The sequence below is a fragment of the Rhyacophila brunnea genome, unplaced genomic scaffold (assembly GCF_057557595.1).
Source record: "Rhyacophila brunnea isolate RB1 unplaced genomic scaffold, BYU_Rbru_1.0 scaffold_23, whole genome shotgun sequence".
Classification (NCBI taxonomy): Eukaryota; Metazoa; Arthropoda; class Insecta; order Trichoptera; family Rhyacophilidae; genus Rhyacophila; species Rhyacophila brunnea.
This window is the reverse complement of record NW_028232893.1, coordinates 28,778,419-28,850,507: the sequence shown is the minus strand read 5'-3', so window position 1 is coordinate 28,850,507 and position 72,089 is coordinate 28,778,419. Positions and strand designations below refer to the sequence as shown.

Here is a 72,089-nt window from a genome sequence, read left to right as displayed (position 1 = left end):
CGTCTCAATAGTTAAATTACTATCGTCTGTCCAAATTATTATTTTAAAGTAATTATACCAGAATTGATTGATTTGACTACGTTTACAGTCGAGATGTTCTGGAAAGTTGATTTTACAACTGAATGCTGTACAATGAATAATTCATTTCTATACAAATCTATACAATTTACCAATTTTTAAAGGCCTCTTTTAAGTGTTTAATTGAATTTTCATTTTATTCATTTCAAAATCACATTTCCATTACAAATGATGATTTCTTCACCGGGTGGCATTCGAAGTAGCATGTTTATTCCTTGCATAAAATAAAAAAGCGTTTTGACAAATTCTTCAAGATTAACTGTCGGCCAATGTCATATGTCATTTTTGTCAAATTTTATAATACCGGTGTAGGTAATGTTGAAATATATTGAAAAATGGGCTGTAAGGGTGAGCCTTATTGTGAGGCACAGATCAGTGTAATTGCCAAAGGACATTGACAGGTTCTAGTTTAAAATATTTAGTTAAAAAGCGTGATGTTTTGCCATGTGCTGAATGACAAACACTGGTAAACCCCTGTTGATGGGTGAAATGCCGGGCTCGAATCTCGCTGTGTTTGATCGAATTCATGTGTTATATTTGTCTTTGACGAATACATGTATTGGGAGTCAAGGGTTTGGGAAGATACATTCGCACTGGTGATAAGATCCACATTGTGATTTTTTTTTTCATCTATTATGTTGACTAGTATAATAATAATTGAAACATTATAAAATAGGTACATTACAATATATTCATTTTATTAATTAATTGTTCTGTGTGTTTTATTATTCTTTTCGAATTGTTTTGAATAGATGTTTTTTTTTTCAATATGAATAGAGAATTCAAATTTTTGCTCTTTTTCTTTTGTATGTTTGCCATATTTAATTGTTATAATTTGTTGTGTTCGTTCATTTATTATCTGTTTATTGTGTTCAATTTAAGAAAATCTACTTGTTTATATGCAACTGAAGTATGTTGTACTGTGACCGATTAATTGTTTTGGCTCAGAAATAAAAAAAATCTTGAAATTCATTATTGATGATAACGTAAAAAGGCAATAATTTACATTCGCGTTCCTGTGTAGGGTTTTTATTTGAGTGACATTCCGTATCATGTATTTAAATAATGCCAAATATTTTTGCTATTTATTTTAGCATCGCGATAATTTTTGTTCATCTATGAATGCTAAAAATCCATACTAAATACTTGATTATTTTCTTCACTATACACGGTGCACACAGTATTTCACAGTTGCATGTAAATTGTACGTAAAACATTTCAACGTGGCACAGTTCGCCGTGAGGTTTCTTATCGGAAAGAGATAATCGTATACTATACGGTCTCCAATTTTATTAGATTCAAATAATTCCATTTTCATAGTTGATTTTGGCAAAATTCATGAATTCAAGAATGAAAATTTAACCTAACCTAACAAATAATCCAGTATATCGGCTATTTTCAAAATTTGTTTGTTGAAGTGTAAACCGACAAGAACCGTGTTTTATTTAGATATGAATTTTATGTCAGTACTATACAACCCAAAGAGGTTAGACGGTCTCTAATATACGGCTATATTTTCCGATACAATATTTCACGGTGAAGTGTGATACGGCGAACTGCATATGTACAAGTTTCCGGACACGGTATTGTACATCAGTCCAATATAGACAGCATTGTTTATTTAAAAAAATATATTTTTATTTATAAATACATAATATATATATTGTTAGTCAAAAACTACTCTCATTTTCATCGGTACAATTTAAATCATTACTTTTGGTAGTCAATATTCAGTTAATACAGTGATTTCCGACCGAGTTGCATCGGGGTTTAGTGTTGTTTTGCGAAAGCTTGTGAAAACATACAACTTGAAACTGTTGTATGGAACTTAATATTTGACACACGGGTAGGGTTCTCCTAGATTTTACGAAATCTGGCAAATACTCCGCCAACCAAAAAGAGTTGGGAATCACTGAGTTAATGCTTTGTTAAATATGAACATTTTTATAAATTTTTATTTATTTGTAATACATGCATAGTTCTTATGCATCTCGCATGCTAGAGCAAATTTCATTGATTTGTAATATACAATTAATAATTACATATAAACTTTGTTGTGGGAAGGAAACGTTTCAATAAGTTAAAGATGTCGGCTTAGAAGAAGGAACACCATTTAGATTTGACGGTGTCGATGTAATTTTATAAATTTAATTATTTTATAATACATTATTATCTAATTGACGTATGTATAAAGTGAGTCTCTTTCATGTAATATAAAAGTGGTTGAATGTGCGTAAATAGGTGGTTTAAAAGCGTGCCTCACAATGGTGTTTATCTACAAATATTAACCTTTTTTATGCCTCACTATATTACCATGGCAGTATCTGACAGGCCGCTGATTTTTAACGACACGTTGAATGTAGAGCGAAGCTCTTACTAAAATCGCTGTAATACCGATGATTTGTGGCTTAGTATTTCATAATTATTCACAGATGTCAGTGTTTATTTTTTAGAATGTGCAAATCAATCGACTAATAATTTGAGTTTAAAGTTAGACGAGATAAATTTAACGAATTTGAAAAAGACGAAATTTGTATGTGCGGCCTATCAATCACGGCCCGTAGAGTGAGAAAACTCACTGAAGGCATAGAACCGGTTAAATGCGGCTAGCTCATAGACAGTACATATTATTCAAAATAAGAGCATTTTGTACATTGTGTCGTAAATAAATCTCAAAATGTTTTCAATTTGATACAGAAATCATGACTATCGTATTCGGAGACGCCAGAATATGTAATCGCCTTGTAGACTTATAGCATTTATTTGTATACGAGAAGAAGTTGATAAGTATCTGACATAGTTTAATAGTTGATTAATTTTTAGTTTTTAAAATTATATTTCTTGTTATGGACTTGATACGAAAACGATGACTATTATTTTTCCATACGTCGCTCTGTGACGTTATCGAAAAACTTAAAGCATGTTCACGTATTTACGTAGCTTTTAAAAATACCTTTTAGTATTTTAATCAATAAATCTATTATGCTAAGTAAATATAGGAAAATTATTCATTATTTATTATCTGTTAAGCTTTTTAATATGTCCAGTTATTTTTAATTTTTATTTCAGTCTTCGAATAACATAATTTTAAAATGCCTAATCTATGAATTCCGAATTTTATATAAGGAATTATTATACTAAAACTTGGGATTTCTGGTGGAAACATAATTTTAACATGTCATTAATAAAAAAAAAAACAGTTATACTACTATAATTACCATAATATAACTTTTCTGAACTGTTTTTAATTAATTTTGAATACAAGTTAAATTAATTATATTTCACGGATGGTTTTGGTGATAGTAATTTTAATGGATTTTTACCTTCGTGCAAAATGGAGGGAAACTAAAAATGCTCATTTACATACTTCTGTGAATAACTTGGTATATTATTTCAGTGTTAACTTTACAGAGTTTCCGTATAAAATTATCCTGCTGCAAAACCGTTATCGAAAAACACTTTTACGTGCTTCATGACGTTTTCCCTATAGATTTTTTACAAAGGTGGGTTGTTGTAAATTAATTCCGCCATCGGGAAAGTACTCGCACTTTTATTTAGCTACTGTTAATTTACGAAATATAATTTTAGTAATTTTCTTGGCAGTGTTTATCATATTTTTAATTAACACGGGCAGTAAAAAAATCTTAAATATGAAACTTTTTGATTTTACCAATTAATTTTCACGTGAAACAACTATTTTATTATTATATTGGTAGCACTCCATTATTATATACGTCGCTAACTTGAAACTAGAATCAACAACACTTTGTTTCTCACCACGGCGAATTTTGAATTATGCCGTTTTTGCAAGACGGAAATTCTGTAATGTTATACATTGACCGGTTGTTGTGAACGCATATCGATTTACAGTTTGTTTATTTTTCTACAACGCCCGTTCGTTTGGTTTGTTTCCAGATGCTCCTGCCGCCGCCGCAGGGCCAAGTGTCGGGGCCGCAGCACGGGGGCCAGCACCCTTAACGGGGCCCCCGCCCCGCGCACCCCAACCCCCACTGCCCCCACAACTTCCCCCCCTTCTCGCCGCCCCTGTGCCCGCAAACCGCGCTCCTGTATCGGCGCCCCCCGAACGCCTCTTACAGGCAGTAAGCTGATTGCCGTATTGACGTGAATGCAGGGAAAAATTTAACATATAATAGACGGCTAAAATCCAATAAGTAATTATATATACAGATAACTATATCTTCTATTTGTCAAGTGCTACTTTATCTTGATTATAAATTGTATGAAAAACAGTAATAAATGTCTCAGTTATTGAATTTTAGTTAATCTGTATCCCTAATCTTCAAAACTGGTGATGTATTATGTTTTGAAGTCTTGATACTTCTGGCATTTTTCAAATAGTTTTCAATGATCTGAACTCTCTCCTGTTCGTCGATTATTAAGTCTGCTATGGTAGTGCAAGGGAAAGTTGTTCATTGGCACCTTGCGACCGAAATTCAATAAGTATGACACTACTATATTCTGACAAGATTCGTCATATATACCAGTCTGATGGTGCGTACAAATTTTCTCTGGTACAACTATAGCCTAATAATTGAGGTAATTTAAAAGATTTCCTGCATCATTATGTGTTACAATAGCACACTAGCATATTTCAGAGATTGATACTCTGAGATGCGCCTATGTTCAGGTCAATACGGTGTTTCACTTGGGTGGGCGAGGGATTATATTTTTACGGCAGTCTATAGGGAGTTACGCTGAACCCTCGTTGCGTGTTGTAACAGTCGTTTTAGCTGTGCGACAATATGGAAGCAATAATTCAAAAATATTTGCGGTGGGAGGTTAAATATATTAAGCGTCGCGTTACAGGTGCAAGGGGAGCAGACTAGTTTAAAGGGTTTCCTATTGGACTATTCAATAAATACTGTATAATATATGTGGTGACCACATATAAAATATAAAGAGTGATGTAACATGAAAAGTTTTACATGACAGAAATCTGAATATAATCATCAGATACATAAATCGCGAGTGGAGAACTACAAGGTTCTAAGTGTTTGTCCTTGGAGAAACAAAAGTAACAATGAGGCAGCTTAGAATACTACTTCATTTGTTGGGTTTGTTTTTTCAAGGACGAACACTTAAAACCTTGTAGTATTCGGCTCGCGAAATATTAATAACAAATTTGTAATAATGCTTACACATATTTAAATTTTTCTGGATAAAAATTACAATATGTGAAAGCAGTACTAAAAATTTGTTATTAATTTTTATTTAAAATTAAATTTATCTAAAATGAACGTAAGTATATCAATAGTCATATTTTCAATTCGAATTGTATTATTACTGAAGGAAGAAATATGTCACCGGACAGGTTTTGCAATAATTGTATGTAAATAATATAATACAACAAATTATTGTATCACAATTCCACATGCCGCGGACAAACTGCCGCCGTCTGAAATTATAAAAATAATAACCTACAGATTATCACTGAAGCTTTCTTGATTTGTTGGCAGGATGATCATTTGACATGTCAAAACAGCCGAGCAACACTAAAGCTCAGTCTTTCCACTGATGGAAATGATAAAACTATCTTCGCATTCGGCTCATTAGTCACCATTAAATTACTCATTGCAACGTTATTGAATAGTCCAAATTGAAAATTAGTTAGGAATAGTCGAAGTAATTGTTGATAATTTTACACTAGTATTATGTTTGATGTTGCCTGGCGAAGGATGTGTGGAATTATTATGTGTAAGCGTTTACCCGTGTTCTCTATTAGAGCGCGAAAATGCAATGTCTTATAGACATTAATATGTTATCGTAACTATAATTTTTTTTTTTTTCATTTTATTTCGATTCATTGTTTAAGGGCGAGGCTCTGTTTTCGATGGTCAAACCGATTGTATAGCTTTCTGGCAGATGTGTACGCCAGTCATATTTTACTCTAAATTTCCACGTCTTTTATGTGCGTAGAATAATAAAATTAGAGAATGGCCACTTTCTAAAGGAAAATTTCGACGACAACCACACACAAAAATTGGCATTTTATCCTGCTGTTATTCTATGTATGTGACTCACCTAATAAGATGACTATCTGGTCGAAAACAACTACAATATTAAAGGTTAACTGTAGCGATTTATCTTTGTATGAAACTTGAACATTTCGTAGTTTTTACGATTTGAAAAGTATAGTCTGACGTAATTATTTCGTTCAGTAATATTTTTGAAAATCACTGACGCATTTTGTATTTATTCTTTTTGTATAGATCTTTACTTATACGACACTAATGAATTTTGCCCAAAGTGTCGGTTAAACTTTTTTTTTATATAATATTTCCAAAGATGTGTACGTATGGATGCGCAGTGCGGTGTTGAAATTTTGACAAAACGCACCGTTGTTTTTGCAGATGGACAGGTAAATTCAATATATCCGTAATCCAAAGTTTTGTGAATTTTGTAGTATAAAAAAATAAACACTATTCACATTGGGGTCAAAACCTCCAGACGATTTAAATTTGACGCTTACACCACATGTTGGTACATAATGCATCGAAACGTACACGCATGTGTGAAGCAGTCCAAAGTGGGACGGAATTGTTGAAGATATGTAAAACAGTTCTACTTGATCCGAGTAGAATGGCAAGGAGTCTCACTTGGGATGCATTTTCTCCAGTGTGGATTGTTTGGGTATGATCAGGAGGTTTTTGGTTGGAAACTATGGTTTGGTGTGTTGGAACCATGCCATTCGTAAAGACATTGTGTAACCAATATTTCATAGTGACTGAACGCTATGAACCGCTCTACACATCGGTGCGTATTTTGGCCTTCTACCTAAACGTGTGTTGGTAGCGCCAAATCTAAATTGTCTTATTGTATTAAAAAATGTATTCACAAAAATGACATCAGTTGACAATATTAGTCAAAACAGACGAATCGGTCCCGATGGTTTTATAAAATTTGTTTTACTTTATATTTATGCAACAGTGGCGAAGATTGCCTGTTGAACAGAGGTAAATGAATAGAATAATCACACACTTAGGCGGTGATCGATGCATTATAATATACCTGCAGTATATAGTAATGACAGATAACTCACGCCAATTTGTTCTATTGTATTCGGCTTTACTCAGAAATTCTAGAATAAACTAAATATTTCTGATTTTTCCAAAATGCGGTGCTAGTAACCTATGTTCATACAAAAATTACATTATGTACCCAATCATTTCGTAGTATTTAAAAATATCGTAAGTTTCTAATGTAATTTAATTAGTTACAGATGGAATAATTAATGAAATCATACTATTTGCAGTATTTACCTAAATTATTTTTACTAGTCAGGGTGAACATAGAATAATCGTTTAATATCGAGTCTTCGCTACTGGTATGTGATATGTTTACACCGAGAATTGGCAGTTATTATACATGGTTAATTTCTGCGTTTAAAAAAAACTGTCCATTTGCAGAATCGTGCTTTTGTCAAAAGCCTTGTTAAGTCTGATGTTCATTCCTCACGGAATCGTTAGGATAAGTTAGGTTTACGGTGATTGATCAAGCTTCGACGTAAAACAAAAAGACTTGTCAGTTTTCACGATTGGGAATTATATACATATATATTATATTACACTATAATTAGGGGACATATTTTTGTTCTTATGTTATTTCTGACATCTGAAGCGGGGGGCTAAACATCATTACATGAATATGGCGGAAATCCTGTGAATGGATTGCATAGTTTTAATATAAATATTAATGCCTATGTGAATTTTTTACCGCTACAAAATAATATATATATTTAATATATATATATTCAAAAATAATTTGTGTGACGGTATTGATATAAATATATATTATATAGAAATATTTAAATCTATTTTATACCGTATTCGCTTTTAGATTTTTAATAATATCCATTAGGGGCTACGTTGTTGTAAATGATACCATTCGAAAGGTTGTAAGAATCTATATGTAATAAAATAATAATGATAGTTTAATTATAGCCGATGTAATTATATCATTCCGTATTGTTTTCTCTTATTTCTCTCTCTCTCTCTGTATAATATGCACTTATTTATTTATTATTAAAGAAACAACTGCATATCCTCCGAATGAATTTTTACCACAAAATTCACAATACTTGTGATTTTGTCGTTGGTTAATCAATTGAATGACAAAAATTTACTTTGCAATCATTATAAAACACTGAGAGTTTAAGTGCCTCTAAATTATAACAAATACTACACATTCAAATCTTCCGTAGTAGTACTTACTAACTGTGTATGGAAAAGAAAATTATATACCACACCAGCGTGATTTGTTTAGTTCAACACTTTACCTACCGCTTCGGCCAACGCGTCTTCGGACACACGCAACTACATTTATAACATTCATTAGATTGTTGTTTGGCTCGTCTGGCCCGTCGTTGATCGTGAATACTCTCATGCGGGACATGAACACTTTTAAAATGTAGCTTCGATGAATTGGCATGAGTGTTCTTAAACATGGGTTAGTAATGTTAATACTATACCTATACAGTAAAATCCCATTCATTCGAACACGGTTAATTCTGAATCCGCCATAAATCTAAATCTTCGCTATAATTCATAAAATCTATTTCTAGCATTTTCAGATATTTTTATCAACATTTTACTGTTTTTTGCTTTACATTTTGTATTTTTTTTTTTTTCGATTTTTAGTCCTGTCAGTTTCGAAGTACATGATAGGGTTTTACTGTTCGCTACATCAATGCTACAGTAGGACGTTCTGCAAAAATTGTGTTTTGGGTTATGGATGCCATTTCAAGCAAAAAATTATGACGAATCCAATGAAACAGTCGGATATTTTGTATCTTTAAAATTCGATGAAATTCGATTCGTTGCATTCGTCGTCATTTTTTGGTTGGAATGGCATTCATAACTTTACTCTAAACACGATTATTGCAGAATGTCCTACTGTAGCGGTATTTAAATCACAAAACTCGATAATGATGTATGTTTTGAAAATGAAATTTTGATAAAAATATATCAATAGGTCGAAATAGTCAAAATTTGCAAACATTGCATTGCTGGTACTTTGCGTAATTTTGTGCTGTTGAAAAGTGTTAAATTAACGGTGACGTATTCTTAAACTATCAGTGGCGATGCAATAACTCATTATAATGATTTTTCACTATTGAATAACATTAGTTTATACATCTTATAATAGATTCCAGTACAAAACAGCCAATGGTTGAACAGAAACAATATATTATTATGTATTATTATCTAGTTTTGAATGTCTACAGTTAGTTGGTCTCCCAAAATCACTATTTTTCTACATGATTATCCGAAAATTTAATTTTTCATGCTGTAGATTTTAGGTGAAACATTTTCCTCCGTAAACCTCATCAAAATAATGTTGCAATATTCCACTTTTATTTTCCTCTCTTGCCGAAGAGAGATATTAGAATTTTTCAGGGATTTATTATGTCGATTAAAATGAAGATATATTTCATTGTTAGGTTTCGTTCTCGCCAACAAAACGCATAGATCGTTTACAGATTATTAATGGCTGAATGTGACTGAAATTGCTTTTGAATTCTCGTGTATGTGAGTCGCTTAGTCGCCAAACCTGTTCTGGGCGATTTTTCAATAAAATTAGTTTTGAATGTACGCATTGATTGGTCAACCAGCCTATCGAGTTTTAAATTCCACCCTGTTTCGTGATTATTAACTAGAGTCGCCAAATCCGTTCTAGGATAAATAATAATTTACTAAATCTGCTCGTCACGGTTCACACCATGGTTATTAGCATTCATTTAAATCAGTTTACAAACATCACGACTACTAGCATCAACATCATCGTAAATGCATATAACCGTTTTTCATGATCGTAACTTAAAAAAACATCCAGAGCAGGTTTAGCGACTAAGAGACTCGTGTCATCTGTAGGGAAATTTGATGTACTCTGACATCCGAATTGGTTAGAATGAATTGACAGAACCATTCAGAGATACCAGAAAAGAATGGAGCGAAAAATTCAACTGCGTATAAATCAAGCAGTTAAATTGTTACTAAATTAAACCAACGTTTTAATTATTGAAGCTCTTACTGATAAAGCCCACTGGAAACGGCATGGTAAGTGGTTGATGAGTTATGTTATATTAAAAAATGAGACAAATATCCGTTTATCTTTTTGTGGGGTGGTTACTTTCTGCATAACGCCATGCAAATTTGTCACAATCTATCCAGTTTATCTATGTTATAGTGTTGCAAGTTATAATTTATCATGTTTCCCTAATAGGACAAAAGAGAGTTAATTTCGGTTATTTCTGTTTGTTTGCGGGCACACCGAGGCATAGAGAAAAATCCCATAAAACAATCACCCCCCCCTTCCACCACTTCGCTTTCATCCCCATGTCAACGTAGGCCATCTTGTTTTTTTTTTTTTTTTTGCGTGTATGTAGATAATGTATTATTACTTATACCTAATTATAATAATAATTTTTTTAGTCTTCTGTCTCCTTGTTATGTTATTGTAAACATTTTTTTTATTGTTAAATGTTTCGTTTTCAACGTTGTTTTTTTTCCTTCATTCGTATCCCTTTCTTATGTATAGTTGTTTATGGACGGTGATCTGTGGAGATATTTTTGTTGAATTATATCACCAAATTACCACGTACACTGTAAAAATTAAATCTTACGAATCGTAAATATTAAACCTTAAGCCGCATTTAGACCAAGCGAGCGTATGTTTGTTCTTCCCCCATTCCAGCGAAATTGTTATGCTCGCTCAACAAAAAGTATTTACGTCGTGAGAATTTCGCTGGTGTGGGGAAAGCACAAACATTCGCTCGTTTGGTCTAAATACGGCTTTACAATTTAAAAATATTTTGTGATCGTAAGAATTTTAGCTCACGAATACTAAAATGATGTGTTATTGTATTTTGTTTTTCATTTTGTCGTTTGCATTGATACACGTAACTTGCCACATTATCTCTCGAGAGTGGACTGTGTAATGAACCCGAATTATCAATGGAAGAATAAAAACACTGATTGACTAAAATCAAAATATGATTACATGAATTTTATCGTATTCCACTGTCGTCATTTATATTATAATATATTGTATTTAAAAATTAGTATACGTTTAAGAAGAGCATTAAAGTAAATAATGTCATAGCCAATTCAATTGCTCGACAGATGACTTGTGACATTTCATTTGTAACATAACATTCTTCATTCAAACATATTTTTAAGTGCAATGCATCTAAAATGTGTGATTTTCTTGTATGAAATGCTTCATTTCAAAACTAGCTAAAATTTTACATTTTAAATTGTCATACAGCATTGTGATTGGCCGATTCAGTTCTAGCGGAATTTGAAACCAGCATGCAAACTGTTTTAGCGAATTTTGAAATCAAGACAGTTTTAAATTTGCTTTTAGGACAGCATAGATATTGCTCCAATTTGTATGTAATATTTTGTGATTGTTTCAATAAAAAGTGTGTTGAATTGAAATGATCACAAAGATTGCCATTGCCCTGGCAGTTTTTGAAATTTGGTATTTCGACACCGTTTTTGGTGATATGATTCAATTGTATTTATTGGCGAGCCACTTGTATTTTTGTATCATCAACAGTATTTGTAATATATATTTATGATAATATATACGGTTAAATATATATATATATTATATTGAAGTCTCGGGCACTTTGTATATTGATTCATCATTGTGTGAGTGAATTTTTTTGTACATCGGTCGCCCGAATAATCTCAAAGAGAAGAGGATAACATTGTTTTTTCTCTCTTTCTGTTATTACCTTGTAACGATCGAAATTTAGTTAATTGTCTTTGGTAACACTTTGTCGATGTTTTGTATTCAACAACGCATGTCCGGTTGAAAGCTTGTCGATGTGTTGAGCACATTAATACGGTGACGGAATGGTTCCAAAGTCTTACAGTCACCACGGATACGACTGTCTGGAATTATACAGCAAAACTAGTGTTTGTTTTCGTTGCCGTGGTGACCGGGAAGATCAGGCATCTTGCGAATCTCACTCTTCGATTAGTCATGCAGTCTGCGTCATGTTTCCTTCGCTTCTGTGTCATTCATACTTGGAAACAATGTTTTCAGATTATTGAAAAAAGTTTACCTACTATAGGATTTGTTTTGGTAAACGTTGAAAGTGAAAGGAAACCACACATATTTAATAATACTGCTTTATTTAACATAGATGGGGTATATGCATGGGGTATATGCATGATGAATTATTTCAGTTATTCTTTTTGGTAAAAATTATTGCCACTTTACAGTTTAAAACAGTACATTTTTCTGAATCCAATAGTATATTCAACTCATAACTGCCATAGTGATTTGCCTAAATGGCGACAAAGTCATGAAAAAAAAACAAGTTCAACCTTCGTCCCTTCGTGCTAATAAATTGCATTATTTTTTGTGCTGTCACATTGCGTTACCGTACTAGTTTAATGATATTACAGTTTTTTAAAGCCGTTTTTTTGCAATGTTGATTTATAACTATTTCCTCATTATTTTTTGCTATTTGTATTGTCGATGTTTCGTGAAATAGCTGAAGCATTAAGTAGATGATGTGTCGTGTGTATTAACTGAAACATAAATTATTGAAGAAACTGTAATGTAACTTGACATCAGACAGAATGGGGAGGGTTAAATAGATCATTTCTACAGTTATGTATTGAAATTGTTTCTCCTATTTGCCTAAAATACAGAATCCCCTCCACTATGCTTAATATTGCAGTATAGGTTTGTGTTTCATACTAGTATAATATAATGTCAGTGAACAGCCAGATTTTCACCGCATTCTGTTGAAAGTGGCAAAATCTGTTGGTTGGAGTAATAATATTTCAGAATCTACCAATTGTTCTCTAATTATTGGATTAAAACAAGTCACTCGAAGAACTGCGGAGAAACCATATTAGAATTACACGAAAGCAAGCCCCGCCACAAGCAACAAGGTATTTTGTCTCCTGATATTTTTAAAAATAGTACATTTGCAGTACTGTAATTACACCGACGATTTGCAATTCAAGAACTGTCTTACGTTGGATGCAGCATTGTCTCATTACAAAGATTTCAATGAGTTACCGATCAAACATTGGAAATTAATTGTCACATCAGAGAACTTTGCGTATCTAACGCAAGGCGAGTAATTCTCATCACCGAGTTTTGACCAACAGCCAATAAAAATAGTATTCAATAAAATTATCCTGAAACAAAAAATTCTGAACAGCTTCGTTGCAAGTGAATTAATGTTTATATTAAGTATATCCGCTGTATTTTTGACAGAACATTTTGAAAAGAATAAATTTTCAGTTTAAAAAAAAAAAAAAGATTATATGGTAATTGAGAAAATTTTGTCAAAATGTTAATTTGCATTTTGCGTCGAAACATCTTTCGTAATTTAATAAATACTTCTTTTCGGCGCATAGCCATTAATAAAAATTAACAAAAAAAAACTACAATATTTTTTACAGCGTGCTATGCTAGTGTTGCCTTAATGTAAAAAAATTCTAAATACATGTCTTGTGTTTTAAAAAACGGTTTTAGATGTAAATAATAAAAATGTTTATTTTTAAATTCTTAAACTATGGCTTTCTGTATCGGCGTTTATAAGCTGAAATTATACAGAATTGTCATTCCCGGTTGAACCTTTTCTATTCGCTGAATCACTTGATTCAATTACCACAAAAAAATTCCTTTTATGTATCTTCTCATGTTATACTATGCTGTGATTTCAACGTTACAACACGGCAGTAACCATAGTAACAACTCGTTGATTTACTTTTATGACTGCAGATTGTAAATAGAACTTGATACAATTAATTAAAAAATTTTCATTTGATAATACTCACCTGTCTTCAATTTGTTGCCACAGGTGAGGTGATGAGGTTGAAATCATTGAGTGTGATAGCCGGATTATGCACCGTTCATACATCTCAGTACTGTAACTGTACAAGTCCATTTTTTTCTATATACTATGTACAGGTGATTGAATTCTATAATATGACATATGCCAATGTAAGGAAATTGTCCATGGCTCTTCTGGTAGCTTATCCCTGTGGAAATTGATTTCAAATAGATATGGTGACTGTATGTACAACTGAGATGTGTGAATCGACCATTATTGTTAACATACCATTTTTAATTACATTTACAAAAAAAACAGCAATAAAATATTTACAATTAATTGTCTCTTTATCTATCGCTCGTAAATATACTCTAGTAATATTAAATTTGTACAGTGTAAAAAGAAAAATAAAATTACGAATTACGTAATTCGCTTGCGGTGAATATCTATCTATCTAGCTGTACGTTTTGTAAAAAATTATAATAATAACTATTATATTTCGTTTTTTCTTTTTAAATTGTAAATAAATCATTAATATAATAATTATACATGCGTCGATAATTTGATTCTGAAACATTCACCGTATTCCGCTTCTAATCTTCTAAAGGAATTGGTCGTTTACCATTTTCTGAACCTATACTACGGCCGAGAAGTTTAAACAGTCATATTATTTTGCATAACGACGAATCAGTATTAAATAATAGTATGATCAAGACCTTTTGACATATCGGTTTATTTTGTGTTTTTTTTTAAATGGAAGATCACAAATTAAACAATGTGAGGCCTTAAAAAACACAGTTAGTTTTAATTATTTACTCGGCGTTTGGTTTCACACACTTTGTATTAACCCTTTTACTCCTACGGGGCCGATATTTCGGCCCACCATACCTATGCGAAAACTCCATCTGGGCCGATCCATCGGCCGAAAGTTTGGAACCAAATTTACGATTTATTCCAAAATTTTCCCGTCATATTTCGTCTCATGTAGACAAAGCATTATATTCACTCTGTGTTGGGCATGACTAATATTTTTTATTTTAGTGCCGCACTTGTTTATAATTTGGCATACCCTAATAACTCACAAGTCATAATTGCTCTGCTGTCGAACTCGAGACCAAAGAGGGTCATAAAAATAATAAAACATTATTTTTATGACACACTTTAAATTCTGATATTTCTTTTAGTTGTTTTATGATTCATATATCACATTACAAATGAGTTTTGTAATTTTTGAACTAACAATGGATGCCACTGTACTTTTTGTAAGATGGTGAAAAAATACATGAATATAAATATTATTATAAATGATTTAGTGCTTTGAGACTTATTTTTTGAAATTACTTCATTCCCATATCAGTTAGTCGTCGATACTGTATCGAATTCTCTTGAGATTTCGTGAATTGAATAATATTCTTGAATACCTTGGACACTATACGATTTTTTTTGATTACTTTATAAAAATTCTATTTCATAGATAAATAATAATTTGTTTATTTTTTTTTCTGTTACTACATAAGGATAGATTATATTATAAAATTTGATAAATCAATTATAAATAAAAAAATGTTCTCACACTTGTTTTGTTGTTCAAACATAGTTTTATCCGATCATTTCTAAATAAATATTGATACATTATTTTTTTCTTTTGTTTTATTGATGTAAACTATCAATATTATTACTTATTATTGCTTTATACACCATTGAGAACACACAAAAAAAGTTTCAAATTTTTAAAACATGTGTAGAATTAGTTATTTAAAAAAAACTAAATCGACGATTTTTTGTCAAAAAACGCTTGGGAGTTTTCGCATATGCTAGGCTAAATCAGCTGGGAGTAAAAGAGTTAATAATAAATTTTAAATATGATGGCAAATTTCATTACAAATACTATTTATGCAGTCGTCGCAATAACGGAATCGTAAAGGCCCTGAAAGTTTCGCTGAATGATATTGAATCTAATTCCTTATACGCATTAAAAAACGAGGACTTAGTTTGATTTAAAGATTGTCTTACTACAAAATCGCTTTGCGAAACTTATTTATCGTCATGGATAGTGCAATAGGTTGTATAACACTAACGGACGATGCTCTTCATTCATATGATTTTTGTGTGTTTTGGATACTCGTGTGTTTTTGATTTAGAACCTATTGCAGTATCAATGTTGTTTCATCTTTATTCAATCACATCTAATCGGAGACTAGTTTAACTGATTAAGTATGATAAATAACACAATGGTATACGTCATGCTTCAAGAAGACGATTGAATATCTTCGCCAGTACGTCATATTTACTGTATTTTATATCTCCCGTCATCTGTTATTATCTTTTGCCTCGTATGATATAAATCTCGTAAGTGTAATTAACTGCTATTGTAGACTATTGAAAACGTTGTATTATTAATACCGACCGTTACAAAATTCAATTTCGATGATATTGTACCATTCAGACGCTAAATGGAAGGTTGTACCTTTCGATTCAGACTATTACGGAGTTGTACCTTTCTACATATATTTACTATACAACCTTTCGTTTGAGAGAAAGCTCGTCTTATCAGACAAATTGCATTGGTGACGGTTGGTTGTATTTCATGTTCATATAGAATGTTAATTAATTTTTTATCTGTTTTGGGTCAACTGTGGAAGTTTCGATTGAATTCAATCGGTGTTGAAAGATAATGTATAATTCACCCGCATTTGTTGCGTTAATAACTCTATTATTGTGGTTAGAAACAGAGCGATTGATATGTTTTAATTTTACGATATGTTTTTCGTTTTCTTCATTTAAATTCTGTGAAAATTACGAAATAAATGAAAGACGTGTTGTAAAATTACGACAATGTAATATGTGACGATGCGAAGCAATTTAAATTTATTATCTTGACCTATAATCTTAAATATTTCGATTAGATTTGTTATCCTTTACGACTTCAGCCGTTTGGAGAAGACTCAGTGTTACCAATTATTCTCTTAAGTATTTCACTTATTCGTATTGTAAATTATTCCTCTTCCTGTAGTGTCGTCGATCGAGGATATATTATTTGCGTGGCGGTCCCTTGATTTGTCCATGCCCCGCGGTCGTCCATTTCCAACATCCGCGCAGAATGGCGACGAGCCGTGTTACTGTCTGTTTAATTATTGCGATTCAAAAAGTTTAAAGTTCATTCCGGACTTGGCAATTCGCTGTAATTGATTATTACATGCGGAGTAGGCGGATGTTAGAAACGGGCGTCTCGTATACCCGCCGTGTGTGGCCGCTAAATAGATTTTTGGTTGAATTTGCATTCAATTATTATTCTTGTTTTTGATTTACTATGATTATTATATACACTGCACAAGAAATTTGGTTCTTTTGGATTATTTCTAAAGCTTTGCATTTTTTCTTTGTTTATTTTAATAAAATATTTTTCAGTGTACTATGAATTACAGACAGCTGGAGAATGATTTTACTGATAATTTATCGTATATTGTATATGTATAGTTAATGCCTACTTTAAATAGTAATATTGTCGTTTTTGATAAGGGGGGGAAAGCATTTCATTCCAAAAATCTATTTTATAGTTTTGTCGGTAGAGTATTTATTTATTTTCCTCAAATTTAGAGAAGAAAATGTAGCCTCAAAGGCTAAAAAAATATAATGAAATATCATATATTTTTTTTTATATATACACATTTCTTCTCCATTTTTGTTATACTTATAACTAGTTATTAATAGTCAAAAATCAAAAATTTAAATATATGTATATTATAAATGGTTTATTTCTCCATTTTTGTTGATTTTAAATGAAATGGAATTCGTACAGATATATTAATTCTTGTCTGTCAAAATGAAACATTTTCTATAAAAGATCTTTTCTTATATTTACAATATAGGAAATGTAACATTCTGTTTTAATACGATGATCAAAATAATGTGTAAAGTTTGTATGAACATTTTTTTTCTATATAGATATTCCAAGATTATTATTTTGTTATTTTGTCACGAAATTGTATATTCGAATTTTTACGGAAGCGTAACGGCGTCCGGAATAATGCACCCGTTGATTGAAAAGTTCCATCGTTTTCGGACGTAATTTTTTTACACTAAAAGAAGATTTACGTGAAATTATATTGTACGCGCAATAGAACACTGTCTCGGCGCGATTAAAGTGCAAACGGGTAAAGAAATGAACCCGTTTCGCCTGATGGAAACACATTTTATACTTTATATCACTAAATAAAGGCACCCATGGAACACGTGTTGTTTCGGGACGATATATATATTGGGCGGACAGCTAGCGCTGTCTGCGTATGCGTCATTGGTATATTTAAAAAACACAATGAGACATTGACATTAACAAATATGTACAGATTGTATAAAGGTTGTATGTATTTTTTGTGGAAATGTTGTAAACGCTAAGCATTGTATATGAGATAGTGCGGGAAGCGCGCGCGCGTAGACGCCTTGGGAGTGGACACACGCCGGCTCCAAATTGCCGCGGCCGTCTGTTACCGATTTAAATTAGTCTACTATTATTTATTAACACTTATTCACCGACACGATCAGCTCTGCGCGCGCGTCCTAGCTCACATGCGCGGGCGTGCGCGCATGAGGACCGCCGGTGACGGTCTGAATAAAAAAAATACAATGTATTACGTATGTGTAGTAAAACAAACAAATTGTGAAGCCGTCCGACGCATTTGTCATTCTTAACTCCGCCATATTTAATTATCATCCATCGTGTGTTTCGTATTCATAATGTCGATGGCGGGCATGGTCTGCGTCTGGCGGCTAGATTAAAATGTGAATCCGAACTGGACTTAGGATCCATTTGATGAGACGGCCGGAGGTCGCTCGGGCCTCCGGCAAAATGAAAGTAGGTCCACAACATCTGGGCCGATTTTTTTATAAAAAGAATTAAAGAAAAAGTGTTTCATGAACACACAAATATGTGACTTTTATTTATATCATTTTTCCAAAAAATTCTTCCATCAAATATCTGGAGCGATCCTCATCTTGAATTCAAGATGTCACCCAGACCATCAGCCACAATTTCAGGTTAAACACCAGTAAGCCGTGATTGAGGAGTACGTCAGTAGGCTCGCACATCTGAACTTAACATTGTCTGCGGCGGAGCAATAAATCAAACCTTCTAGGAACGTTGCACCGATGTTTCATATTGAATCGCGACTAGCGACAGTCGTGTGTAACCTCTCGAAACATCAAAATATACCCAGGCTAGTTACTGGCGACCTTGATGTCTGTATAGAAATGACCCGACTCGTAGCCTGTGGCGGCCTCGCAGCGTGAATCGCTTGCAACACTAGATTTTTTTTTTCAAACTAAAATGTCGCATTCCATCAATTGTCACATCGACGTGTTCGACATGTTGCAGACGAGAGGAGTTTAGATGTGCGAGCCGGCTAAGGAATATGTTTCAGGTGGCCATTCATTTTCTTCATTCAAAATCTTATGGAGTATGGTGACGTTAATCAAACAAGATTGTTACGAGATTTAAGTTATAATATTAGATTATATTTATCGATATATAATTACAATGGTATAATAGTGATGGGTAAGTAAAAATATAAATATCCTACATAACAATTTTATGATGTATTATATTAATTATGTAGGTACTTCATTATTAATATTAAAACATTTGGGATATTAACAATCTTTAGTTAAACAGGACGTTGACATCAGATGTACATTCGATTAGAGAACAAAACAATAAATAATACAAACTCCTTAAAACTAACTAATATTATACATTTAGCAGGTGATTCTTAAAGTTAATATTACAGTAGATCCTCAATTAGATATCAAAATAGTCCAGTTCAGTGCGCACACAAGGGGAGGCGGTTCAGGTCCGGACCATCGTCCAGAAACGGAAAAATTACATATTTACGTAAATGAAATGTTACTTCGACAGGATCGTGACCTGGATGATTTGGATATTGAACAGCCTTCTCAACCACTCATGTCATTCTAAGAAACACAAGGCTGTGGAACTATCTGGGGCATCCGATGTTTGCTTTAATATTCCACTGCGGCATGGCATGCCTTAGATACAAGACGGCGTGGACTACACTAACGATCCTAAATTCCGGCCAGGTGTTTATCGCTAGATTCAAAGAGTATCTGGGTATGGGGTATGTAACTGGAAAAGTGGTATTGGAATATATATGGAAGTGACAAAAAATTATAAGTACGCGGGATAAATTTTGGAGTCACTATTACCAGCTAGATTTTGTAAACCCTGCCGCTTTAGAAATGAATGGAAAGAAATATGGATATTTTTTCAAAATGGACACCTCCCCGAAACCATTTTTCAGTGTGCGCACCTGGTCTAGTTATATTAGGGTTTTACCTGGAAATAATAAATATTACACAGGTATGATATATTTGTAACATAAATAAATGGTTACTGTTTTTTTTAGATTGTGTTGATCATATTAATCCTCTCTAGCAGTCTAGAGCAGTGTTCTTCAACCGGCGCAGACCCGCAAGAATTTATTACCGGTCCGCAAAAGCTGTCACCATGCTTTTAACCGACTATATCGCTACACGATTCGGGGAATTCGCACTAGACGAAATGCTGGAAGAATTTTTGAATGCTGCTGATATTAACCAGAAAGTCATATTCAACATCATAAGCCAACATTTAAAAGCATTTAAAACTTTAATAAATATTTCTCTGAAAATTAAGATCTACGTAAAGGCGGATGTCTAACCTTTGGATTAATAATCCCGTTTTGGAAGATATTAAATCATGCGCACTTGATCCTCGTGAGAAAGAAAAGCTGATCGAGCTATCTTCTGATGTTAGTCTGGTGTCCAGACATAAAATGCAATCATTGTGTAAATTTTGGATATCCCTTGATAAAGAATATCCATTTTTGAATTATAAAGATCAGATTATTGGTAATTTTTTAACTTCCTATTTATGTGAAAAGAATTTTTCATCTATGTCAGTAATAAAAACCAAACAGAGAAATCGAATGGACCTTAATGCAGCGCTTCATCTCTCAGAAACAATGCTGCAACCACGTATATCAAATTTGCTTACAAAGAAGCAGCAGCAGATGTGACACTAACCAAAAGTTGTAATTTTAAAACAAGATTTAATAAATATAATTTTAGCTACATATAATGGTTATTATTTCTGGCTAATACCGGTCCGCGAAATATTTCTCCTATCTTCACCGGGCTACGGGTGTTAAAAGGTTGAAGAACACTGCTAGAGAAGATATATATAACCACTTGGAAAATAGAGCAATCTGATTCGTTCCACAGAGTATGGTGCCTTATATAAAAAAATTAAGCTTCTGGTTTTGTGAGATACATAACACAATGCTAATGATAAGCTATGTCCTTTTCGTGAAAGAGAAAAAACCATAAATAATTATGACTAGTTAACAATAGTGTTATTCCATTATTATAAATGCACATTTTTAATACAAAGCAGTTTGCAAAAGCTAAAAACTTCATTACAACACTGCACCCATAAGCTTTGCTGAATCCATGAACTTACCATATACGAGAATAATTACAATTTAATTCTTTGTAAAAGGATTTGATGTTTCATAACCTGGCTGATCATTATTTCATAATATTCGAATTTTCAATGAGATTGAACAACTACAAGTTTAGTAAATCGACTTCAAATTTAAATATACGATTGTAAAATTATCCATAGCTATTATCAACATTCTGAAAATGAGGTATTATTCTCAAATAATCCAATATTACTATTCTAAGAAAAAATATATTTCTTAATGTTTATTAAGCGCAAATTATATTATGATGCATGTCCATGACTATCATGTGACGTCACAGTAAGCTGCCGCTACGGAAAAAGAGTGTGTAATGTCATTTTTCTTGGTGTTTAAAATGTTATCAGACTGATGCTCCCATCCCGTAGCACATTTTGAACCTTTAAACTAGCATTGTCAGTTGCCGAAATCACCAGAACAACAATGAGGTCACCTCACGTTGAACTGCACTGCATAGACACCTGCATGACTCAATGAATGTTTAATACTCATTATTTATTAAGAAAATCTATGATTTTGGTTTGTCTGCAGGAATCTTTCTAATATAAGTTCGAATTTTCCTACGCAAGGTGCATGTTTACGAAAGCAAGCAATTTTTTAAAAATTAAATTCATTCATGGATAATCTGCGCACGGATAATCGGGAGTTTACTGCAGTTACATGTGTGATTCTTGTTTCACGTATAAACAAGTATGTAATGATGTAAAAACTGTTCCTAAATCATTTTATAACGTCATTTAAACTCATTCACTTCAAATATGTTATAAATTACAGATTTACCAGCACACTGTGAGTGATTAATTATCTACTCATTCGACAGCGGATTAAATAGTCACGAGTGACATATAAGAATTAGCAAAGCTTCGTGGAAATTAATCCGCCTAATTACCTTCTGTGTATGCAATTTAAAGTTGAATATAAACACGGATTCAGCAACATCATGAATCAGGCATAAAAACTCCAACACGATTCATTTCTGAACTAAAACTACACATTGATAATCACACAATCTGCGTACAGCGCCACGCGGGATGAGCATTGTTATAATGGTTGCCGTAGTTACATACTTAGGTATATTAATAAAACTATAAATCTGGATAAATCTCCCAATAATTGTAAGAAAACGTTAACATAGGCCGATCGGAAAAGTCATCCAGATTCCTACATACATAATAGCATATTAAATGTTAAAAGGAATGAAAAAACCATCACAATAAATATACACTTATAAGATAAACATAATAAAGAACGCACATGTCATGCTTGCTTATTTCAATTATATTTTTCTTGAAGGTAAAATGATATTCTGTAGAAATTAAAATCATCAATCAATCTGATCGTAGGTCGAACGAATGTTCAACAACTATTTCTCTTAAAAAATACATCTTCGAACGTGCCCAGAGTCTGAATCAATGAAGATAATGCAGTGACGACCCATGGGGGTAGGCAGGTTATGCGTTGCTTAGGGACGGCAAACGAATGAGAATATTACAATTTTTGAAAGCACTAGCGGTTTTCCATCCCGCTTCGTTTGAAAGTGGCAACATTTTCACAAGGGGGTCTCCAAACCTGTCAGCTCCTCAGACCTTCACGTATGCACCTAAACATACTGATGTTTGATAGTAGGTTTCATAGGAATGCTCTAATCATCAGTAGATGTGTCTGTAATTTTTTTTAAAGATTTTTTTTGCACTTGTCTGTTTAAGATAGCCGAAAACAATAATATAAAATTTGAGACTAATAATGAAAGGGGTACGCATGATAAGTCTGCTTTAGGACAGCACTTTGCTCATCACTGTGATAATGATCTTATGTTTAATGATGTCGGTGGACAAACCAGGCGCCAAGACGGAGCACAGTTTCTTAACAATCATTTAACAGTTAAGTACGACTAGATATTAGATATTCGCTCAACTTATCAGGTCCATAACCTGGACAGAAAATGCTCAATTAAAAATGACGCAAAAGATTAGAGTTCATTTCAAACTTAATCAAAAACAAAAGTCAAATTCTTTGGCCCTATGACTTAAGAATACTCTCGCAGACATGTCGGCGGAGTAGGTCAAAAATATTAACGAAAATTTACAAACCCACATTACTTAAATGTAGGTGTTTTTACAAGTTAACAGTAATGTCTTCTATACAGTACAATACGCGGACATCTGCATATACATTAGCAGAATAGAACACGATGTAGAGACATGAATCAACCGCATCAATCTGTGTCCAAAGAATGCAGTGACGAAGGATGGAGGTAGGCTGTAGAGATTCGACAAAAATAATGCAAACTTTGTCAGTCATACTTATTCGTTTTCATTGACCTAAGAATACAAATTGTAGATGGTGTTGGTTAGGTTAGGTTTCGATTAAAACAAATAAATATGACTGACAAAGTTTATTGTACAAGCAGACCCAGATGTCTACGAGCAGGCTCATTCATGAGAACTGTTTTAATTTTCACACATTTCATCCATTAGTATGCTGAGCCTCACAAAGAAACTCGATACGATTGAAACATTCACAAAACACATTGTTGGTTGAAAAAAAAACATCTGTCGGTCGCATGCCGTAGTTGGAAGTGTTCCACATGAATATCATTGTGTGTAGTGTGTAGTTTCCAAAATTCTATACTATTAATAGCACATTGCAAGTTGCTTTTCAAGCTAGTTCATGCAACCGCCGCACCAGCCTGTCAGATCACGCAGAGAGACAGCGAAAATGACATATTTTCAAGTTAAAAAATATTCTTCCAACAATTGAAATACTGTGCATTGTTATATTTCTAATTGATAAATGTATCCAATTTTTACTCATGTACAAAATCGAACATTGATCTTGAATATTTTGACAGTTAAGTCGCAATTCTGTGTGCAGGAGTGAATTCAACTTTCTTGGTATTTATATTGGTATCGAATGTCAGTGTGCATTGCGCCTTAGTCGACATTTTGGTTATTTTGCCAAATTGACATGCTGTAGATTTGGCGTATACTGGGCATAGATGACTCATATACTATCCGTACGCGCACTTCTTTCAATTGAAATACACCGATCATACGTTCCTAATATTTCTAGTGTGAGTCCTTGGTACTCCCTGTGTCGCCGCCTGGATCTCTTCCAAGAAGCTCTGCGAATTGTGAATCGTAGTTCCTCCGAGAATGATTCTCACGCCCGCGTTGGATTGATTGATGTTGTGGATGCACAAAGATTCCTCATACGTAACGCCTCCTACCATGAATACTATTATGTCTTGGTACCTCCTGCTGGGATACGCGTCATCGTTTCCCAAGCAGGGGTATAAGGATTCTCTTATCTTTCCTTTGATTATGTCTTCTAATGTTTCTTGGATTAACGGTGTGTGTTGGGTGTATATGTTTTCGACACCATTTAGTCCCTGTAACAAAGAAAGTTTCTCATTTTAATATCAATTTCGGTTTAATCGGTTTTGGTGACTGGTCACATCTCTTGAAATTATTGACATAGGTGACAATGATCGGCGTCGAGTTTGGATGTTGTTCTCCGCCTTTGGTTGGCGCTCTCTGTGCATGGATGGCGCTTTTGAATGGAAAGGGGACGTGATTCCTTTGAGTAGCAGGGCAGCGACACGGGTTCGCCTCCCGCGGACGTGGCTATCTATCGGCACTGATTCCGCGGCCGACTGTTGTTGCTGACTGAATGCTTGAGTGAATGACTGACAAAGCGGCTTCAAAAAAATAAGAAGAAGAGTTTTGACAAGACATACCTGCTTGCCGGCTACCAGTTAAAGTAAAAACTCGAAATCAAAAACAATTTCGGAATAAATGAATAATCACAATATACTGCATACCTTAAATAATCGCTTAGTGATCTTCGCCGCGTCCTGCATTCCGAAGAGGTCCGACTGCCTGGCATGCGCCCCGCCGTATTCCAGAGCACTTACGACAACCTTCAGCAGGTTTTTATCAACGCCCATCTTCTTGAGCGTCTCCAGAAGGCCCACCGTGTCATTGTTGGCGTGTCTCTCGTACCGGAGCGCATACAAGATAACCAGCTTGATTGCGTCTGTGTGCCGTACCGTTTCCATGCTGATTACTTTCTTTATTTGCTGTTGAAAATATAATTGAATGAAAAAACAGTTAAAAGATGTCATCGTTTGCCAATTATTTAATATCTAAAAGTATGGGCTCCTTCAAGATGTTTTCATTACATTGATTTATCATTACGCTTGACATATCATTCAATACTTTTTATACACTAATGGGCTTAGTTCTAAATTCTAACACCAGAGGATTTATGATGGTACGAGGGTGGGTCAATAAGTCCTTAGAAAAGCCGACAGGTGGCGCGACTAGTACTGTAAGCGGTTTGTTTTCATGCAGCGGCACTACCGATTCAGTATGCTGCGAAGTTTCAATCAGATTGGTCGGGTTGTTGTGTGTTTCTCGTACATTAAAAAAAAAAATTTGCTTGTGGAAAATGGAAAAATGGAAAATGGAGAAAATTGAGTTTAGAGCTGTTATTAAACATTTTAATATAAAAGGGTTAACAGCAAAGGAAATAAAAAATGAGTTGGATTTAGTTCACGGCATATCTGCTCCTTCACTTGCAACTATTTATAACTGGTTAAATGAATTTAAACGTGGTCGTACATCAACAAAGGATGAACCACGCTCAGGACGTCCTGTAGAGGTGACTACACCAGAAATGATCAATAAAATCCACGATATGGTGTTAAGTGACCGAAGATTAAAGTTGAGTGAGATAATTGAGGTTACAGGGATCTCAAAAGGTAGCGTCATTTCTATTTTACATGACAAATTGGGCATGAAAAAAATTTCTGCAAGATGGGTGCCGCGTTTGCTCACAGTCGACAATAAACGCAATAGGGTGGTGGCCTCTAAAGCCCTGTTGTCGCTCATGCAACGCAATCCGGATGAATTTTTTCGTCGCTTTGTGACTGTAGATGAAACATGGATACACCACTATACTCCCGAGACGAAAGAACAGTCGAAGCAGTGGATTGCGAAAGGCGAACCATGTCCAAAGAAGGCGAAAACCGTAAAATCAGCTGGTAAGGTTATGGCTACTGTATTTTGGGATGCACGTGGAATTATTTTCGTTGACTATTTGGAAAAAGGAAAAACAATAACAGGAGATTATTATGCATCTTTATTGGACCAGCTAAAAAACAAAATTGAAGAAAAACGGCCTCATTTAAACAGGAAAAAAATCCTCTTTCATCAGGACAATGCCCGTGTTCACACATGTTTACGATCAATGGCTAAAATTGAAGAATTGAAGTTCGAATTGGTCGACCACCCACCGTATTCGCCAGATTTAGCCCCCAGTGACTTTTTCCTTTTGCCAAACTTAAAAAAATGGCTAAGTGGACAACGTTTTTTTTTCAAATGAAGAAGTCATCGATCGGACAAATGCTTATTTTGAGGACCTTCCGAAAACTTATTTTTCTGACGGTTTAAAAAAAATTGAGAAACGTCTAACCAAGTGTATTGAGCTCCAAGGAGATTATGTTGAGAAATAAAAAAAAAATACAAAAATAAAAACTGTTTTAATGCTTTTTTCTAAGGAATTATTGACCCACCCTCGTACATATCTATAATAGGCATATTTTTGAAGTGTTCCAAATCTCAATGATATAACCTGCAACTGTTTGGCGTGTTCATTCTGGCAGGCCAGTTCTTGCTCAAGCTCCGACACTTCCAAGAGACTGTGCCGGGAGACCAGTGATGACAGTTCACCAACGACGGTTACGTGTTTGGAAACCGTACCGGACATTTTCTGAAAGAACAAAAAAAATATATCATGTGTTATCTGGGTATTCATGAAAGTGGTATAATTTGGAGCATTGAAATATCGACGGCTTGAATACATATATGAAAATAAACAGCCACTAGTATGTACCTATAGCATGACTCATTAATATTTCCAGAGCCGTTAAAACCTGAAGGCATAAATTCTTAGCTGAGGTCGACCACTATCAATGCATAAATAGAAAAGCATAAAACTAAGCATATGCTGACACGTAGGCGATGCCAGGCGACGCAGACATAGGTGACGAGAGTATGCTGCGACATAACTGAATGACACAGAATAATTATACAGAAGATTCAAAACTCTCCACCTTTATAAAACTCCAGAGGCTAAACTGGGCAGGCCATGTCCAGCGCATGTCACGAGTCACGTATACCGAAGAAGATCCTCGAAGGAAACCCAGGGGGGAAAAGGCCAGTGGGAAAGCCACGCACACGATGGGGTGACAACATTACAAAAGATGCCAACCAGCTGCTAAAAATCATGAACTGGAAAAGACGTGCGGAGGACCGTTCCGGCTGGAGGACGGCGGTGGAGGAGGCCAGGGCTCGACTTGAGCTGTAGCGCCATCGAAGAAGAAGAATTATACAGACAGTCTGTGCATAATCAGCAAAATTAGTTCAGAATCCGATTCTGACTTTGAAATTCATAATTGTGTGGTGCTTTATAATTTGTCTAGGCATAAGAAATCTATTTGGCATAGTGATTACCTGAAAAAAAACGTTCGACACGTGGGGAATTTCTGTTGTCGCGGAGTTATGTGATTTTCGATTTGACGAAATACAATTTCAATAAAGTGTCAAAATATAATATGTGAGGCAGGTTATTTATTTTATTGGCTAAGAAGTTGACTTCGCACTAAATTTGTAATTTACAGTAACAAGTCCAAACATGTACATGCCGCGCAGCAATCTGTGCAAGTAACCACAACGATATGCATAGCAGGACTGAAGGACAGCGGGTCTGTACATCTTCATGCATTACAAAATCTGCACTGCTCAGCGCTGCGTTGTTTACGTTGTTACACTCCCAAATGGTCCCCATTTGAGGAGGTCTCTGTGGATCTGGAGAAGCCCGAATCGGTATCAAGCCGACAAATAGTAAGGGTTGATTGTGAAAATAAATAAATAAATTATAAAACTGACAATGCTGTAATATGTAATTTAACAAGAATGGTAACACAGTTTTTTGCGCATTAATTTCTGCGCCGGATCTTGGCGCGCATGCGCAGAAGAGGGAAGACGGATTTTGACAGTAAAACTATAAAGATGTGTATTTCGTTCTCCGAAATTATATAAAATGTAGCCCCAAATATTCACGTAATAAACCTCGTCGTTTCCGTCCACAATTCCGGTGTGTCATTTGTTCACCTCCAAGTCCGGAATTAAGACGAAAAACCTTAAAAAAAAATAAAAGTGATAACCTCTTTTCACTTTCGTAAATAGAGGGAGATGACAACGTCTCAGCACACGCTTAGTTTATTGCTACTAATTGAACTGGTGTTTACGTGATAGAACCCCATTATAATGGTTTTGAAACGAAGTTATTTTTGTTATTTCTACTTTCATTAAGTTATTTACGTTGACGGCTGTTTCGGTTTATAAACCCCGCATCGGAACAGTCGACTATAAATAGTCACAGTGGACTGTTTCAAAACCATCATTGTTATTACCTTGAATTGTGGATATGTTTCAACGAAGTTCTTCATATCCGCTATGCTCTCCACCTTCTGGTGACTCTTTGCTTTCTTTTGAAACTCTTCCATCAAGTCTTTTATCGTCTGCCCAATTTCCCCAAAATTAAGATATAAACTCTGAAACAAGGATCGACAGGATTCATAGACATAATATTATAAATAAATTAAATATATACAATATATATACATTTATATTTTTTTTAACACAACAATAGGACATAAGGCCCACTGATAGCAGTGTAGTGAAACAGTAGTGTATTTATTAATACTATCGACTGAAGGTACTTGATGGAATTTGAATTTAAATTTTAATGGATTCAAGCTCTGTACTATTCCATTTAAGTCATTTTTTGCGACCCGGGTTTCACCTTTCGGCATCTTCAGGCGCTGTGTACACTCACCAAAGGTAAACACACACTGACAACGAACTCTCTTTACTCTAGCTTATTTAATAAATCAATACAATAAAGTAGTTAAAAACTCCATTACCTACCTATCAAGTCAAAGGTTACAAAAAATACAATAAACAAATTATGAATAGTTGAAGTGTCAGTAAAAAACCTAATTAGTAAAAACCCTATCTTATTAATAACAATACACTCGATAGCATATTATAATAAATCGTCAAAACATAATAATAGATCATTATTCTTTATGAACAATAAAAATACTACATTCAAGAAGTGTAAATCATCAATTTTAAGAAAAATAAGTAATGGGGTTAACTAATGAAATATTAGTCTTTAATAATACTCTTACATGGTACCTACTTTTTTATAACATTATTTTATATAAACTCGCCTAATTTAATATATATAAACTCACCTAACATACACTTATACATACCTAAATCCTCATCCATAGATTCTCATACATACATAATTATATAAATTTTGTATCAATAACATTGACCATAATATAGTGTATTTAGTAATAGGAGAGAAACCAACACAAACAAATAAGCATTAAGATATCACATAAATATATTGTGATGTCACCGAGATCGAACTCCGGATCCCTGGATGAAAGGCCAGTGCCTTACACACTGTTCTACGAGGGCTGCGAGGATATTAAAATTGTACAACCCTTTTAAAATTAATACATATCTTTAAGAGCCTGTAAAAGGTCAAAAATTAGGCATTTGGGAGCTTAGTCTGACTCGTAATTTTTGAGAAACATTTTGCATTCTATATTATTGTCATGATATATTTCGATACCCTAATTCTATAGTTTGCTCCCATGATGGCCGCGCGAATTAAGCGTCGGCCTATAGCGTCGTGGGTCCCAGGTTCGAATCCTGGGTCTGGCAAGTACACATATTGTTTTTCAATTTGTGTATGAGTCAGAGTAAGGACCTAATAGGTTGAGCAAGTGGCTGACATCCATTTCTCGTAAAAACAAAAATCTGTTAACACAAACCTCCACTCTGGAGGCCCATATGATCCTATTAGGATCGGACACGGTCGAAAGAAAAGGAGAAGAATTCTATAGGGAAATAACTCAAAGTTTTAAGGTTTTGAGTTCATAATGTCATTCGATGTAGAAAGGTCTTTTCTTTATAATTCAATAAAAAAATAATCAAAAATTTATTTAATGTGTCATAAAATCGAATAACCCCCTCTGGGATTAATCATTAATTCAATAATTATAAACGGGAATGTCTGGGTTGATTATTTGTCAAACAGTAAAAATTCATTGTGCATTAATTACTTACTATGTTTACTCGAACTAAATAAAAAAATAAATACGTTTACTTCAAAAATCAAGGCTTTGTAAAGTGATTTTTAAGGCACTGAAATTTTCAAACGTCATTATCTTAGCGCTTGGCCACAGTGGACAGGCGGGCAGCGGCGTGTGCAACTCAAACGTATAATCGTGTGTGATATGCTCAAACAAAAGACACTGTCTACGAACATTTCATACACGGTTATACGTTTGAGTTGCGTACGCCGCTGCCGCCCGCCCGACCACTGCGATCTAGCACTTAGAATTAGAACAAGGTATTTTGAGTTGTTTCCCCCTAGAAGTAAGGTATCGTTAATTTTGCTATGGTTTGTATGTGTAGTGTGCTGGAAAATCAGCTACATAACACATAAACCCATTTATTTACATGTGTGACTAAGCATGAGGCCATAAGGAGTAAAAAGAATATAAATATCCGTACCTTAGCGTAAAATTCGTCCTGTTCCGCTGATAAAACAACTTCCTTCAGTTCTTTGGCAATACCGGGAATGTTGGATAAATTGACTCGATTGTTTGCTATTGTTAGCTGTTCATGTACCATAGCCTGGTAAGTCCACTGTAATATAATTTAACGGAACATTTAAATTGATTTAACTTTTTTATTACAATTTTGTCAGCTGAATGCAAAACTATTCTAACTAACATTTGGAATATTTTATAAGGGAGTTCTTTGAAATAACCTAGGTACTTAAATTATTTATTATTTGTATATGTTACGCCAAATGTGTGAAATTGACTATTACATCAAATGGGCAAAATTTTGCCTAATTCATGTAATAGTCAAGCCCGTTGCCTTATTCATGAATTAGGTAAATTATCTGCCGAGTGCGTGAATTTGGCAGGGTATGGAATTCTTAAACTGTCAACATGACAGTAGAAAAAGTAAATTTAATACGGATGGTTTTATTAGTTATAATTGGAAATAATATAATATTATTATTAAGTTAGGTTAGGTTTTGTAATTCTGAATTCAACTGAATGTCCATTTTGAGGTTAGCTAACAAGTGTCAACAAACTATCAAATCATACTATCACAAACAAACAATCGACCATTGCACAATTGATACTCAAGCACGAATCAAATCGCGAAAATACCTTTTAATAAAATTCTTCCGTTATCATCATATTATAGTTCTAGATTTTTTTTGGGCATAGTAAATGGATATGAACGTCATTGTAGTTATTGATTGGTATATATTTATATAATCAATGACATTTGACACATTTGGTTAGTTTGATTAGTTGCAAAAAACACCACCGGAGCCCGACCATCTATTTTGACCAATGCATGAGCATTTGACACATTTGGTTCAGTTGCTAAAAACACCACCGTAGCAAAATTTTGCCCATTTCATGTAATAGTCAATTTCGCACATTTGGCGTAACATAATATAGATAAGTGTAGGTATATATCATATTTTATATAATATTTTTTTGTCCGGCACTTATTTTGACATGTCCATGTGACAAGAAAATGAGTGGAATCATGCTTCATGCGTGTATGATCAGGTTATTTGGCAGTTTTTGACAAAGTTTACATAACAAGGCAGAAAAGTCAAGCATGGTATATTATGTAGATTTTTTTTTACAATGCAGAATAAAATAAATGTAATTTATCAGTTTATTGCAAGGTTATATGTATTACTTTTATTTAATGTATGACATGTAATGTATGTAATGTACAAGAGAACTGATTCCTTTCCGTAACTCCCCATTTGATTTTTGAGGTAAAACAGCGCCATTTTTAATTATGTTATGTCATCTATCTCAATCTGAAAATTTTATAGAAATAGATTGTCTAGTGACCTGATTGAGCAGAGGAGTGACCGGATCATCCCGTCGATCAAGTAGCAGCAGCAAGGGCGGAGTATCGCCGACTCGGAATTCAAAGAGCGCCGACTCCCTGCACATTATCTCTCTGATCTTCTCCCCGAGTCTCTTACATAGGTCTGAATTGTGCTGGTAGCGAAGGACGGGACGTTTTTTTAAGGATAGAAGAAGCGCGGTGATGCCCTGCGTGCAACGCTGGAGGCAGGGGGCATTCCAGATCATGCCTGGTAAAGAAATTAAATTTACCATTATTTATATTACAGATATCTACATTCTACAAATCCAAATGGGCCAACGGCACAGATGTTGAAAAAAACTTTCTTCTATAGAGATGGAGCCTAAATGTATGAAATTGCAGTAAAAGACGGGAACTCTGGTCCACTGATTAAGTTGGCTACACGTGACTTCAGATACCGGGTGTGTAACACCATGCAGCCTGTCGTCACATCCAAAATCACAATCCCATGGATATCACAGGGTCTCAATCTGAATTGCCTTTTCTTCAAGGCACTATCTACGATACCAGCATGACCTGGTAAGTCTGGCGTCATGAATGGTAGGATCTGGTGATGGTAGAGTTTCTAAGCACACAACTCATCACAAATACATTATACGCTGCAGACATATCCGATGGGCGAATGAATGAATGAATACAAACCTTGAAAGGGGGAGACGATGTTGAAAGAAAAAAGATGAGGGCCGACAGCCAGATAGTCTCCGTAGAATTCCTGAACCTCTCGCACCACCTCTTGTTCGTCGCATTCCGCCAGGGTCTTTACATCCACTTTAGAAATTATATTGCTGAAATCTGAAAACACCCAAATATTGATGAAAGTAAAAAAATATTAATAATAACATATTTATCTTTGCTCATTGGATTGATATATTATATCATGATTAACACTTAAGGTGATTCATCAGTGAAACGCCAAATAATTTTCTACCATAGGCGCGACGAAATTTTGCACTCGCTCCCATTCTGAGAGAGCATGTAGAGCTGGAAGGACGTCATTTTGCTTCGTGATGGCGACGGCCGTAATAATTCCTAAATCGTGTAAAGATGACTTAAAACGTTACCCATTTACTTTAAAAAGAAAACATGTCAATGAATATATTATTATTGTCACTGATAAAACAATAAACAGAACATTAAATGGACACATGTTGGATTTATAAGACAAATAATATTTGGTTTGACATGCCTCATTTGCACCCGCGACCCGCAAACCGCGCATCGCCTAGCGACGATCTTTTTAGACCGTGTCTCAACTAATGCATGGCCTTAACCCACTGCTTCTGTCAACGTAGCTACACGCTATGAATCGCATATCCGATAATAATATGTTTTATTTTTACTATGTTCAATCTTACGAAGCTCATAATATGGACCTTCAAAAAGTGGAGGATGTGTGAAAAAAATTTTCTTTAGCGTCTTTAGACATGTGCATTGAAAAATAAATGGATACGTAGGTACTAGGCAGACAAATAAGCCATTAAAATCATTGTGTCATCCAGTAGCGAAGGGTGAAGATATGTTGTTATAATTAGGGATTCCAATCCCGGGACCCCGAATCCCGGAATCCCAATCTATTTTCGATATCTATGAAACCCGGGATTGATAAACATAATCCCGAAACTTTCAGGATTTTTTTTATCAATTTTTATGGAAAATAAAATAAAAACTAAAATATAACAGAAAAAATACTTTTAATAACAAATAACTACATTTGAAATAAACTGAGTTTGAATGAAGTTTGATTTATACCCATGTGTAAGTTGCCGATTCATTTTATTTTTTCACATAAATTAATAAAAATGAGAAAGATTGGAAAAAACAATGCTTCGCACTATTAACAAGTAATTCCACCATGATCTCATATGTTTTACGGCAGATTCATATTTGGCTGAATAATTAGATTTATGAAGCAGAAAGGCCATAAGTACACCATGATTTGCTTTACTAATTTAAATCTCGCTAACCCATTCATTAAGTCTTTACTATCAGAAACAGCAATGTCATATTAAATTCACATTATTATTTATATTACAATATTATTTACTCCATTAAACTTATGTATTTCCAAGATTGAACGTATACAATATTAACAATAAATGTCTTAAATAGTATAAATTATACTAGATTTATTTATCAATGTTATCTGTAAATATAAAATTTTTATATTAACAATGGAAAAAAATGCCAATCCCGGGACCAGTCCTGGGATTGTCAAATTGTAATCCCGAAATCCCGGGATCAGAATTTTGGCTCGGGATTGAATTCCCTAGTTATAATCAACTCTCTAAAATTACGAAATTATGACTGTTCACAAAAATTGAACGCACGTTACAGTAACGTGACAAACTAAAGTACATATTATTAACTATTGAAAATAGCATATTCTTTAACATGTGTTCAAGTTTATCCCATATTTTTCCACACTCAAGATATTTAGCCTGTTATACCACACCCAGTAGGATAAGCCAGTTCCCATTAATTTTGTATTCCCTGAATAAATGCATCCATTCACTTTGAGTAAACAAATTAAACTGCCGTGCAGCTGCGTGAATTAGCGGTCAGCGTTCCAAACGTCAGTGCTATGAGCAGGGTGGCATTATGACTCGAATTCAAGTGCGAGAGGTATGGACGTGATTATCATGCGCAGAAAATTGTTTACAAGCGTGACACTTGGATTTTAAACATAATTTATGACATAAATAGGATGTTTTTAACAATTTTCACATTTGACCGGATATTTTGTCTGTTATATTGAGATTTTACTGTACGTACTTTGCTATGCTTTACTATGCTCTATTGGTAACATCTTGAATTAATAATAATTTGCGATGTCCACATGTACAATAAGGCCAAGGATCATGACGAAGTGGCTACCCCAACGGAAGAGACCCAGAGGCCGTCCAAGAAGGAGATGGGCTGACGCCGTAGAAGTGGACTGGCTTCATATAGGAAAACCCGGTAACTGGAGAAGTGTGGCGAGAGACCGGAGTGAGTGGAATGCGGTTGTGGAGGAGGCCAAATCCCACCCCGGGATGTAGCACCGTGGAAGAAGACATGTACAATAATAAATCGATTCACACGTATATTTATGACCAAGTAAGAATACAATGTTAACATAAACATGTCCAATACGAAAATTGACTTACAAATAAAATAAACTCCATATTTAGGGTATCTGAGTTCCCTGGATAGCAGAGCGATGTTTTCTGAAGTGGGCCGCAGGAAAACAATACACTTGAGATGCTTTAGACCCTCGCCTTGGTTGGCCGTATCGATCCTCTCAAACAGGTAGACCTCCTTCTGCAGAATCTCCGATTGGCCGTACACCATGCTCACGATGCCGGTCTAGAAACATATTTAGAAATTTGTGAATATTTTTTACCGCATTCATTTCAAGTTTTAATGTAGATTCATTCCTTGATTACCACAGAGCGAAGATTTGAGAAAATTAAAAAATATAATCTGGAGTATAATAATAAGTCCGAAAGCAAAATAAATTATACCCTCCAGCCACCAGCATACCCAAATCCTCATATGCAACAAGCAATGACATCCCATGGGGGCGGCAGTTACTCGAAGAGCGGAAAATCGAGAAGAATCATTAGATATATATATAGAAATAGGTACCTAAACTTAGTAACATAAAAGGTTTGACAGGACTGTAGTTTTTTGTCGGGTTTGCGATGTCCAGTTTACTTCCATTTTCCTTGGACGTCACATCCTTGATGACCAGAAATGACACATGCAGATTTGCGAATCATATTTGAATTATAGGTAGTGTTACACCCCCGTATGGTCCCCATTTGGGGATGTCTCTGTGTATCTGGAGAGGCCCGAATCGGTATCAAATCCAACAAATAGTAAAGCGCTGATTACGAAAATAAATAATAAAAATAATAGATGCCGTAGCTTATGACGGTTGAAAAATATTTGCAACGTCGCCTTTTTGACAATGCTTCTGGTTGAAAGCGAAAAACAAGATGGCAGGCAGAACGCTGCAAGCAGCTAAATCGCCACGTACATTTCGTCCTCCATAAAATAAATTATTAAAAATGTAACTATTATATAATATTAACTTAAATATACCATGCCGTTTTTAAAACAATTCCGGTGTATTATTTGTTCACCTCCACATCCCGAATCCAGACGAAAAACCATACTAAAAATAAAAGTTTCTCACTTTCGAAAATGGAGGGAAGTGACAGTAGGTACATACTTACATAATCAATTTATCCAAATATTTTTGCCAGTGACTCACGAGTTTCGAAAGTTGTTAGGTGTATACAGGCGGACCTCGACTTACGAACGTTCGACTTTTGCACAATTCGCTATTTCGCACATTTCAAAAAAAATCGTTTTTTTAAAACGTCGCGTTGGCCGTGGGGTTAAGATATCCCCTTCTCGCTCGCTCACAAGCAAGTGCATTTCTTGCGTCACTTGCATCCTGCTCGCACTCGTCACTTTGCTTGTGAGCTAGCTAGGATAGGTTTAGTCTTGCGCAGGAGCGCGTGCGGGCATGTTATGTTGTGCGTTTTGCTAATTTTATTCATTTGAAATATTTCACCCTAAAGATTTATAAACAAGAGTGAGAAACAGAAAAACTGCAGTGTTGATACGAACAAAGAGAAATCAAGGACTTATAAACTTCACACGACGTTCTGATTGCGGTGAATCTTTTTCTTCAATCGGACGTTCGTATGATACAAACAGGTCTACTACGATATGTTCAATTTTGAAAAATAAAAATAAAATTAAGGAATACGTTCAAAATTGTGGAAATATATCTTTAAAGGTTGTTTCCAAAAGACACGGCATAGTTATTGATGAAATGGAAAAATATTTGTCATCATGGATCGACGACCAACATCAAAAAGATGTCCCTCTGAATATTTCAATTATTCAAGCGAAGGCTCTTAGTTTGCACAAAGATTGGAAGGCTAGATTAAAAGAAGATTCTAACACGATTTTTCAAGTAAGTAACGATTGGTTTATATTAAATTCACTGGAGAATCGGCTGATTTTCGCGGAGAATTTATTTCCTCATTATCCAAAATTATTGAAGATGGAGAATATTCTTATAGCCAAATATTTAATGTAGATGACACAGGTTTATTTTGGAAAAAAATGCCTAGTCGTATATTCTTATCTAAGGAAGAATCAGTTGCCCCTGGGCATAAACCTTCTAAAAACCGATTGACATTGCTTCTTGGTGGAAACTTGGCTGGTGATTTAAAATTGATGCCAATGTTAATTTATCAACCAGAAAATCCCAGGGCATTGAAAGGGAAGGATAAAGAATTGCTTCCAGTAATCAAATAAAGATCAAAAAAAACTGGGTTTACTGCGTTAATATTAAAAGATTGGTTGACTTTAAAGTTAATAATTTACCATTTAAAATAAGAAAAAGAAGAGTGGCAAACAGTTAACTCTTGATAACTTTTTAAGGGAAACATCCGCAAACCCCACTTAAACATGTCTCTTAAACATCTTATATTTACTTGATAAATACATATTTCAAAATACACACAATTTAATTTTTTTTTTTTACTTCCCTCTACTTTCGAACATTCAACATTCGCACACCTTTTCAGGAACCAATTATGTGTGAAAGTCGAGGTCCTCCTGTATTTAAATGCATCTGAAACCGTGTATTCGCAATATTGTCTGTTAAAGTAGAGATGGCATTTAAATTAGATTTAGTGGTATATATTTTGTTAGTAATATGTCCATATAGGACATTTCTTAAATATTGGAGTCATGAAAGGATGATAAAAATTACTGTATAAAAAATGGGGCGGTATTTTGGCGCTGCCTAGGGGCGGCATTTTGTCTAAGGAAGTCTCTGGCAATGAGGTGGAGATCCCAACTGAGGCACAATAATTACGAGGGTGGGTCAATAAGTCCTTAGAAAAGCCGACAGGTGGCGCGACTAGTACTGTAAGCGGTTTGTTTTCATGCAGCGGCACTACCGATTCATTATGCTGCGAAGTTTCAATCAGATTGGTCGGGTTGTTGTGTGTTTCTCGTACATTTAAAAAAAAAATTTGCTTGTTTACAAAAATGGAGAAAATTGAGTTTAGAGCTGTTATTAAACATTTTAATATAAAAGGGTTAACAGCAAAGGAAATAAAAAATGAGTTGGATTTAGTTCACGGCATATCTGCTCCTTCACTTGCAACTATTTATAACTGGTTAAATGAATTTAAACGTGGTCGTACATCAACAAAGGATGAACCACGCTCAGGACGTCCTGTAGAGGTGACTACACCAGAAATGATCAATAAAATCCACGATATGGTGTTAAGTGACCGAAGATTAAAGTTGAGTGAGATAATTGAGGTTACAGGGATCTCAAAAGGTAGCGTCATTTCTATTTTACATGACAAATTGGGCATGAAAAAAATTTCTGCAAGATGGGTGCCGCGTTTGCTCACAGTCGACAATAAACGCAATAGGGTGGTGGCCTCTAAAGCCCTGTTGTCGCTCATGCAACGCAATCCGGATGAATTTTTTCGTCGCTTTGTGACTGTAGATGAAACATGGATACACCACTATACTCCCGAGACGAAAGAACAGTCAAAGCAGTGGATTGGGAAAGGCGAACCATGTCCAAAGAAGGCGAAAACCGTAAAATCAGCTGGTAAGGTTATGGCTACTGTATTTTGGGATGCACGTGGAATTATTTTCGTTGACTATTTGGAAAAAGGAAAAACAATAACAGGGGATTATTATGCATCTTTATTGGACCAGCTAAAAAACAAAATTGAAGAAAAACGGCCTCATTTAAACACGAAAAAAATCCTCTTTCATCTGGACAATGCCCGTGTTCACACATGTTTACGATCAATGGCTAAAATTGAAGAATTGAAGTTCGAATTGGTCGACCACCCACCGTATTCGCCAGATTTAGCCCCCAGTGACTTTTTCCTTTTCCCAAACTTAAAAAAATGGCTAAGTGGACAACGTTTTTTTTCAAATGAAGAAGTCATCGATCGGACAAATGCTTATTTTGAGGACCTTCCGAAAACTTATTTTGCTGACGGTTTAAAAAAAATTGAGAAACGTCTAACCAAGTGTATTGAGCTCCAAGGAGATTATGTTGAGAAATAAAAAAAAAATACAAAAATAAAAACTGTTTTAATGCTTTTTTCTAAGGAATTATTGACCCACCCTCGTATCTTGTGCAAATATGGAATTATGAGTTCTTAAAGTTGGGGACGAGTCCGATAATCAAACTTGTTCCCGGCACGCCGTTTGATGGCACGGTTTTGTATCTACGACCTACCTTCTCCTAATTTGGGTAGATCGCACCTCTCCAGGTGAAAGGTTTTTGACGATTCTACGACTAATTTTCACATACAGAAATATATAATAAAATTTAATATACTAATATACTAAATTGCAGTCAACTCCTAGTTAAGAGCCAAAAGTCAATTCTGACCTAAGCCCTGAAGGATGTCAGAATATATCCTATAAGAATTGATAAAGGAATCATAAGCCTGATCCATAAAAAGGGTGAGTAAGGCCTTTCGCTCATGGAGAAACTAAAATCCGACAAATTGGTTGCTGATGGAACTCATAAACTGGCCAATGACAGATGCTTCGCACACGGCGCTACTGAAATCCACTTACGCAATAATAATCTCATAACCTCTAACTTTTTCTTCTCTTCTTTCGACCATGTCCGATCCTAATAGGATCATATGGGCCTCCACAGAGTAGAGGTTTGTATTGACAGATTTTGTTTTTTTACGAGAAATGGATGTCAGCCACTTGCTCAACCTATTAGGTCCATACCCTGACACCCACAATTTGTAAAACACAGTACTTGCCAGACCCAGGATTCGAACCTGGGACCCACGGCGTTATAGTCCAATGCTTAAGCCGCGCGGCCACCGTGGGCACCTCTAACAGTCAAACCCAATGTCTTTCGTGTTTTATTTTAATCTTTTTCCGTAATATCTTTACGGGAATATTCCGGCAGCCTGTAATTATACAGGCAGGAGTATTTCTCAACATCTGACACAAATTTTAAAATAAAAATCGGTTTGCTCATCATTAACTTTTGATGTCTTGACTTGGTATTACTTGTTTAATTCAGTTCAGTGCTATCAATTTTGTTAAGAAAATATGATTTTTCATCGAATCTACTGATATTGGCACCACTATTTCATGGGCGACTGAAAACTGAGAGACTGGGAGACTAGCATGTCGCGTCTCTTTAGTTTAGTACCGAACGTTTTGAAACTGAGAGATTCCAGTTTGCCGTGAGCAAGCCGCCAATGAAATACATTAGCTAGATACTGGCTGGAAGTTTAGTTTCAGTCTCATCTTCTTCGAGTATTCTAATGAGCGGAAGGCCTTATTAATGTATAAAAATTGCTGTGGGAATACTTTTATCAATAATACCTACAAGACCGTTGCCTACATTTTGAAACATAAATTACAACCAATAGTAAGAGGACAAGAGGACGACCGGCGGCAGCAGGGGTATTCTACGATCTTACTTTTGCTTTTAGTTCAATGCTTTTCCCGGAGGAGTTTCAACTATACATTGAGCCGAACAGGAGGCTATTGCATGGATTGATCCTTTGGCAGTTTCGATGTTACTTATTGTGTGCACCATCAAAAAGACAGCATTGTACGAAATGATAGAGGACTTCAAGATATCATACAAACCAGTCTCATAGGACTAATCATGACATTTATAAGGTCCCGGATACTAATGGAAGTTTGCCTGATTAACAGCCTAAGGAAAGGAAATGCACATGGGGCTGCCTTTTAGTCAATGTGACTTTAAATAAAGTCATCAACATTGGAAGATCCAAGCAGAAGATATATTTAAGGTTCTGGATCAAGCGGTATGCCAAATGGGTTTGAAAGTGAACATGGACCAAAATTGTGACTGTGCGTTTCTGCAAACCTATTCTCCTAACATTTTTTTTATTTTTACAATTCTACCAAGCCTTTGACTGCGACTCGCTGTCATATGGCTTCTTTTCATCTAGAAGAGAATCCGCCGATCCGGTCCTCACTCCAATTCTGCCAAGCTCTTCCGTCTTACCCACCGCCAGGGCACCTTTCAATTCGTCGACATTCTCACAAATATCCGCAATTCGCAGTAGTTTAGGTTTGGTTAGGTTAACCTAACAAATAATCCAGTATATCGGCTATTTTCAAAATGTGTTTGCCGCTCTATTCCTCATAACCGAACTGTACCAAAGATGCTTCTATTGTACTTTTGGGTCAAGAAAGATTTTTGGCCCAATCCATATTGGCAAATTGGCACCAAAAAATAACGGTTAAAACCAAAACGATGGCGCACTGACAGACCATGACTCTAGCGGATGGATGGATTCGAAATTAATATCTAGAATCTCAGAGTATTTAAGGGCCTGCTGAAGAGCCCGCCGTTCAAATATAATTTAGTATAAAAAGGAATTCGGCGTCATAACTACGTCAATTTAAATCGATCTTTTCGCAAAAATCACTAATCATCTGAGATTTTATTTCAAGAAATATTATTATTATTACTGATAATTTCTGCCACCAGAGAATTATTATTATTTTATGAACACCTGCGACATGAAGCCGATCAGAAAACAGGGCTGTCAAAATAATATTAAGCATTCATATTTTATAAATGTTAATTTCATCATGGTTTTTAATCAAACCTGTGCAAGTACGTACTGATAACTTGGGTGGATTTTGTAGCAAACATACTATTGATATATATACGGGTATATTATTATTATAACCCAATTCAAATTGAACATAGGTTGATACTCAAATACTATTATAGTATGTTTATGATTTCGAGAAAATAATACGATGGTATAATTAATCCATATCAATTATTTGAAAACATTACATTCGCACTTTGCACAAAATTACAAACACATTCGAAGTTTGCCGCACACGTACAGACCACGTGATATTTGTTTACGCAAAATCGTCGCTTTTCAAAATGGCGAATTTGATTACCAGATTTTACTGCGATGAATCAGTATGTTCCTTTTTGTCTTTTTTTATTCGTAGGTTTGTTTACTATGTACACCGAGAAATTTCCATTTATAAACTCGGAAACGATTTTTACAGAAGAGTTTTGGAATATAATGCAACCAAAACTGGAAAAAATTCTATCATGGGTGTTGACTTCCTGAATTAGCTAACCCCAGGTCCATGCCACTACGTGAACCACAGTGGATATTAAGCCATTTCCACACTGGCAACAAGTTGCTGGCAACCTCATTAAATTTTACGATACTTACCATAATTGCTTAAGAAATTTTACAATAATTATCGTAAAATCTAACGGGGTTGCCAGCAAATTAACTTGTTGCCAGTGTGGACCCGGCATTAGATGCACAAAACTTAAATAATATATATTATAAATAAAAATTTAAAATTATAAATATATATTATGATTTATGTCTTCGACAGCCCTGATGAAATAAATGTGAAATATGAGTCGGATCAGTCACAGAGCAAATTTATTAACACAAACAACTTTGACACGACCTTTTTATATTAACTAGTAGACCAGATATTATGGACCACATGTAAAAAATCATATTTTCAATTCTCAAGGCCATTTCTGTAGAACGTCCTCTTAACTGGTGATCCAATCCAAAAGGAGGATATGGTGAAAAACATAATATATCTATTTAATGCTAATAACGTAAATTTACAGCAATAATATTGATAGATTGAAGTTTATATAATATTAATGATTCCTGTGACTGTTATTTATGACAATTAATCATATAACTCTTAATAAATAGTGTAATATTCAAGAAAAATAATAGCGTATGTGTTTACCGACCGTTTCTTTGTCCATTAGTAATATTTTCATCCCTGGCCCACTTTCTTCTGCCATTTTTGTAATGTACATTTTTACGGCTTGGGTTACATTCATTTTGGTTGTTTGAATTAGAATCTTTGTCGAGTAATCGGTGATCTTTTAAAGATTGTCTAATATTATTATACGTCACTCTCGCCTGACACCTTTATTATGACAGATAATTATAGTGTTGCCGTAACCCACTCCCACAGACGATGGCAATAAAAGAGTGAAATAAAAAAAAGCATTTACTTCTACATTTTACGGAATGACGCGATCAATCCAATCCCTTCCATCTATTGATCCGACTTGATCCATTTTACATTTAAAAAAATGTGAAAGTTTGGTGTTTCTGTGATTGTATGATTGTAGTGTAATAATTCGACTCTATTCTATCAGTTCTGCCAATCGTAGGTAGGTATTATTATTATAATTATTTTTGTACTACCTAGGCATATCTTTAATAATGGTGAATTAATACTATAATTTAAAAATATGTAGCTTTAAAATTAATAACCACGTATCCATGTAGGTAGGTACTTAGGTACCTAGGTACTTTAGTTTTGTTTCAGAAATAATTTAAAACCATAATATGTACCATAGACTAATATGTATTTACCTATATTGTCTGTTGCAATCGATCGGCGTTTGAAAATTTAACGAAAGTTTGACAAAGTACCTACTCTTGAACAAAACTTGTCGCTTTACTCGCTTTGAAACTACTTAATTACCCAAAATACCACTTCAATATGCCGCGTACGAAGCTTAAGAAGACCAAATCTAACAATGTAATTTTACCTAATGCCGACAGAGATAAAATACTTCATGCTTTTCACTTATACGGTAAGTAGAAAATATTTTGACAACCATGTAAAACTGCAACAAGTTAAATTGCAACCATATTTCAGTTGATTTATTTCAACTTTCACTCAATTCCACTCCTGTTTTTTAGTTATGATGAACGTTTAACCAATTTTGGAATACTATTTTCAGCCGCTACGTCAAAACAGAAACTGGAAAGGGACTTTACAGCTCAGATAGAGAAATATAAAGACACCTACCAAGTGTGCCTTGCTAAAATCGGGGACGCAGATCTGAGCAAAACTGTACAGCAAATCGTAAGTAAAGTTCATCAATATCAATCATCAATTTTTCTTAATTGATTGGTAGTTCTTTGTTATGACTTTCCATTTTTACACATTCGGCCGTATCGTGTCATTGTTTACAGATTAAATCGCCAATTGCTTGTCGATTCGGCGTCAGAACCACGCCAACTTTCCAGTTATTACCAAACAAACGTGCAGCCACTGCGTTACTGAGGCTCCAACAAAAGACAATTTTAGAGAACAACTACATACTTTACAATTAGTGATTTCGGTGCTTTTTACTGGTTCTCCGTCGTCTTTATCTGTCAGTCGCCATTTTGGAATTCAGCTATCTTTTTGTCATCGAATTATAGTACGCGGCCCAAGACATTATACCTAGTATTTCGGCAAAAATTATAAGACGTGTTGAAAATGTAAGTTTTTTGTTTGTCACATAATCATAACGGAGAATTCGAGAAATTGCGATGCCCTGCTTTATTAAAACACCTCTTACGACCGAAAAATGCTAACACCGGTCATTAACTGTCACGTTAGTTTTTTTAGAGTATACAACGCACGACTACGTCCATAGACTAATATCGCACACTGAGATCTTATATTATTTATATTATATAGATTATACTTACTAGTTCCCTCGCTTCACGTTATTACGATTTGCTGTGCTTGAAGTACGAACATTTTACGGATCTTTAAACATCGACATTATAGACAACTTTTAAACGCAATGAAATAAGCAATGGGGAATATTCGCACAACCGGCGAATTCAATTAATTCCTTTTTTCAAAATTGTGGTATTTTTGGACGTACTATCCTTTTTTAATAGTACGCAAACCAAAATGTACTATAATTATAGTTCGGTTGGCAACACTGCGCTCACTGACAGATGACAGCGAGCGGTGGCGGAGAACCAGTAAATAGACCCGTGATTTCTTGCCTTTTTCGAGACGGCCGGCGAACCGCGCAAAAACTCAGCGCACAATGGAAACTTAATTCAATTTATCAAAATTTCAAAAAAAACCATGATAAATGGGACTTCTCCGTAGATTAAATCATGTTTTTCATTTCAGCGTGACGAATACGCCAAAGCAAACATCACACCTCCCATCGCTGACAAATTCTCTCATCCATCGGCCATCAAGTCCATGTCCAGCCAGAGATCTGTATCCAGTAATAGAGATGATGGTATATTCATTTTTATATTAGTAATAAGAATAAGTCTTTGGCGAAGTTTCACGTAATGCAAAAAATTGCAGTGTTTACGGTCGCTTTCAAATCTACAAAAATTCGTAAAATTATTTACTTAATATTCACAGACTAATTTTCGAATGAATCATACAAGATCTGTTCAAAAAGTATAATTATGATTTTTGTCCAGAAGAAATACAATTACTTACGTAGAGGTCTGAAACCCAAATCTCTATGAGAAGAGTTTTCTTGGGGTTCCACATATTTCTCCCAGCGTTCCCACCGTTGTTGGAAATGTTTCTGAAACACCTCTTTGGAAATGGAATACATAATGTCTTCACATGACTCAAATTGGGTCCCTTTCAGCAGCAATTTCAATTTGGAGAATAGCCACAAATCTAATTTCGCTTCTGTTCTGTACATCTGCACCACTTCAAAATTTTTGTAATGCCCGTGGCATCATCACTGAAAACCTGCTAAGTCTTCCGAATGGTTTCCGCGTCGGTATCGCCAAACATCTGTCATTTTGCATGAAATGAAAATCCGACGGACGCCAAGTAGACTCTCATTTACAAGCTGACTGCCAATGACTGATCTATGCATGAAAACTTTACACGCGTGTATGAAGTTACCCTTCATCTCCCCAACAAAGGGGACGTCTCGTGTTTCATTTGTTTCCTCGGATAAAACAAAGGTCAAACACTTTTTTAACAGCCTTTGTATTTTGCATTATTTAAATGATGTTTGTTATACGGAAAAGTGGTTTGAAACACAGCGATGTTTTGTGTTTCGCTAAAGTTTCCTCTTAAGGGCCCACATGCTCAGCATAGGTTAAAATGGAGCTTTTATGGTATTTTCAGAGCATTACCCTGGACATTCCTTAAACGTTGTAGATAATCTATTTATATAATTTTGAAGCCTTACTATCCTTTATATTTATTTTAAACATTTCGCACCGTGAGTGTAAAACCAAGGCATCTGCAAGACATATTTTTTATATATTAGGGTTTGAAGTCTTCGTTTTGTTAGGAGAAATAGAGTTTCGAAAAAAACCATAATATTTGGTTTATATCTACATTATTATATTGCATGTTCTTTCAGTTACTTCACTTTTACATTATCAAGTTCACGACTTTTGCAGTTGTTTTGCATTTAATCTCGAAATTGAAAAATTTGCAGATGCCTTGGTTTTACACTCACGGTGCGATTTGATGACTGCATAAAGTATTTTTATTACATAAAATAGTATTCTTTTAAACCTCTTGCTCCAATGTTTTAGAATATAGTCATATTTCAGTACATCCATGTGCAGTGGTGTTAAGATTTTTTGGGTTTATTAATTTTTAAACGCATTTACAAAACCATTAGTAAAATTAATGTTAACATTATACAGTGACATATTTACGATAAAAAATTATATTTTTTTGAGATCCCAAATTTGATAAGAATTAGGCATTTTATTATTCAAAAAATGGGCACGATTAACACATTGATTATAAGCTATGTCTTTGACCATTCAAGTGTGATAAACATCCTACGAATAATGATTGCTTTATAATAATTAATTATTGACCTAAGAATAAGGTAGTATTTTTTTGAAATACGCCATTTCTATTGGCATTTCCCAGTGGTTAAGCTACAACATACGGCCGTAGCCATAAATTGACAAACTATAAATGAAGTAGGAAGTAAGATCATGTTAACGCGCGTGTTTGAACATGTCAGTACCGTTTAAAAAAAAAAAAAAAAACGGTTAGGTTTTCTTTAACTGAACTCTAGAAATGATTTTATTTATTAAACAATTATTAGGTATTACATCAATGCTTGATTTAGCATGTATGCCGCTTAAGACAGAAAGTTGAAAGACACTGATTTTGATAAACAACCGCAAAAATCACATATGTCATAAGGCTTAATTACATTGGCAGACGCGCAGACCCAACCCGATCCAACGATCCACGCCGACCGTCGTCGCCAACGTTTTTACACTATTTGCAATTACACGCGACGATTCAATCGCGTTGTCCTTGCTTTTGATTGGTTTAAAATAAACATAGTGTTGCTATTATTAAAAATATAGGTTGAACGAAAACTAGATATTTCTTAGATTGGTGGCTACACTGAACGCATTCCCGCGCAATTTTACGTCAAAAAAACTGAGCTGTCAGCTGTCAAACCTAGCGAGCATCTGTTAAAATTTACGCGGCCGTTTGACATTTATAGAAAGTTTGTATACAGATTGTTAATTTACATCATGAATAACTGGGCGAGCTTGAATCTCCAAACCAATTGAGTAATTCGAATATCGAAATCAAATAATCCAAAGACTAATTTATTGTAGCGAGTATGGCTATATTTCAACTGGCTCAGGCGGTCAGGACTCGCCGTAAACGAAAACACTGGGTCAAAAGTTGGCTAACTGAAGAACAGCGTGATCGCCATTGAATATAGCGGGTTTTTTACGTTTCACACTATATCTTTGGCGTGTATTAATTCGGCGAGGACTGTGTTCTCGGTGATACTCCATATATATTTTTGGTTTTCGCCATCTTGTAGTTGTTCAGTTGAAATCGAGAAGTAGAATGAAATGAACGACTGTTTGCATGGCTCGCGAGCAGGCGCGAATTCGGCTATTTTCGTACGCTTTCGGCAGTCTTCGCTTGATAATGAATGGATCGCACGACGGAATAATAGAAAATTTTCCACTTTCGTCCCGATTGCTTACGATCCTTGAAAACCATAGAGAATAGAGTTTGACAGTCGTGGCAGACGATCGGGCCAGACGCAATCTGCCAATGGAATTTGGGCTTTACGAATATTACCGAAACATCAAGTGCCAATTTATAAAGTTTTTAATTTATTTCTGTGGTTACCATTTCAACTGCACTAGAAATCCTCCAGAAATGCCATTGATTACTGTAATGCTAAAAGTTGTAATGGCTCTCTATATGTATACTCAAAACTCTTTGCAACCTTATTGTTGCATTGAAATTGTCTAGATTCATTATTCTTTATGTGTGCATGCTGCTTCATGTTCATGAATATGTGTAGCTTGCTTACATTGGTAAGATTATCGGAACGGGCAATGCGTCAACGGGACTCCCCGGAAGCTTCAATCTGTATATTTTCCCATGTCAGGTTTGAATCCCGGGTCTGATAAATTTACATGTTGTTTGGACCCAGAGCATAGATTTAATATATGGAGCAAATGGCTAACATCCATTTTTCATAAAAATATCTGTCCGGAAAGAATTGTAAAGCCAATGAAAAAATTACCATTTACTGTAATGTTTTTAAACATTTTTTTCTCATTGACATACAATGGTAAAAGTTTCAAAATCGCCCGATATGAACTAAAATTAAGAAATAAAGATTAAATGTTTCTTTTCACAATGATTTAATTGAATGAATGCACACACTATTGATTCAGGTTACCTGTAAATTGTACGTATTACATTTTGCTGTAACACAGTTCACCGTAAGCTGCTGTACTGGAAAGAGATGGCCGTATAGCATTGAGATAGAAAAAAGACGCATTGTTCGTGGAGCATTGCAGACAGTAATGTTCCAATTTTATTACATTCAATATTGATGTTAATTGGTATCAAATATCTGATAATAACACTGTCATTTGGTAACATACTTTTCAATCGATTAGAATTTTATATAAATATATACGATATGATTGTATTTCCAATTTACTCACCTACCTATTTTCTTCTGTTGATCTCCTTCCCTTGTATTCCGGTGGGTTTTATTACTGATTTTTGAAGACATGAATTTGATCTTAATAATATACGGCCATCTATTTCTGATACAATAGCTCACGGTGAACTGTAATATGGCCAACGTACGCGGAGTGTCTTTTGCATTCAAACTACACTATTTCAATCGCAAGTACTGAAACAGCGTAGTAGTTGATGTATGTACATGGGCATTTTCGCCAAAGTTTGTACATGTTTGAAATTTGGGTAATATTATTTTTTCACTCAAATTAACCATTTTTATATAGCTAGCAGATTCCTTGTTCTATTGCTGAATTGGTGATAGCAATTTTTCAGCAAAATATTGATTAATACAATATTTATATCATTTTTATTATGAAATTGGGCATAATAAGTTTCCGTTCCGTGACTACGAAACTTAGCTTTTAAAACATGAATGAAACACTTTTTATCACTTAAAAGAGCTCTATTAGATTAAAAAAACCATACACTTCAAAATAAAACTACAAATAGTCAAAAAATATTATTGAATTTTAATTCTTGGGCACATTTCGTTCCCCTCCGTTACCCTATGTCTATAATGGCAGAGCATTTTTCCTTTAGTATTTGAAAAAACCAATCAATGTTCGTTCTGCTATTTTTTTAAAGACAATAATCACTTTTACTAAATTTTATTGGAAAAATAAATAAGTTTCGTTATTTAATAATCAAATGAAAAATAGTTAACGTTCAACTTTTTTGGGGACATTTTCGGAATGGAACGAAATGGTAACGGAGTGTAATTTGTAAAGCTTAAGTTACATGTTACCATAAAAACAAATTTTTGTTTTATGAAATTTATTTGAATTTTTTGATAGACAGATAAATATTCAACGTGCGTCAAAATAACAAAACAAATCAAACTTAATCACTAAAATAGACATATTTTATAATAAATTTCACAATACTTGTAAAATAAGGTAGGTAATAATTTTGACACACTATACATTACCATAACTTTATTTGGCATTTATATTATTTGTAACTCAGATAAAAAATATTTTTAAGCAAATTAACAATATATGAAAAAAAAAATCAGCAAGGGATTCAGACGCGAGTTCCTAGCGCGGCACGGAGTATATAACTTTTACGAAAATAATTATAGTCAAACTCGGTTATTACGATCTCTGACATAGCGAGATCTCGGATGTAATAACGAAACATTTGTTGACAATTGGTTTATGATTTTCGCCATACATTTAATTTTTTCACTGTTATAACGAGCAACTTATCGGATATACCGAGCTAAAATACTGTTAATGTGTCGACCGTTTTAAAACATTTCGACCCTAAGCAATAAAATCCGATTGGACAGGATGCCGCCGGGGTCGGATTACGTTTATGACACTAGTAAAGTGTCTAAGTACCTACCTTATTGGTGTTTCACCGACAATAATAAAAAAGTATCCACGCATATGGTTGAAAAATCCAAGGTTTGTGAAGTCCGTAGGTACCTACCAGCGTTAATTACAATAAACAACTTCTTTTGTAGTTTATGAATGCCATGCTCGTTTCGGGGATTTTTACGATGGTTTCCAAATTTTTTATTTTCGGCTTTTTGTGTAATGTGACATGCTCATTTAAAAATACCTATTCTCTGATATAACGAGTAACGCTTATAACAAGCAAATTCAGTCGGTCCCATCTTCCTCGTAATAACCAAGTTCGACTTTATGTTGTCTTGAAATTTAATTGTATTCATCAACATAAAATGTAGCTATACATGTTGATTGTAATCAAGACGTACTTTTCTGACATTTCGTGAATACCTACAGTTCTAGGTATTAAATCTAATCGAGTACACATTTCTGTTAAACGTGACAAAAAAATACTTTTTCATACATTTTTATAAATTTCTATGCCTAAAATGTATGGAGAAGTTTTAAAATTTTGGTGGCGTATAACAGAAAGAGTATGACAGAGCCAGTGCCTGTCTCGCAATTATTTCAGTCTGGTGTTTTTTCTTTTCCTTCTGTTGTTTTTTTTTATCTCCATACTTTTATGTGCGCTATTTTTGCGTATTCAGACATATCACATACTTTTTTAATCTTTATTATATTATTATATTATAGTCAGGTTATTTTCTATATTTTTTAATGAAAATATTTTTGTTTTTCATACGAACAGACAAAATATTTTTTTTTATAATCTATGAAGAACTAAACACACACTGTAAACCCAACTTTATGCATGCCATTTCGTTACTTTTACATTCCACATATACGTTACCACCAATATAGTTTCGGAGTGGAAGTAACGGATTCTGTTTCAGAAGTGTTTGAAGCCAAAATTTAGCTTAGTTTTATTGTTAAACCTGCGATATGTTTTATTATATCTGTAGTATGAAAGATAAGCTCCATATGTGTAGTATGTGAAATAGAAATATGTGTTTTCTTACCTTATAAATCGTGGTAACAGTAGTGGAACTTCTTAAATGACCAACCCAGAAAGCAACCTGTTCCGATAGCGATACCGACACACACCAACAATTTAAAGTGTACATGGCGATCAGTGTTATACAAAAATGTTGCTACATTAAAAAAAAACATATTTATAGTGAAAATTTTTCGCCTTCATGCTAAAATCGTGGTAACGGAATGTGGAGTTCCACTTTTTCAAATATCCTGGGACACACTTTAAACGTGATTTTTTTTCAATATTGGTACAAATTTACGAAAAAACTATATATTTTCCAAAAATATATAATGTAAGCTGTTGAAAACACTACGAATTTAATTTTACACACTCAAAATTAATGACGAAATCAGACTTTGTTTATTTGAATTTATGGGTGGGACATGGTAAAAACGCACTACCTTTCGATCTAAATAATCAATTAAAAATATATACAGGTCAGATAGTTGTATTTAACTGATTGAATAGAGTAAATTAATAAATTTGCATGTTAAAAGTACATAACTTTCCAACATTTTATAATATAATAACTATGAAAAAATCAATCAAAGTCATGGGACATGCCAAAAACGCAATGTACAAACTTTGGCGAAAATGCCCACATACAAAAAAATCAATCTGGTTTCAATAGTTTGAATAACAGTCATAATCAGTTTCACATTTAACAGTTTTTCATGTTTTTGCAGATCGGTACTGTGATGGCAGACGGTTATAACTGGAATATTCACTTTTTAAGTTTCTTTGATATCGCAAAATATTAGAGCTGCAACTTTATTGGTCACAAAGTAACGTCAAAAGATATCTGCTGACCAATTAATGTGAAAAAAAGTTAATATGGCAAGAAGATATATCTGCTTAAAATACAAGATAACAATAAAACTGCAATCTTATTAAAATAAATGATTAGAGTTTTGTGTTGGGATGCTAATTCCGCTTATTTTGATATAAAATACTTAAAAATATCTTATAAACTAACCGACTGATTTCAAAACTTTGTTTTTGGTCTCCTGTAAAATTGTGTAAACAGCAGTTATAACCATTTACCATCACAGTACCGAGATAATCGGTACTCATTACATTTTTGTTTGGTCAGAAACGAGTGAGCGACATTTAATACTATATTTACTTGATTTCTATATTGTATGAAACGTATTTCAACAGCTATGTTGGACAGAGCCAATCGTTATGCGGCCCACAAGGCATTTACTTACATGAATATAACTAAGCATCCGGCCCTAAGGAAATACAGATATGAAGTGTTGAGCTTACCAATGTATTCAAACGTATCCATTGTGCATTCACTAATAAATATAAATCATACTCATCTTACTGTTGGTAAAATAGACCTCGTTATGCATTTATCTTCACCCCAGTTCTTAAATATGAGTCGATCACGTTTGAAGATTGAATCCAAATATATGCGATTTTGGTATATATGTTACGCCGAATGTGCGAAAGTGACTATTACATGAAATGGGCAAAATTTTGCCTAAATCATGCAAAATGCAAGCCCGTTGCCTTATTCATGAATTAGACAAAATATCTGCTGAGTGCGTGAATTCGGCAGTAATTTTTCTGCCTAGTTCATGCATTGGATAAATTAGATAGTAGCGCTACGATGGTATTTTTTGCAATTAAACTAAATGTGTCAAATGCTCATGCATTGGTCAAAATTTACGTATATCATCTATGGTCAAAATAGATAATCGCGCTCCGGTGGTGTTTTTTGCAACTAATCAAACTAACCAAATGTGTCAAATGTCATTGATTGTAATATAAAAATATACCAATCAAAAACTACAATGACGTGCATATCCATTTACTATGCGCAAAAAAAATCTAGAACCATAATATGATAAAGGAAGAATTTTATTAAAAGGTATTTTCGCGATTTGATTCGTGCTTGGGTTTCAATCGTGCAATGGTCGATTGTGCGTTTGTGATAGTTTGTTGACACTTGTTAGCTAACCTCAAAATGGACATTCAGTTGAATTCAGAATTACAAAACCTAACCTAACCTAATAATAATAATATTATATTATGTCCAATTATAACTAATAAAACCATCCGTATTAAATTTACTTTTTCTACTGTCATGTTGACAGTTTAAGAATTCCATACCCTGGCGGATTCACGCACTCGGCAGATAATTTACCTAATTCATGAATAAGGCAACAGGCTTAACTATTACTTGAATTAGGCAAAATTTTGCCCATCTCATGTAATAGTCAATTTCGCACATTCGGCGTAACCTATACACAAGAGTCAAGTGGCAAAGTCTTAAGGGTCCAATATATTATGTATTTGGAGAATGGAAGTTAAGCCTGGACAATCTTTGAACTTTGTTGGAACGGTGTATATATGAAGCGCTTGATTTCAAAAGCGGCTAAAACGGTTTTATGCAATTCTTATCTTTTACTACCGTTTTAGCCGATTTTGAAACTAAGCTAGAGTTTTAATAATTAATATGGACGTATTTAGCTGAATTTTTTAATTAAAACTCAGACCATACTATGGTAAACAAATATATAATTAACTCAAAATGCTCGAAAAACCGTTTTAGCCACTTTTGAAAGTAAGCGCTTCATATGTCATTATGATGGTTTTTTTCTCTACTTATAAATCAACAATTTCATGATCATATTATAAAATATATTAATAGCAAAGAATAGTATTATTATAAATGTCGCCATTTTAAAATTGAGAATTGGCCATATCTGTTATTGCATTTTTACAAATATTTTTTTTTTCACCGTATCCACAGTCGATTATGGATCATGTAAAGCTTTAATATTCTCCGTGATATGACATGCTCCTGGTTATGTCGTATGTGCCATTCGCTTACTTCTAATATCGGCCCAAATGCGTTGCCTAGTCATAATTCACATTTTTCAATTTACCCACTTTTTTAGTTAACAATGTAACAATTTTAGTGATTCTAAACGCAATAGTTTGATATCAACTTTATCACCTTTAATTTATGTAGAAACCATTTCCAAAAATCACTTTTTACTAAATTATATTCTGGCCCTAACGTCTTTCTAACAAATCAAGAATCTGTATTGTTTCTCGCATTGTCATGGTGAATTTTATATCTTTAAGGAGATGGGATTTATAATATATATGGCTCAGTTCCATAGTGCTACTAGGAACTAACTAGGAATTAGTAGTTTTGAGTAATGGCTTATCAGAGTTTTGACTCACCTAAACTGACTTGTAGAGTAGTGATAAGAACGTCGGCCCTACGAGGATGACAGGATGAGGAGTATTTTTTTCAAGTTGTAATTTTGTGGAACTGAAGTGGAGCGATATACAAATATAATGGCTAGCATAACTCAAAACATAAAATATTTGACTTATCGTACTGTGGAACTGAGCCATCGGATATATTATATACTTTTTAAAAATGATTTTTCATTACTATTTTGTGATTACGAAAAACAGTGCTCTAGTGTTTTTTTTATGATTTATTAGAAATTTGACTTTTGGAAAATGTGAGTTAGGAAACTAGGCGACTCGTATATCTTACGCAGCACTTTTCTGTCGAATACATTGAGTGCACGCTCATAGGCCTTGGTGAGAGTTCCAACACTTTGACCCGTATATCAGTATAGGTTGGTTAATGTATTGTACATCAAATTTTTTGTATGTTGGGATAGGATTCTTGACTTAAACTGATTTTATATATCAAAGTAGAGACCGACAAGTTTAACGTGAGGCTCCGCTGCATAGCTGTTGGGGAGCCTCACATTAAATTCACATTCTTTACGTATTAATTAATAAAAACTCAAAATTTATTGCTATAAATGCATAACGTAGTCCAAATATATAAATACACGATGCACTATTTCTCGCCTTACGTTTCATTTAATTTAAGTCGCAATGTAAGCATGATTTAGTATTGTGTAAGGAATCATGTCCATTTTCCCTTGTAACTAACTATGGTGGCGTGTGTCTTGCTTCCTCCTTGTGGGGCGGTCGGCTTTCGTGGGGTTGGCTGTCGATGGCGCGTTGACGGTACGCAGGCTACGTTACAGACGCGGGCCGGTCGAAGTACAAGAAGAACATGCGCCTCTCCAGGAGTCTGTCCAGGTCCAACGCCACTGCCACCTCGGGTAAGTCCTGTTTGGCTCTTCATCTTTGATTCGCATTGTGACCATTAATGTAGCCTAGTAAAAACCGAGATACATCTGCCCTCAAACGAATAAACGGTGCTTTTTGTATTCCGCCGTGTATAGAAAACGTATCAAAATGCACTGACAAACAAGCAAATGTGGCTACATAATATGAAAACGAAAAAAAAACCTTTTGCGGCACATATGTGTTATGCTTAGATATTTATGGGGGCTTCGTTATGTCATACAATGTACATATCATTGGTGAAGGGTGGAGGTAGGCTGTTAAGATCTGACATAAATTGTGCACACTAAACTTTGTCAGTTAAACATATTTGTTTTCATTGAACTAATACTACAATGTGTAGATAGTGTTTTTAGTTTTTAAAATATAATTCAGCCCTGCCTAATTCAAACCATAGTAGATTATAGTCAAAAAATATTCATTTATTTATAATGTATCTAAAATTATGCCTTTAAGCGATACATATCGATTATGGTTTGGTATAGATAGTTAACCCATCGCACCCTATCGGCGCCGGTGTTACAGGATGCAGGACATGATGAAAATCAAAAAAATTTAATCATTTTGATTTTTTTAAAGTTGAAATTACTTAATAATAGATTTAGCTATCATTTTATGATGTTGGTAATATACAGTCCAATATATTTTTTAAGAAATATTTGATTTATAAAATCTATTTTTATTTTAACTCTTTTACTTCCAGCTGATTTAGCCTAGCATATGCGAAAACTCCCAAGCGTTTTTTGACAAAAAATCGTCGATTTAGTTTTTTTTAAATAACTAATTCTACACATGTTTTAAAAATTTGAAACTTTTTTTGTGTGTTCTCGATGGTGTATAAAGCAATAATAAGTAATAATATTGATAGTTTACATCAATAAAACAAAAGAAAAAAATAATGTATCAATATTTATTTAGAAATGAACGGATAAAACTATGTTTGAACAACAAAACAAGTGTGACAAACATTTTTTTATTTATAATTGATTTATCAAATTTTATAATCTAATCTATCCTTATGTAGTAACAGAAAAAAAAATAAACAAATTATTATTTATCTATGAAATAGATTTTTTATAAAGTAATCAAAAAAAATCGTATAGTGTCCAAGGTATTCAAGAATATTATTCAATTCACGAAATCGCAAGAGAATTCGATACAGTATCGACGACTAACTGATATGGAATGAAGTAATTTCAAAAAATAAGTCTCAAAGCACTAAATCATTTATAATAATATTTATATTCATGTATTTTTTCACCATCTTACCAAAAGTACAGTGGCATCCATTGTTAGTTCAAAAATTATAAACTTCATTTTGTAATGTGATATATGAATCATAAAACAACTAAAAGAAATATCAGAATTTAAAATGTGTCATAAAAATAATGTTTTATTATTTTTATGACCCTCTTTGGTCTCAAGTTCGACAGCAGAGCAATTATGACTTGTGAATTAATAGGGTGTGACATAATTATAAATAAAGCCGACACTAAAATAAATGTTACTCACACTCAACACACAGTGAATATAATGATTCGTCTACACGAGACGAAATATGACGGGAAAAAATTTGGAATAAATCGTAAATTTGGTTCCAAACTTTCGGCCGATGGATCGGCCCAGATGGAGTTTTCGCATAGGTATGGTGGGCCGAAATATCGGCCCCGTGGGAGTAAAAGGGTTAATTTGTCAAAATAATGATCAGTTCGCTAGGTATGAGGTGTTTGAGAGTTATAATCATAAAATGGTTCTCTATCTTCTAAATATCTTGAAGAGTATTATATTTAGCTCCAGTTTTAGTATATCTTCCTTTTATTATTTACTTCTATCATGTACTTTTTTTATCTATGTCATTTTGTATAAAAAAAGGCTAAAAAACCCAAAAAACTATATTTGACATGTTTTTTTCATTCCACTTTTACACAAAGTTTACTTAAAATGTAAATACTTAATAGAAAAATTCAAAACCTATAAATATTTAAAAGATTTATTTGAATTGAATGAATAATACATGAGTTATATCAATTTTAGTAATCAGTGTGTCTTTTTAAGTGATCCTGAAAAATTAATTCTGTCTGCAATGGGTTAATGAATTTTAACAAACTAACCGACACCATCTGTAATATGTATTCTTATTTCAACGAAAACAAATAAGTATGACTGAAAAACCATACACTATTATGGTTCGGTTTAGGCATGGTTTAATTGAATTTTAAAAACTAACCAGCACCACCTGCAAATTACATTTTTAGTTCAATGAAAACAAATAAGTATGACTGACAAAGTTTAGTGTGCACTATTTATGTCGAATCATAACAGCCGACCTCCACCCCTCGCCACTGATTCACTAAAATTAATTGAGAAATGCTGACCAACAGAAAAAAATAGCTCTCTTAAACGACCCTGCAGTTTTTCGTATACAGGTGAATGTGCCTGAAAATTTAACTTTACCTATGTAAAAATATAAAAGCATGTCTTTATTTAATATTATTATCATCTTTCTCTGCTAACACATCCACACATGTTCATTTAAATCATAGTTGAAAAATGAATGCTTCCTGCATTGCATTAATGGTGTGTTCATATCTTTGGCTGTTCTCCTAATGTTCCCACTTAAATACAGTATAACCCCTATTTTACGTTTTTTAAGGGACTGAAAAAAAAAACCTAATTGGAGGGAAAATGTAAAAGGGGGGTATTGAAAAAAAGAACATTTAAATTTTATGTTTCTAAAAAATAACGTTTTATCAAAAAACAACATTCAATTAAAATTTTTATTGAAATTTTTTTTACTTTTTATTAAAAAAATCATGTATATTAATTTGTTGCATTTTTGTTTTCTCTCTCTTTCTCTTTCAAGACTATTTATAAACATTTAAAAGTGTCATCTTGAATATCAGCAAAGCTTGTAAAGTAGGTTTTTAAACCCTCGATGAACCTCCAAACCCGGCCAATCACAGTGTCGCTCGCCGACCAATCACCGTGCGCCGTTCTAAAGACACAGAGTTTTCCCTCCAAACACCTTACGCCGTTCGAATGTCACGACCCAATCTTTGTCAAGCGCGCGTAACTCGCATATTTTGAATATTTCCGACGTAAATCGTGGGAAAGAAAAACGTAAATGCGGGTATTAAATGTACTGAAATACATCGGAACTGAAAAAATTACACGCAATTGCCGGGAAAACATGAATTCCGGGCGCGTAAAAACGAGGTTATACTGTATTGAGAATTCTTATCTAAAGCAGCGTACACATTTTAGCTGCCGTAAAAAATTGGCAGTAGGGACAGATCCACCAGTAAAAGTTATTAAGTACATATCATTCAATACTTCTTATACTGTGATGAGCTTAGTTCTAAATTCGAACACCGGAATATAATTTGTAAAAAAAAAAACTTATTTTTTTTACTTAATTGCATTAAAAATAAATCATTCAATTCAATTTATTTTTTAACATATTGTGGACATTACAAATTATGAGTTTAACATGTTCATAACATGACATGAAACATTATTATAAAGAAGAAAAAAAAGAAGTAATAAAAGCGATAAAAATGAAAACATAAAAAGAGAACATAATATAAACATACAAAAGCAGTGAAAATACAATTATACATTTATATAGAAGTTCAAAGAAGTACACCGAGTTTGCTAAGGAAACCCTATTTTAAGAATTTATAACAGCATCCACCTAAACTCACTCTCACGCAAGTGGAATATATCAACACCCAACGCAATTTGGTTGAACATAGTTATCGCCCTCCCAATTGGCATTACCAGTGGCGGGGTTGGTTCTGCACCTTGAGAGAATATAAACAACTGATGCTTTCTATTTCTAAGATAGTTATGAGGGACACACAGGTCAACACTACCCGGAATGGCAGTGTTCTCATTTATACCTCGTATTAGTCGAAAAAAAATATGTAGCTAAATAAAGATCTCTTCTAAATATTGCAGACTGCAGTATGTAAGCATACCTAAGAGAAAGTCAGTTGGATAAAAACCACGGATAGTATCCGTACAACCTCAAGTAAAGGAATCTCAAGAATTTCTTCTGAACCCTCTCGACCATAAGGCCATACTGATAAACTAACTCTCACCAATAATTATTTTTTGTATGCGAAAAAGAGTTTTTGTTTTGAAAAAAATGGATTTAGGATAGATTTGCATGAATGTCAGTATGTGTTCTATTTTTAAATATGTTGATTAGACAGAATACTTAGAGGTACTAACGAGATATATGTGATATCTTATCTCCGGTTAATACGTCAATTGGCTCGGCATGCAGCAGTGAGGTATAATGTAATGTGCATGTCTTTTGGGATAGAATTTCATCATTCTCAATATTCTGCTTCATAAACTGTGCCTATAAAAAAATAGAACTATTTTTGCTTGCACGCAGGGCAATATGAAATTTTTTTGTGGGTAGTGACCGTTAGCTGTTACCCATTCTATGCTGCGGATCAAACACACACCGAAAAGAAACATGTAACTTTTGCCAGATGCGGAATCAAATTACACCCTGCTTCACGTGGGGTGCCAGTCAAATCATACCTAAACATTTGTTTACTCTGATGGTGAGTAAAATATACTGTATCGTAATCGCATTGGTTTAATATAAAGCCTCAGTGGACCGGTGGCTGAATCTCTGATTCTAAAGTCGTATGTCGTTTGATTCGTACATCAAGCAAATCATTGGGTATTTTCTTGCAGTGTAGATTCAGAGTATGGATCTGTTTTAAAAAAATTACAAGTCAACATTACAAATTATAAGCTCGAGACGTTCACGAAATTAAATCAAATAAGTAATAAGGAAGTACACCGAGTTGGCTAAATATGCCTTATCTTACAAATTTATAAAATAATATCTACATAAACTCGACTCACGCAAGTGGAATATATCAATATCTAGAGAGATTTAGTTGAACACAGTTATTAAACTAATAGTAGGAGAACAAACAATTGAATGCTGGTCTCAATTTCTAAGATTGTTCAGGGAGATACAGGTCAACACTTGCAAAAATACACTGTGTATAAGGTTGCGTGAATGACTAGAAAACATTTTTCATTAATAAAAACCTTTTGACGTCAATGATTCGTCTATATCTAATTTGGTTCTGTTCGAACGTAGGTTACTGCGACTCTAGCTCGGCGATGGGCCCGCCCACTGAATGGCGCAAGAAGGGCCGCAAGAGAAGTTCCAGTGCCAATTCGGGTACCGTCCGGAACTGCTATCGGACGCCGGTCAACACGAAGACTTTCGGCGGAACACAGTTCGCTCCTATTACACCAAAGGTGAGATATCTTCGATTTTTCTTCCTTTTCAGCTCATTTTTTTCCTACTTCTTCCTGTTGTCTTTCATAATGTTTGTATCATCATCATCAGGGGCGCGACAACACGGTGTGGGTCCTGGCCTCCTCCAACAGCTCCCTCCACCTGTCCCTATCCAGTGTGGCCGCTTTCCAATTTGGTACCCCCAGAATACGGCAGTCACTGGCAGCTCCATCCAACCAGCGAATCTTTGGCCTTCCTCTTCTTCTACGTCCTATTGGATTGCTGGACATCACTCTCTTTGCCGGTTCATTGTCATTCATACGGTGCACATGACCTAGCCATCGCAGTCTCCCAATCTTAATTGATTGAACTGCGCTGCAATCTTCGTACAGCCCATAGAGCTCAGTATATCTTCTCCTCCAATTGGTGCCATCCCTGATCGGTCCATATATACGGCGGAGAATTTTTCTTTCAAAGATGTTCAGGGCTCGTTCATTTCGCAGAGTTAATGTCCAGGTTTCCGATGCGTAGGTGAGCACTGGCTTTACAAGTGTCTTGTAAAGAGTGCTTTTAGTTCGACGAGATAGTAAGTGGGACTTAAAATGTCCTAACAGACCAAAGTAGCATTTATTCGCAGACATGATTCTCTTGTTGATTTCTTCTGTAATATCATTATGTCGAGTTACAAGAGATCCAAGGTATATGAAACTGTCGACCGTATCAAACTTGTATGCACCAATATCTAATTTTTAACTAGTATTAATTCACCCCAGACGTCGCTTGAAATTTAACACTTTATTTTTGAACTGAAGCTATTTTAAGCACGGTATAGCAATTTCGCCTGTAGACTAAACACGGCAGATGCATAACGATAAACTTTTACTATCACAGCCAATTGAATATCAAAAACAAATTATTTTCACAATCGGCTTCGAACTGCCAATCTTTCAGAATACACCGCCAATTCGTACTTCATAAGCACGTCTTTGTACATACAACATTTGACAAGGTGGAAAAGGTGAATTGCTTTGATTTCGTTTTGACCGGTAACACCAAAACACCAAACCTACCCTATGTATAATCAATACATAAATGCCTTAATTTACTATCGAAAATCTATAGAACATACTAATATAAAATCGTAATATTTTAGTCTGACTTAAAGCAATTGCACAACCATTTCAAGTAGGACCTACTAGTTTAAATTATCATAATTAAGTAGGAGGTCTGTAGCTTAATTGGTTAAAGCATATTTGCGCGATTCCAGTGGATATACGGGTTCAAATCCTGTAAGGCGTCATGTTTTTTTCAAATTGATCTTTTGTAGTTGGTGTCTGAGACGTTTTCAAGTTATGTATGTTCAATCACATTTATAATAATTATTGAGTGTGTCCTAACGACAAAATCAGTCTTGGAATTAGTTTACTGCCATCTAGTCAGTGTACTTTGCATTACACGAATGATAAATATTCTTGTCTGAATTAATATTCACCCTCGTAAACGTCATCTGTCAAAATAAAACTCCACGAACAACCCAAACCTTCCCGATGCTGGAGTCTTGAAAAGAAAGTCAAGCCTGTTGGATCTGCCTGCGCTAGTACTTTCGGTCATTCTGAAATGGGTAATGCGCAGACGACGCATGCATTGTGATGAATTCATTAAACGAGCGGAAGAAAGCGCGTATGTGGACGGGACTATAGTCAACTGTCTTGTGACTAGTGCTTCATTCGATGCTTCACATAGACTGATACAGTTAGTTCTATTTTATGTCGATAGATGTTGTTACTATAGAACTTTAGTGGAAAGGAAGATGGGATCAATTATTTATAGTATAACAAAATGTTTCGCTTCTGTCTTTTTGTGCTCATCCACACATACACATTTTACTGTTTAATCAAACCGGCCTCGTAATATATGCCATGTTTCTGTTTCAGGTGACCCCCAATACTCCAATGACTGTTCTCAGACGGCCCCGGCAAGGCGAAATGGTTGTTTCATTGTCCGGAAGCCCACTCCTAGTTAATAGGTAACAATACTACATCACTTTGGGTGATATTGTCATTTCTCCACAGTAATGTCGACGTTTGTTGACATCGATAAACAGACCAATATGATAGGCAACGCATCTCAATCGTTTCTGATTGAGACTCGTAGTCTCCTCAGTCGGTGCCCTATTTTCTGATTCGGCTGAATTTGTCGAAGGTTTGAAATATCAGTGCGTCGCGTTGTCTACTAAGTCCTATCCATCTACTACAACATCTATTCATAAAATATTTATATATTCATAGCGATAGCAAAAAAATAAATGAATAAGTTAAACGTTTTGCTTTAGAAAACAAAATCATAGAACAAGTATAATAAGGTCACAGTGAAACTGGCAAGGCATCAAATCCACACAAGAGCTTCCGGTTTGGCTGGTGTGTGACTGAAACTCATCCAGGGAAGACATACATGTTACACGATTCTACGATGTGCTCCATGGTCTGAATCTCACCACACTCGCAAAGTGGTGAAACTTTCAAGCCCCACTTATGCATCATATAAGCACACCTGGAATGCCCACACCGGATTCAGTTCAGACACAATATATTTGCTTGGAAGCCTAAAGCCAGGGAGCTCGTCCAGCCGATTTGTTAATTAGACAGGAGTTCCTCATGCCCAATGCTACCCAGTCACGTCGCCCGGCATCTTTCTGCTAGTGTAGGCGACTCGTTTAGGTGTTGGTATCGTTATTTTCAAATGACACTAATACCGTTCCAAAGTGATTTCGTTGTGACCGCAATGCCAGAAGAATGTGTCCTTCCACTACCGATGAACGGCATAGCAAATTCTTGACGTCTGTCTACTATCAGTACTTATTTGTTTTTTCTCTGTTTCAGTATCTCCACCATAGACTCTCAAGCTAACTGCAACATTCCCCTGGAGGATGGCACCATGATATCCCTGATGCCCAGCCAGATGCGAGCCTCCACAGCGCACATTCCGTTTGAGTACATGCACAATGGTGTGCTTGAGCAGCTTTCTACGCTCAGAAATAACATTGATATTGTTGTGAAAATGGGGCAGAGGCAATAAGACTATCGACTGTCACCGATTCATTTAGTGTAGTCATTCACCGAGTTGTCTGTCTTATGATAACCATGTTTCCTAGGCACGAGTGAATGTGATGAAGCCCTTAATAACTGCTGAAAAGATCATATTCGATATCTAAAACATCCATAAATATAATCTGTGTATTAATTGAACTGGCGTCTATGTCAATCGTCTAATTTTTACCTCTAAGGCAGTAAAAAGAAATAGACCATACTCCTAATATAATGTAGATAATATAGTATATTATCAGTGAAAAATATTTCAAGGTGTCTACAGTAACTGACATGGTTTTTCCCTTCATCATAACGCTCCATCTTTGTCCCTCCAGGGTGGGAACCGTTTTGTGCTTAATGTAGAAGTGACTTACTTTCTTTTTCAGACATTCAAGCATTCCTTGTTCCGCAGGCGGATATCGAAGTCCACCTGCGTACATAAATAATTTGTCGTAATATGTTTAGCTCAATAATTTTTGTATCTTTCTAAGTATTAACCCTTTCCCGGCGACCGTATTCCAGTAGGATACAGCTAGTACGTAACACATGGGCGACCGTATAGCAGTCAGATACGCAAACCTTGACCTGTGGATAACGCAAGAAATATTTTTCATGCGGCATTGAGAATTTTATTAAAAAATAGCCCGATCCATCCGCCTACTTCCACCTATATAACTTTGTCAAAAATATGTTGTTTTAATTTCATAATCATCGATCTTTCGAACCCTCTCGATCTATTGAGATTCGCCGGTACGATTGCATCAGTTCAAATCTACGCGGTATTTTACAGCGCCTGCGCACTAGGCATACAAAATATTTTCATTCGAGTTCGAGTGTGCGCCGAGTGATTTACCTTGTAAAGTTGAATATTCACCGCGATCTTTACAACACCATGTTTGCGGGAATAAAAGACAACCAAAAAACCGAACCGAAAACAATAAATAATGTGTCGTCGAAATATTTCTAAATATGTACTTGAACTTGTGTTCTGGATTATGTCATTTATTTTTATTACTCATGGTCATGTCATCATGTGTCACCCCAATTGTTTGAAAGTCATAAATCGAGCTCATTATTGAAAGTCGTAAATATTTGTAAAGATGCGTCCACACGGAATGAAAAAATATAATATATTATTATATTTTAGTTAGGACGATTGCGAGTTTTACCAATAAATTACGAATTACTATGAAGGAATATATAAAACGTATAAATAAACGTAAGTATAAAAAAAAAACACACGGGTATAATACAACATAATATAAAATATAAATCATGGAATATTGACTTTTCAACTATATTACATATTATCTTTGCATGCAATTTAATGTTTATAAAATTTTAAAACCTCACGCAAAAAATGTTTTTATAGCACTTAGAAAAAAATACGCAGATTTTACAAAATAAATATTGTTTTTTTTATAAAACATAAAACGACAATCACTAACATAACACAATGCTCAATAAAACTGAAAAGTTTAATCTAGTAAAAATCCAAATTTCACTCAAAAAATAACAAAAGAAATTATTATAATATTTCAAGCAGTGTGGACTCAACTTTACGTGAACCATAAAACATGTAATAATATGCGACACACACATAAAAGCTATTATTTTCAATATTTTTAATGGCATTTTTAATTGTTTCTAACATGAGTAAAATATTATAGTGAGTGTTTTATAAATTTTTATGGGCGCACAAGCGTGTCTACGTCATCAAACATGGCTCCGTGATTTTTCAATACAAGGGACTATCAATGGTTTCATTAAAGTAAATACAGCTAAATTCAACAATCGATTCTATTTTTTAGTGTGGCACTTCGAACCTTATGTATCTAGGCATGATAACAGTTATACCAGCTATTTTTAATTGCCGTATTTATCATAATACAGCGAAGCACAGCATTTAGAAAAACCTTCCCGCAGAGCGGGCTTCTTTCATATTGAAACTGACGCGGCGGCCGGGTTAAACTAAGGCCAATAAACCCATACCTTTAAAACGTTTGCCAACTGCCTTGCCAAATAGCTAACGCCACTCCAACTTCGTCTGTGGTCTTTCGGAGTGCCGGGTCAGGAAGTAATTAATATGTATACCTAGATGTAAATTTTTAGTTAAATGTATATTTGCGATGTAATTGAGTAGAAATCTAATAATGAAATATGTAGGTTAATAGGTTAAGGTAGGCTGTTAATATCCTCATGATATTATAACAAATGAACAAGCTATTACTAGACCTTATTTATTCCATAAACAATTTACATATCGTCACTGTTCTGGCAGAAGACACTAATTCGAAAAAATGACATATTGAGTTAGTTATACCAAAATGTTCCTTATTTCAAACTTTACCGTCTGGAAACCTTCTTAATAAATAAACCGTCTTTATTTTAAAGTCATCCTTTTTACGATTACTTAATAAACTCACATGATAGACTATTTCAAACATTTTAACAACTTCAAAGTCAAATTACTCAAAACTAGTATTCTCCAGTTAGTGTGTTCTGCCAGAACAGAGACGATATACACCCGAACCTCTTTTTGCACCGGGGATACGTTCCAAAGACTACCGTGTAAAAAAAGATAAGGTATATGATATAGGTTCCATTATTTAAAATCAACTCAAAATACGAAATTCTAGAACTCAAAAATAAATCGAATTTATTATCAAATTATTTATTTTATACATAAAAATATTTATACATAAAATACATAGTTTTCGATTTAAATTAAATTTAGCATGAGAAATATATTCATTCAGTGTCGCTACTTGATAATAAACGTGTCCGTTTACTGCTGTTTTTCATTGGCAAAAATCACTCATCGCTAGAAATATTTAATGACGCTGACGCCGAAGCGCGCGGCGCGTCTCTCTTATCGAACCCGAAGTGACTGACTAGTGGCACCATGTATGTACGCATGTATATCTGGGCGGCATCCGGTGACAACATATGTATGCACCAGTGGTGTGCGGTCTATTGCAACGCAAATTTTTTATAAATATGTACATACGTACTCATTTTTATTCCTTTTAGTTTTTTTAAACCGTGTTAAAGCAAAAAAATCAGTGTAAATAAAAAATAATCGCTACTTTTTTTAAACCGTGTTATTTCGAAACCGTGCAAAAAGAGGATCGGGTGTATATTCATAATTCAATGTATAAAATAATAAATAAATAACAATGTGACTACATTTTTTGTTCTACATTCTGGCTTCATGCTCTCTGATACTACGATACGAAGGTCTGCTTTCAAATTTAATCTACTTAGTTTTAATATCTGACATCGCATAACATAATACCTCACACAAGTGCGTGGAACTAAATGGAATGATTACTTCAGTTACACACGCACATTACACACTCATGCACATACATCGAAATTAACTTCGTCATTTAATCAACTCAGATAAATTTACTATCACAATGCTATGATCTCATTCCATTAAGCATTTCACTACGAGGGGGGTCATGTAGCATCCCACCTGAGTTCAGTCCGTCGCAGGCCTCCGGGTGCAACACACGTGCATGACGCACTCACGCACACAAGTCCAAGTTAACATTTTTATTTAATCAACTTAAATAAATCTGATATCGCAAGTGCTCTCATATGTTTCCTTGGTCTCCCACCAATCCCACAGAATTAACAAAAATTTTGTTTCAAAACCATTATAATGGATTCTACCACATAAACGGCAGTTCAATTAATAATTAAAATCGATTGCATTTGGTAAAGAAAAATATGTGTTTACAAGGCATTGCAATAGTTAAAATAACAATTCAATGATACCATATTCGATTTTTTTTTACCTGGTTTGTTCCTCAACAATTTATATATATATATTCGCAAAACTAAGGCAATGATTGGAAATAAAAATATTTGGTAATGAAATGGTCAATGTTGATGATAATTATTTTTAAGAGTTTAAAGTAGATAAATTGCAGTTTACGTAAGGGATTTTCGAAGGTTGATTGTGGCATATTTTATCCATGAATGAGTGAATGAATCCAGTTTGGACTATGAATGTTCTATCATGTTTTAAATTTTCATTAGTCGTAATTTTATAATATGTATGTGTTGCCATTTCATTGTGTTTAGGTTAATAAAAATAATTATATTGTATTATTTATTTCGTGCTGTTATAATTTTATTCCATTTACTTACCTGCCTATCGAATCGAGATGAATTCGAGCAATACTGGAAACATTCTACACGTATGCCACCATGGCTTCAGCAAAAGTGATTTGCAGTTGTATTGGTATCATTGTTATCTGTATCTGGTATCGATCTGCCTGTTTCAGTGCTAGTAAACCCACAGTGCCACCGTAGAAGATATCAGTATACCGGAAATGGTTAAACTATCTTTTTATTCGAAACTAAATATATAATAATACGATGGCCGGGCGGCTTATGATGTCGCGGGTACCAGGTTCGAATCCTGGGTCTGGCAAATACACATGGTTTTTCAATTTGTGTTTGAAGTCTGAGAGCGGAATGCAGAAACATTTGTCATAACTAAAATTTCCTTAGCAGAAAACACTATGCAGAAACATTGTCCTTAGTTAAGATCATTTCTATTGAAAATAATACCATATTTAAAAATTCTCTTTCCTATAGTTTAGGTAAATTATTTTATAATTGTTAAACGATGACAAAAATATGACAACTGCATTTTATAAATGCAATAACTATAAATACATATTAATATTTAATTATAATACTCTTATGTTTCCGTTATAAGTCATTATACGTGATTCCACAGGCACCGCAAGATACTTTTTTAACATGGTAACACTAGCGTCAAGTGTCATTCTTCACCTGGCATTTTGTATTTCTGCGGGCTGGCGTATAAAAGTAAAATAATATTCTCCAAGTACATGCCAAACGAATTAACACTATCAATATCCATATTGAGATACATTGTTAAATGAATTTGAGTGTATGGACTGTTTTATAGATATGCAAATTTATTTTGACAGCAGCTGTCAGTGGTAAATGGTAATACAGAAGGGGGCGTGTTCATAACAAAAGTAGTCTATGGTTAAGGATTCCTTAACTCTATACTCGGGATTGTCTATAGTTAAGTCATGCTTTTCGACGACTTATCCTTAGGATCAAAATCTTAGATTGTGCATTCCGCTCTGAGTATGGACCTTACAGGTTGAGCAAGTGGCTAACATTCATTTCTTGTTAAAAAATCTGTTAATATGTATAAACTTTCTGTCTGTGGAGCCCCATAATTATGATCTTATTCGGATCAGACATGGTCAAAAAAATATATATATACACACGATTCAAGTGTGGGCCTCAGCCTTCTAGTATGTTTATTTATTTATAATATATTATTCTTTTTTTTACAATAGTGTATTTAGTAATGAAATGAAACAATCACAAACACCTAGGCTTTAAAAAAATCACATGCAGTAAAACCTCGTTAGTAAGAACACTGATAATTCGAAATTCGCCGTAATTCGAAATTTTCCCGAAAAAAAAGTCCCATGAACATTATTTTCATATAAAACCATACCTTTAATTCGAATTTCGTAATTCGAAATGACTCTGGCATACAAAAATATTCAATAAATCGTAATAAAGTACACTATTTCATGAGCCAGTCATTGAAAATTGTGACAGACTTTTCTTAAAACATCAAAAATTACTTATTTTATGATGGTAATAAAAATAATCCTGACATTTTATGACCCAATTCGGTAGGCAAATCTATGATCAGAAATGAAATTAATGAAAATCAAAAAAAAATTTTTTTTTCAAAATTTTAATATTTTTCTTCCATACATTTCGTAATTCGAATTTTTTTTCGATTTTCGGTCCCATGGAATTCGTATTAACGAGGTTTTACTGTAAATATATTCTGTCCTCATCGGGGATCACAAACAGTAGTTTCCATTTTTTTAAAATGGTTAAAAGTCAATCAAAATGTTTTTGACTTATGTAATTTTGTACTTAAACGATTTTAAAAAGAAATGTATGTTGTGTCATTTTACGATTAGAACATTATACTCAATAAAGTTCGAATCATGGATCATGTAAAAAAAACAGTACCAATCCAATCTACGATAATTACCAAGAAACAAGGAATATTAATAGAAGAAAAAATAGAAAAATTATTGTTAATATGGATATCATATATGTTAATATGGATGGATGCAGCAACAACAAATTCCAATAAGCCTTTTGCTAATACAGGAGAACGGCTCTAGTCTTTTTGAAGACCTAAAGCAGTGTTTCCCAAAGTGTGGTACGTGTACCCCTTGAGGTACGGGAAGAGTTTGATGGGGATTCGCGCTGCACTGGGAGTTAGTAATAGAGTTGGTAATAGAGAAGTGGACTCTTTTCGTGAGTTTATGACTAGTTCTGCTGGTAAAATTTATGCTGCTACTCTGAAATGTATAACACAGCATTATTTAGAGAATTCACAAGTGAAAAGTTATGTTCCTGATTTAAACAAAAATATAGAATGGATAAGATATCCGTTCAACATTAAGGCGAAACTTCAGTGAAACGGCGAATAATTTTCAACTATAGGCGCGACGAAATTTTGGATTCGCTGGCAGTCTGAGAGCGAACGTCGAGGTGTCAATACGTCAATTTGTTTCGTGATGGCGATAGGGGTATTAATTCTTAAATCGTGTAAAGATGACTAAAAATGTTACCCATTTACTTTAAAAAGAAAACATGTCAATGAATATATTATTATTGTTACTAATAGAACAATAAACAGAACATTAATGGACGCATGTTGGATTTATATGACAAATTATATTTCGGTCGGCATGCGTCATTTGCACCCGCAGTCCGCGCATCGCCAAGCCACGATCTTTTTGCCTCAACTGAGGTATAGCCTTAAACCAACATCCATGTTAGAAAGTTTATCGCATGCGGAAGAAGAGCAATTGTTGGAATTAGCTTAGACGGATTCTTGAAAAATAAATATAAGGAGTACTTTAACATCATTCTGGTTGCATTTGCAACATGTGTATCCAGTTTTAACAGAGAAAGTCCTGAAATACATCTTGCCTTTTCCAACTTCATAATACCTATGTGAAGTTACTTTTTCAGCATTGTCAAAAAAAAGGATGAAGCTTTTGGATGTGCAAACCGCATCTTAAATTAAAATTAACAACCAGGGAACCAAATTATGATGATCTGTCTTCTCAACATAAACTATTTCATCCTTCTCATTTCAAAAGGAATGTTATTTATAATATAACTTTTTTTTTTATCAATGAATTTATTTTTCGTTTCGTTTCCCTTTGGCTGCTACGATGTTGTGCAAAATCCGGTCGAGTATTGCTACCAATAATTGTCGATAAATTAAGGTATTGTATTATTTTTAGACACCTTACCACTCTAATTGATTCTGTGAAATCGGAATATTATGAAAACACGTTTCGTAATTAATTTATCGTTTTGAATAGATAATGAGGCGATTAGATATCCCGATCTACATTTACTGTTAAAAGTAATTGACATATCTCTTTCTCGCTCCATCATACGGGCGATTGCGAGAGCGAGCGAAATGCACGATCCGCGCACAGAATTTTGATTTTTACCAGTTATTGGAAACAATCGGTTATCCCACACGAGGGATAATAGGTACAAAGTAGTGGAATTAGGAAACTACCCGGCTGAAAAGAAAAATTTTGCATGGTGGCCTCGTTAAAAGATCTCGTACAATATGCGTGATTTGTGAAAAAGGTCTTTATGGTGTTTGTTTAT

General features: G+C 34.3%; 3 protein-coding genes across 4 annotated transcripts in view; 2 read left to right on the top strand and 1 right to left on the bottom strand.

Moving 5' to 3' along the window:
- Positions 1-4,321, top strand: part of LOC147069809 (uncharacterized) — a 35,753-nt gene extending 31,432 nt beyond the window's left edge. Inside the window, exon 15 of the mRNA XM_085950573.1 lies at positions 3,994-4,321. Coding sequence (XP_085806699.1) covers positions 3,994-4,056 — 63 coding nt within the window. The 3' untranslated portion in view covers positions 4,057-4,321. The remainder of the gene's footprint in view (positions 1-3,993) is intronic.
- An 18,409-nt stretch (positions 4,322-22,730) lies between these two features.
- Vps45 (vacuolar protein sorting 45) lies at positions 22,731-43,550 on the bottom strand. The gene is made up of 9 exons (XM_085950572.1): positions 43,360-43,550; positions 35,681-35,879; positions 33,177-33,326; positions 32,495-32,742; positions 31,110-31,244; positions 28,922-29,062; positions 27,079-27,216; positions 25,265-25,522; positions 22,731-24,832 (listed from the first exon to the last, which is right to left on the bottom strand). Exons 1-9 carry the CDS (start codon positions 43,450-43,452, stop codon positions 24,491-24,493), a joined length of 1,704 nt encoding a protein of 567 aa, XP_085806698.1. The 5' UTR covers positions 43,453-43,550; the 3' UTR covers positions 22,731-24,490.
- Positions 43,551-44,010: 460 nt separating this feature from the next.
- Positions 44,011-65,269, top strand: LOC147069807 (uncharacterized). Of its 2 annotated transcripts, none has more exons than XM_085950570.1 (7): positions 44,011-44,220; positions 44,371-44,495; positions 45,552-45,666; positions 55,874-55,963; positions 61,123-61,286; positions 63,201-63,292; positions 64,146-65,269. In XM_085950570.1, the coding sequence occupies exons 1-7, from the start codon at positions 44,127-44,129 to the stop codon at positions 64,339-64,341; spliced, it is 876 nt and encodes a 291-aa protein (XP_085806696.1). In that variant the 5' UTR covers positions 44,011-44,126; the 3' UTR covers positions 64,342-65,269. The 2 variants fall into 2 exon arrangements, with proteins under 2 accessions (XP_085806696.1, XP_085806697.1); XM_085950571.1 differs by having other exon boundaries at positions 44,056-44,220; positions 55,886-55,963; positions 64,146-64,482.
- Positions 65,270-72,089: the final 6,820 nt, after the last annotated feature.

Coding starts and splice junctions, on each gene's coding strand:
- Vps45 (XM_085950572.1), bottom strand. CDS start 43,452: ATGAATGTAACCCAAGCCGTAAAAATGTACATTACAAAAATGGCAGAA. Junction 35,880..43,359: donor TACTAATGGACAAAGAAACG/GTCGGTAAACAC, acceptor ATATGTTTCTAG/ACCGGCATCGTGAGCATGGT. Junction 29,063..31,109: donor AGGACGAATTTTACGCTAAG/GTACGGATATTT, acceptor TCCTTGTTTCAG/AGTTTATATCTTAATTTTGG.
- LOC147069807 (XM_085950570.1), top strand. CDS start 44,127: ATGCCGCGTACGAAGCTTAAGAAGACCAAATCTAACAATGTAATTTTA. Junction 61,287..63,200: donor TCGCTCCTATTACACCAAAG/GTGAGATATCTT, acceptor TTTCTGTTTCAG/GTGACCCCCAATACTCCAAT. Junction 63,293..64,145: donor AGCCCACTCCTAGTTAATAG/GTAACAATACTA, acceptor TCTCTGTTTCAG/TATCTCCACCATAGACTCTC.